This window comes from Oncorhynchus clarkii, chromosome 27, assembly GCF_045791955.1.
Source record: "Oncorhynchus clarkii lewisi isolate Uvic-CL-2024 chromosome 27, UVic_Ocla_1.0, whole genome shotgun sequence".
Lineage (NCBI taxonomy): Eukaryota > Metazoa > Chordata > Actinopteri > Salmoniformes > Salmonidae > Oncorhynchus > Oncorhynchus clarkii.
The window spans coordinates 45,036,741-45,108,829 of NC_092173.1; the positions used below are offsets into that span (position 1 = coordinate 45,036,741).

Below are 72,089 nucleotides of genomic sequence, written 5' to 3' on the forward strand. Positions count from 1 at the left end.
TAGGGCCTACCAGTAATCTTGTTAGTTGTAGGGCCTACCAGTAATATTGTTAGTTGTAGGGCCTACCAGTAATCTTGTTAGTTGTAGGGCCTACCAGTAATATTGTTGGTTGTAGGGCCTACCAGTAATATTGTTGGTTGTAGGGCCTACCAGTAATATTGTTAGTTGTAGGGCCTACCAGTAATATTGTTGGTTGTAGGGCCTACCAGTAATATTGTTGGTTGTAGGGCCTACCAGTAATATTGTTGGTTGTAGGTTCTACCTGTAATATTGTTGGTTGTAGGGCCTACCAGTAATATTGTTGGTTGTAGGGCCTACCAGTAATATTGTTGGTTGTAGGGCCTACCAGTAATATTGTTGGTTGTAGGGCCTACCAGTAATCTTGTTAGTTGTAGGGCCTACCAGTAATATTGTTGGTTGTAGGGCCTACCAGTAATCTTGTTAGTTGTAGGGCCTACCAGTAATATTGTTGGTTGTAGGGCCTACCTGTAATCTTGTTGGTTGTAGGGCCTACCAGTAATATTGTTAGTTGTAGGGCCTACCAGTAATATTGTTGGTTGTAGGGCCTACCAGTAATCTTGTTGGTTGTAGGGCCTACCAGGCGACCTGCCGCCCTACATCAGATAGACAGGGCTCTTCATTTAGGCTACCTGCCACCCTACATCAGATAGACAGGGCTATTCATTTAGGCTACCTGCCTCCCTACATCAGATAGACAGGGCTCCTCATTTAGACTACCTGCCACCCTACATCAGATAGACAGGGCTCTTCATTTAGGCTACCTGCCACCCTACATCAGATAGACAGGGCTCCTCATTTAGGCTACCTGCCACCCTACATCAGATAGACAGGGCTCTTCATTTAGGCTACCTGCCACCCTACATCAGATAGACAGGGCTCCTCATTTAGGCTACCTGCCACCCTACATCAGAGAGACAGGGCTCTTCATTTAGGCTACCTGACTTGTAACTAAATTACATTATTGTAAAAAAAACGCTCAAAATGTCCTATTCACATACTGGATGTACTGTACTTCTACCGCCATCTAGTGGCTGAAGGATATTAGAGCATGTCTTTAAAAGGACTGCACCTTGCCACGTCATACAATAATACGGAAGCAGAGCGGTGGACAAAGAATACCGAACACACGCGGATAACATTGACACAATCCCACCAGAAAAGTATGTAAAAGCAGCATTTTATTTACGTTACTTACCAAGCTATAAACGACACGTCAGCAGTTTTTTTTGTTTTGCCTCGTGTATTCAAAATGTGATTTTGTTCGTGAACAAGATTGTGTGCAGTAGTTACTTACACATTTTATTGTTTCATTATCAGACTGTCAGCTCAACCTCAAATAGAAGGTGAAACGTTTATCTAGTAACCTATCTTTGGTTTAACTGTCAAGCCATCAAGTCAAATTGACTTACCACTTTATAAATGAATTGATGTAATTCTTTATTTATTTAAACTTGATTTAACTAGGCAAGTCAGTTAAAGAACCATTTCGGCCTACCAAAAGGCCTCCTGCAGTGACGGGGGCTGGGATAATAAAATAAATTTAAAAAAAAATATATATATATATAGGACAAAACCCATCACGACAAGAGAGACCTAAAACAACAAACATAGCATGGCAGCAGCAGCAGCTCAACATGGTACAAACATTGGGTGATAAAGACAGGCCAATGTTTGAGATGGCTAGTATAAATCCAAAACAACAACATACACATTGATTGTAAATGCTTTCTTGTAATATATTCTTCTTCTTTCAGGTCAATGCCAGTGTGACAATGGATGGGTACTCGGTCCATAAAGTAATAGGAGAAGGGTCCTTTGGTCGGGCACTACTTGTCCAATCCAGAATCAACCATGAGAACTATGTCATGAAAGAGATCCTACTCCCAAAGGTAGGTTACTATTACCATAAAAAAAAAAGGAATACCGTTTACAGGTAACTACCAAAGTAAAGACCAACATTTTTTTAATTTAACCAGGTAAGTTGACTGAGAACATGTTCTCATTTACAGCAACGACCTGGGGAATAGTTACAGGGGAGAGGAGGGGGATGAATGAGCCAATTGTAAACTGGGGATTATTAGGTGACCATGATGGTTTGAGGGCCAGATTGGGAATTTAGCCAGGAAACCAGGGTTAACACCCCTACTCTTACGATAAGTGCCATGGGATCTTTAATGACCTCAGAGAGTCAGGACACCCGTTTAACGTCCCATCCGAAATATGGCACCCTACACAGGGCAATGTCCCCAATCACTGTCCTGGGGCATTGGGATATTTTTTTCTAGACCAGAGGAAAGAGTGCCTCCTACTGGCCCTGCAACACCACTTCCAGCAGCATCTGGTCTCCCATCCAGGGACTGACCAGGAACAACCCTGCTTAGCTTCAGAAGCAAGCCAGAAGTGGTATGCGGGGTGGTATGCAGGGTAGTATGCAGGGTGGTATGCAGGGTGGTATAAGGGGTGGTATGCAGGGTAGTATGCAGGGTGGTATGCAGGGTGGTATGCAGGGTAGTATGCAGGGTGGTATGCAGGGTGGTATGCAGGGTGGTATGCGGGGTGGTATGCAGGGTAGTATGCGGAGTGGTATGCAGGGTGGTATGCGGGGTAGTATGCGGGGTGGTATGCGGGGTGGTATGCAGGGTGGTATGCTGCTGGCCTAACATAGTGTCTAACAGGACGAAGGTCCACCACGAGCAGCCAGAACAGCTTCAATGCACCTTGTCACAGGTTCTCCAAGTGTCTGGAAATCTATTGGAGGGAAGCAACGCCCAATTCAGAGTCAATGTGGAGGCTATATACAGGGTATTACGGTACAGAGTCAATGTGGAGGCTATATACAGGGTATTACGGTACAGAGTCAATGTGCAGGAGCACCGGTGTCAAGGTGATTGAGGTAATATGTACATGTAGGTAGAGTTATTAAAGTGACGATGCATAGATAATTACAGAGAGTAGCAGCAGCGTAAAGGTGGGGGGGCAATGCAAATAGTCTGGGTAGCCTTTTGATTGGCTGTTCAGGAGTCTTATGGCTTGGGGGGATAGAAACTCCGGTACCGCTTGCCGTGCCGTAGCAGAGAGAATAGTCTACCGTTGAAGTCGGAAGTTTACATACACTTATGTTGGAGTCATTTAAACACATTTTTCAACCACTCCACTAATTTCTTGTTAACAAACTATAGTTTTGGCAAGTCAGTTAGGACATCTATTTTGTTCATGACACAAGTAATTTTTCCAACAATTGTTTACAGAGAGATTATTTCAGTTATAATTCACTGTATCACAATTCCAGTGGGTCAGTAGTTTACATACACTAAGTTGACTGCCTTTAAACAGCTTGGAAAATTCCAGAAAATGATGTAATGGCTTTAGAAGCTTCTGATAGGCTAATTGACATAATTTGAGTCAATAAGGAGTGTACCTGTGGATGTATTTCAAGGCCTACCTTCAAACTCAGTGCCTCTTTGCTTGACATCATGGTAAAATCAAAATAAATCAGCCAAGACCTCAGAAGAAAAATTGTAGACATCCACGAGCCTGGTCCATCCTTGGGAGAAATGTCCAAATGCTGAAGCTACTACGTTCATCTGTACAAACAATAGTACACAAGTATAAATACCATGGGACCACGAAGCTGTCATACCTCTCAAGAAGGAGATGCGTTCTGTCTCCTAGAGATGAATGTACTTTAGTGTGGAAAGTGCAAATCAATCCCAGAACAACAGCAAATGACCATGTGAAGAGGCTGGAGGAAACAGGTACAAAAGTATCTATATCCACAGTAAAACGAGTCCTATATCGACATAACCTGAAAGGCCGCTCAGTAAGGAAGAAGCCACTGCTCCAAAACCACCATAAAAAAGCCAGACTACAGTTTGCAACTGCACATGGGAACAAAGATCGTACTTTTTGGAGAATTGCCCTCTGGTCTGATGAAACAAAAATAGAACTGTTTGGCCATAATGACCATAGTTATGTTTGGAGGAAAAAGGGGGAGGCTTACAAGCTGAAGAACACCATCCCAACCGTGAAGCACGGTAGTATTTCGCTCCACTCGCATTAACATCTGCTAACCATGTGTATGTGACAAATAAATTTGATTTGATTTGGTGGCAGCATCATGTTGTGGGGGTGCTTTGCTGCAGGAGGCACTGGTGCACTTCACAAAATAGATGGCATCATGAGGTATGAAACCCACTGTTCCTAGGCCGTCGTTGAAAATAAGAATTTGTTCTTACCTGACTTACCTAATAAAATAAAATAAAAAATACAGTCTATTGAGACCAGGCTGATTTAGCAAACATATCACAACCAAGTTCAAGCTAAATCTTTTTTTTTAAAGAAATGTTGCAGCAGCCTAAACAATAGTGATCTCAGATCTGACATGTTGTGAGCGCAGTCTGGTCTCATAGACTAGACGTAACATAATACATTTAAATCTGGTAAACTCAAATTAGTATGATATATGAAAGGAGGGTGGGTAGGGTGGATGTATAATGTGAAAATCTAGCAACCCAGAGGTTGCGTGCTTGAATCTCATGATGGACAATCTTTGCATTTTAGCTAATGAGCAAATTCGCAACTACTTACTTATGTTTAGGCTACTTTTTACCTACTTTGCAACTACTTAGCATGTTAGCTAACCCTTCCCCTATAACCCAAACCTTAACCCTTTAACCTAACTGCTAACCATAACCCTAACACTAACCCCTAGCCTAGCTATAGTTAGCCAGCTAGCTGTACGTTTTGCAAATTCGTAGCATATCTTACAAATTGCAATTCGAACATGTTGTACAGATTTCAATTTGTAACATATCATACGAATTGTAATAACAAATGTATACTGTACATACCATACGAAACGTAACATACAACGTAACATTGAGTGTTTCAAATTTATGTACAGAATATTATGAAAATGCTCTGAGACTAGGTTGGCTAAATAAATACCAGAGGAAAGTGTCTCGTTGCTAAACCTGCATTGTGCAAAACCCTCGCAGCTGAGGATTTCTGTAAATCTGATTGGTCAAAACACACACAGAACTTGCAGCGCTCTGATATGTGAAGGACAGATGCAATTTGCACGAGTTGACGAATCATGAGGCAAGTCAGTCTAAAAAAACTATAGCATACTTTTTATCCTCCTTTTAATGTTTTCACGTCAATGTTTTTATTATACTTCATCAAAATGGATTGAAAACTGCTGGGACAAATGTCAGCTCGCCACACATTTACCCGGCGGCAGTAATACCAGTAATCTTGTTGGTTGTAGGGCCTACCAGTAATATTGTTGGTTGTAGGGCCTACCAGTAATATTGTTGGTTGTAGGGCCTACCTGTAATATTGTTGGTTGTAGGGCCTACCAGTAATATTGTTGGTTGTAGGGCCTACCAGTAATATTGTTGGTTGTAGGGCCTACCAGTAATATTGTTGGTTGTAGGGCCTACCAGTAATATTGTTGGTTGTAGGGCCTACCAGTAATATTGTTGGTTGTAGGGCCTACCAGTAATATTGTTGGTTGTAGGGCCTACCAGTAATTTTGTTGGTTGTAGGGCCTACCAGTAATATTGTTGGTTGTAGGGCCTACCAGTAATATTGTTGGTTGTAGGGCCTACCAGTAATATTGTTGGTTGTAGGGCCTACCAGTAATATTGTTGGTTGTAGGGCCTACCAGTAATATTGTTGGTTGTAGGGCCTACCAGTAATATTGTTGGTTGTAGGGCCTACCTGTAATATTGTTGGTTGTAGGGCCTACCAGTAATATTGTTGGTTGTAGGGCCTACCAGTAATATTGTTGGTTGTAGGGCCTACCAGTAATATTGTTGGTTGTAGGGCCTACCAGTAATATTGTTGGTTGTAGGGCCTACCAGTAATATTGTTGGTTGTAGGGCCTACCAGTAATATTGTTGGTTGTAGGGCCTACCAGTAATTTTGTTGGTTGTAGGGCCTACCAGTAATATTGTTGGTTGTAGGGCCTACCAGTAATATTGTTGGTTGTAGGGCCTACCAGTAATATTGTTGGTTGTAGGGCCTACCAGTAATATTGTTGGTTGTAGGGCCTACCAGTAATATTGTTGGTTGTAGGGCCTACCAGTAATATTGTTGGTTGTAGGGCCTACCAGTAATATTGTTGGTTGTAGGGCCTACCAGTAATCTTGTTAGTTGTAGGGCCTACCAGTAATATTGTTGGTTGTAGGGCCTACCAGTAATATTGTTGGTTGTAGGGCCTACCAGTAATATTGTTGGTTGTAGGGCCTACCAGTAATATTGTTGGTTGTAGGGCCTACCAGTAATATTGTTGGTTGTAGGGCCTACCAGTAATATTGTTGGTTGTAGGGCCTACCAGTAATATTGTTGGTTGTAGGGCCTACCAGTAATTTTGTTGGTTGTAGGGCCTACCAGTAATATTGTTGGTTGTAGGGCCTACCAGTAATATTGTTGGTTGTAGGGCCTACCAGTAATATTGTTGGTTGTAGGGCCTACCAGTAATATTGTTGGTTGTAGGGCCTACCAGTAATATTGTTGGTTGTAGGGCCTACCAGTAATATTGTTGGTTGTAGGGCCTACCAGTAATCTTGTTAGTTGTAGGGCCTACCAGTAATATTGTTAGTTGTAGGGCCTACCAGTAATCTTGTTAGTTGTAGGGCCTACCAGTAATATTGTTGGTTGTAGGGCCTACCAGTAATATTGTTGGTTGTAGGGCCTACCAGTAATATTGTTAGTTGTAGGGCCTACCAGTAATATTGTTGGTTGTAGGGCCTACCAGTAATATTGTTGGTTGTAGGGCCTACCAGTAATATTGTTGGTTGTAGGTTCTACCTGTAATATTGTTGGTTGTAGGGCCTACCAGTAATATTGTTGGTTGTAGGGCCTACCAGTAATATTGTTGGTTGTAGGGCCTACCAGTAATATTGTTGGTTGTAGGGCCTACCAGTAATCTTGTTAGTTGTAGGGCCTACCAGTAATATTGTTGGTTGTAGGGCCTACCAGTAATCTTGTTAGTTGTAGGGCCTACCAGTAATATTGTTGGTTGTAGGGCCTACCTGTAATCTTGTTGGTTGTAGGGCCTACCAGTAATATTGTTAGTTGTAGGGCCTACCAGTAATATTGTTGGTTGTAGGGCCTACCAGTAATCTTGTTGGTTGTAGGGCCTACCAGGCGACCTGCCGCCCTACATCAGATAGACAGGGCTCTTCATTTAGGCTACCTGCCACCCTACATCAGATAGACAGGGCTATTCATTTAGGCTACCTGCCTCCCTACATCAGATAGACAGGGCTCCTCATTTAGACTACCTGCCACCCTACATCAGATAGACAGGGCTCTTCATTTAGGCTACCTGCCACCCTACATCAGATAGACAGGGCTCCTCATTTAGGCTACCTGCCACCCTACATCAGATAGACAGGGCTCTTCATTTAGGCTACCTGCCACCCTACATCAGATAGACAGGGCTCCTCATTTAGGCTACCTGCCACCCTACATCAGAGAGACAGGGCTCTTCATTTAGGCTACCTGACTTGTAACTAAATTACATTATTGTAAAAAAAACGCTCAAAATGTCCTATTCACATACTGGATGTACTGTACTTCTACCGCCATCTAGTGGCTGAAGGATATTAGAGCATGTCTTTAAAAGGACTGCACCTTGCCACGTCATACAATAATACGGAAGCAGAGCGGTGGACAAAGAATACCGAACACACGCGGATAACATTGACACAATCCCACCAGAAAAGTATGTAAAAGCAGCATTTTATTTACGTTACTTACCAAGCTATAAACGACACGTCAGCAGTTTTTTTTGTTTTGCCTCGTGTATTCAAAATGTGATTTTGTTCGTGAACAAGATTGTGTGCAGTAGTTACTTACACATTTTATTGTTTCATTATCAGACTGTCAGCTCAACCTCAAATAGAAGGTGAAACGTTTATCTAGTAACCTATCTTTGGTTTAACTGTCAAGCCATCAAGTCAAATTGACTTACCACTTTATAAATGAATTGATGTAATTCTTTATTTATTTAAACTTGATTTAACTAGGCAAGTCAGTTAAAGAACCATTTCGGCCTACCAAAAGGCCTCCTGCAGTGACGGGGGCTGGGATAATAAAATAAATTAAAAAAAAAATATATATATATATAGGACAAAACCCATCACGACAAGAGAGACCTAAAACAACAAACATAGCATGGCAGCAGCAGCAGCTCAACATGGTACAAACATTGGGTGATAAAGACAGGCCAATGTTTGAGATGGCTAGTATAAATCCAAAACAACAACATACACATTGATTGTAAATGCTTTCTTGTAATATATTCTTCTTCTTTCAGGTCAATGCCAGTGTGACAATGGATGGGTACTCGGTCCATAAAGTAATAGGAGAAGGGTCCTTTGGTCGGGCACTACTTGTCCAATCCAGAATCAACCATGAGAACTATGTCATGAAAGAGATCCTACTCCCAAAGGTAGGTTACTATTACCATAAAAAAAAAAGGAATACCGTTTACAGGTAACTACCAAAGTAAAGACCAACATTTTTTTAATTTAACCAGGTAAGTTGACTGAGAACATGTTCTCATTTACAGCAACGACCTGGGGAATAGTTACAGGGGAGAGGAGGGGGATGAATGAGCCAATTGTAAACTGGGGATTATTAGGTGACCATGATGGTTTGAGGGCCAGATTGGGAATTTAGCCAGGAAACCAGGGTTAACACCCCTACTCTTACGATAAGTGCCATGGGATCTTTAATGACCTCAGAGAGTCAGGACACCCGTTTAACGTCCCATCCGAAATATGGCACCCTACACAGGGCAATGTCCCCAATCACTGTCCTGGGGCATTGGGATATTTTTTTCTAGACCAGAGGAAAGAGTGCCTCCTACTGGCCCTGCAACACCACTTCCAGCAGCATCTGGTCTCCCATCCAGGGACTGACCAGGAACAACCCTGCTTAGCTTCAGAAGCAAGCCAGAAGTGGTATGCGGGGTGGTATGCAGGGTAGTATGCAGGGTGGTATGCAGGGTGGTATAAGGGGTGGTATGCAGGGTAGTATGCAGGGTGGTATGCAGGGTGGTATGCAGGGTAGTATGCAGGGTGGTATGCAGGGTGGTATGCAGGGTGGTATGCGGGGTGGTATGCAGGGTAGTATGCGGAGTGGTATGCAGGGTGGTATGCGGGGTAGTATGCGGGGTGGTATGCGGGGTGGTATGCAGGGTGGTATGCTGCTGGCCTAACATAGTGTCTAACAGGACGAAGGTCCACCACGAGCAGCCAGAACAGCTTCAATGCACCTTGTCACAGGTTCTCCAAGTGTCTGGAAATCTATTGGAGGGAAGCAACGCCCAATTCAGAGTCAATGTGGAGGCTATATACAGGGTATTACGGTACAGAGTCAATGTGGAGGCTATATACAGGGTATTACGGTACAGAGTCAATGTGCAGGAGCACCGGTGTCAAGGTGATTGAGGTAATATGTACATGTAGGTAGAGTTATTAAAGTGACGATGCATAGATAATTACAGAGAGTAGCAGCAGCGTAAAGGTGGGGGGGCAATGCAAATAGTCTGGGTAGCCTTTTGATTGGCTGTTCAGGAGTCTTATGGCTTGGGGGGATAGAAACTCCGGTACCGCTTGCCGTGCCGTAGCAGAGAGAATAGTCTACCGTTGAAGTCGGAAGTTTACATACACTTATGTTGGAGTCATTTAAACACATTTTTCAACCACTCCACTAATTTCTTGTTAACAAACTATAGTTTTGGCAAGTCAGTTAGGACATCTATTTTGTTCATGACACAAGTAATTTTTCCAACAATTGTTTACAGAGAGATTATTTCAGTTATAATTCACTGTATCACAATTCCAGTGGGTCAGTAGTTTACATACACTAAGTTGACTGCCTTTAAACAGCTTGGAAAATTCCAGAAAATGATGTAATGGCTTTAGAAGCTTCTGATAGGCTAATTGACATAATTTGAGTCAATAAGGAGTGTACCTGTGGATGTATTTCAAGGCCTACCTTCAAACTCAGTGCCTCTTTGCTTGACATCATGGTAAAATCAAAATAAATCAGCCAAGACCTCAGAAGAAAAATTGTAGACATCCACGAGCCTGGTCCATCCTTGGGAGAAATGTCCAAATGCTGAAGCTACTACGTTCATCTGTACAAACAATAGTACACAAGTATAAATACCATGGGACCACGAAGCTGTCATACCTCTCAAGAAGGAGATGCGTTCTGTCTCCTAGAGATGAATGTACTTTAGTGTGGAAAGTGCAAATCAATCCCAGAACAACAGCAAATGACCATGTGAAGAGGCTGGAGGAAACAGGTACAAAAGTATCTATATCCACAGTAAAACGAGTCCTATATCGACATAACCTGAAAGGCCGCTCAGTAAGGAAGAAGCCACTGCTCCAAAACCACCATAAAAAAGCCAGACTACAGTTTGCAACTGCACATGGGAACAAAGATCGTACTTTTTGGAGAATTGCCCTCTGGTCTGATGAAACAAAAATAGAACTGTTTGGCCATAATGACCATAGTTATGTTTGGAGGAAAAAGGGGGAGGCTTACAAGCTGAAGAACACCATCCCAACCGTGAAGCACGGTAGTATTTCGCTCCACTCGCATTAACATCTGCTAACCATGTGTATGTGACAAATAAATTTGATTTGATTTGGTGGCAGCATCATGTTGTGGGGGTGCTTTGCTGCAGGAGGCACTGGTGCACTTCACAAAATAGATGGCATCATGAGGTATGAAAATGATGTGGATATATTGAAGCAACATCTCAAGACATCAGTCAGGAAGTTAAAGCTTGGTCACAAATGGGTCTTCCAAATGGACAATGACCCCAAGCATACTTCCAAAGTTGTGGCAAAACGGCTTAAGGACAACAAAGTCAAGGTATTGGAGTGGCCATCACAAAGCCCTGACCTCAATCTTATAGAAAATTTGTGGGCAGAACTGAAAAAAGTGTGTGTGAGCAAGGAGGCCTAAAACCTGACTCAGTTACACCAGCTCTGTCAGGAGGAATGGGCAAAAATTCACCCAACTTATTGTGGGAAGCTTGTGGAAGGCTACCCAAAGCGTTTGACCCAAGTTACACAATTTAAAGGCAATTCTACCAAATACTAATTGAGTGTATGTAAACTTCTGACCCACTGGGAATGTGATGAAAAATAAAAGCTGAAATTAATCATTCTCTCTACTATTATTCTGACATTTCACATTCTTAAAATAAAGTGGTGATCCTAACTGACCTAAGACAGGGATTTTTTAGTAGGATTAAATGTCAGGAATTGTGACAAACTGAGTTTAAATGTATTTGGCTAAGGTGTATATAAACTTCCGACTTCAACTATGTGACCATGGTGGCTTGAGTCTTTGACAATTTTTAGGGCCTTCCTCTGACACCATCTGGTATAGAGGTCCTGGATGGCAGGAAGCTTGGCCCCGGTGATGTACTGGGCCGTACGCACTACCCTCTGTAGTGCGGTCGGAAGCCGAACAGTTGCCATACCAGGCGGTGATGCAAACCGTCAGGAAGCTGTCGATGGTGCAGCTATAAAACCTTTTTGAGGATCTGAGGTTGTTTGTGCCATATTTTGGTTTTCTTGCAGGGCAACGTAACAGCCGTGGTAGTCAAAATATTGACCTGCCTTGTATTTTTATACATATACCCTAAACATGATGTTTCATTTCTTAACTCAGGAACCACACCTAATCGTAGGTAAGCAGACCAGACTCTATACCCTAAACATGATGTTCATTATTTAACTCAGGAACCACACCTATGGAAGCAGACCAGACTCTTTGGTCCTTTAAAAAAAACCTGTAAAATATTGTGTGCTGAAGCTTGGATAATAAAGTAAATGTGACTTTAGATGGCAACATAATCATGTTTGTTTCCATCAATTTCCCCAAGTGTGAAATCCGCTTTGTGTGTTGTTTCCTTGCCAGTATACGAACGAGTATCGCGATACTGGTATCGTCCCGGACCTACTGTGTGGAAGCACCTGTTTTCAATATACATGTCTATCTAGCTATATTACTTTGCATGTTTTCCTTTTGGCGTTAACCTACATGCATTTATCATAGTAACTACATCTGGTCTGTGGCTGAGCCTTCTTCTTCTTCTTCTTCTTCTTCTTCATGGCTTCTTAACACTGGACCAGCTCAGCACATATCAAAGCTGCAGGCTAAAGTTAAATCTAGACTTGGTTTTCTCTGTCCTAATCACTCCTCTTTCACCCCCAGCTGCTAAACTAACCCTGATTCAGATTACCGAGACGTTATTTGTAGATCGGCAGGTAAGGGTGCTCTCGAACGGCTAGAACGAGCTGCAATAAACACTCAAACTGGACCGTTTTATCTCCATCTCTTAATTCGAAGACTCAATCATGGAGACTCTTACTGACCGTTGCGGCTGCTTTGTGTGATGTGTTGTTGTTTCTACCTTCTTGCCCTTTGTGCTGTTGTCTGTGCCCAATAATGTTTGTACCATGTTGTACCATGCTACCATGTTGTACCATGCTACCATGTTGTACCATGCTACCATTTTGTGCCATGCTACCATGTTGTACCATGCTACCATTTTGTGCCATGCTACCATGTTGTACCATGCTACCATGTTGTGCCATGCTACCATGTTGTACCATGCTACCATGTTGTGCCATGCTACCATGTTGTACCATGCTACCATGTTGTGCCATGCTACCATGTTGTGCCATGCTACCATGTTGTACCATGCTACCATGATGTACCATGCTACCATGATGTACCATTCTACCATGTTATACCATGATGTACCATGCTACCATGTTGTGCCATGCTACCATGTTGTGTTGCTACCATGTTGTGTTGTACCACGCTACCATGTTGTACCATGCTACCATGATGTACCATGCTGTACCATTCTACCATGTTGTACCATGCTACCATGTTGTGTTGCTACCATGCTGTATTGTCATGTGTTGCTGCCTTGCTATGTTGTTGTCTTTAGGTCTCTCTTTATATAGTGTTGTGTTGTCTCTCTTCTTGTGATGTGTGTTATGTCCTATATTTCTACATTTACCCTTTTGTCCGGACCTCTGACAGTCTCTATGGGGGTGCCACAGGGTTCAATTCTCGGGCCGACTCTTTTCTCTGTATACATCAACGATGTCTCTTTTGCTGATTCTCTGATCCACCTCTACGCAGACGACACCATTCTGTATACTTTTGGCCCTTCTTTGGACACTGTGTTAACAACCCTCCAGGCAAGCTTCAATGCCATACAACTCTCCTTCCGTGGCCTCCAATTGCTCTTAAATACAAGTAAAACTAAATGCATGCTCTTCAACCGATCGCTGCCTGCACCTGCTCGCCTGTCCAACATCACTACTCTGGACGGTTCTGACTTAGAATATGTGGACAACTACAAATACCTAGGTGTTTGGTTAGACTGTAAACTCTCCTTCCAGACTCACATCAAACATCTCCAATCCAAAGTTAAATCTAGAATTGGCTTCCTATTTCGCAACAAAGCATCCTTCACTCATGCTGCCAAACATACCCTCGTAAAAACTGACCAGCCTATTGATCCTCGACTTCGGTGATGTCATTTACAAAATAGCCCCCAACACTCTACTCAATAAATTGGATGCAGTCTATCACAGTGCCATACATTTTGTCACCAAAGCCCCATATACTACCCACCACTGCGACCTGTACGCTCTCGTTGGCTGGCCCTCGCTTCATACTCGTCGCCAAACCCACTGGCTCCATGTCATCTACAAGACCCTGCTAGGTAAAGTCCCCCCTTATCTCAGCTCGCTGGTCACCATAGCATCACCCACCTGTAGCACGCGCTCCAGCAGGTATATCTCTCTGGTCACGCCTAAAGCCAATTCTTCCTTAGTTCTCTGCTGCCAATGACTGGAACAAAATACAAAAATCTCTGAAACTGGAAACACTTATCTCCCTCTCTAGCTTTAAGCACCAGCTGTCAGACCAGCTCACAGATCACTGCACCTGTACATTTTTTTTGCCTTTACCTCCCTTATCTCACCTCATTTGCTCACATCGTATATAGACTTGTTTATACTGTATTATTGACTGTATGTTTGTTTTACTCCATGTGTAACTCTGTGTCGTTGTTTGTGTCGAACTGCTTTGTTTTATCTTGGCCAGGTCGCAATTGTAAATGAGAACTTGTTCTCAACTAGCCTACCTGGTTAAATAAAGGTGTTCTCAACTGGCCTACCTGGTTAAATAAAGGTGTTCTCAACTAGCCTACCTGGTTAAATAAAGGTGTTCTCAACTAGCCTACCTGGTTAAATAAAGGTGAAATAAATAAATAAAATATTTATATTGTATTTAATTATTTATTTATTTCTATTTATTTTAATCCCAGGCCCCTGACCCCGCAGGAGGCTTTTTGCCTTTTGGTAGACTGTCATTGTAAATAAGAATTTGTTCTTAACTCACTTGCCTAGTTAAATAAAGTTTCAATAAATGTAAAATAAAAAATAAATAATAATAACTACATATATTACATATAATAACTGTCTTTTTCAGACACAATCCAAGATGGCGAACACCAGAAGAGAAGCTGTGCTCCTGTCCAGGATGAAACATCCCAGCATAGTGGCCTTCAGGGACTCTTTTGAAGGTAGACAATTTCACTGTGACTATCTTGATTTTTGAAATGCAAATGCTTTGATACTGCCATCCTTGTCAGATTATCCCACTGGGCAAAAACTGGTTGAATTAACGTAGGACTGGGGGGTAAGGGGCTGAAGTATAGGGCTGGAGTATAGGGCTGGGATATAGTGCTGGGATATAGGGCTGGGATATAGGGCTGGGTATAGGGCTGGAGCCTGTGACATGGGGTATAGGGCTGGGACTGGGGTATAGGGCTGGAGTATAGGGCTGGGTATAGGGCTGGGATATAGGGCTGGGTATAGGGCTGGAGCCTGTGACATGGGGTATAGGGCTGGGACTGGGGTATAGGGCTGGAGTATAGGGCTGGGGTAAGGGGCTGGGGTAAGGGGCTGGGGTAAGGGGCTGGGGTAAGGGTATGGGGCTGGAGTATGGGGCTGGAGTATGGGGCTGGGGTATGGGGCTGGGGTATGGGGCTCGGGTATAGGGCTGGGTAAGGGGCTGGATTATAGGGCTAGGTAAGGGGCTGGATTATAGGGCTGGGTAAGGGGCTGGAATATGGGGCTGGAGTATAGGGCTGGGTAAGGGGCTGGAGTATAGGGCTGGGTAAGGGGCTGGATTATAGGGCTGGGTAAGGGGCTGGAGTATAGGGCTGGGTAAGGGGCTGGGGTATGGGGCTGGAGTATAGGGCTGGGGTATGGGGCTGGAGTATAGGGCTGGGTAAGGGGCTGGAGTAATGGGCTGGAGTATGGGGCTGGAGTATGGGGCTGGAGTATAGGGCTGGAGTATGGGGCTGGGGTATGGGGCTGGGGTAAGGGGCTGGAGTATGGGGCTGGGTAAGGGGCTGGGTAAGGGGCTGGGGTATGGGTCTGGGGTAAGGGTCTGGGGTAAGGGTCTGGAGTATCGGGCTGGGTATAGGGGCTGGAGTATAGGGCTGGGTAAGGGGCTGGGTAAGGGGCTGGGTAAGGGGCTGGAGTATAGGGCTGGGTAAGGGGCTGGGTAGGGGGTTGGAGTATGGGGCTGGGTAAGGGGCTGGAGTATAGGGCTGGGTAAGGGGCTGGAGTATAGGGCTGGGTAAGGGGCTGGGTAAGGGGCTGGGTAAGTGGCTGGAGTATGGGACTGGGGTATAGGGCTGGATTATAGGGCTGGGTAAGGGACTGGGTAAGGGGCTGGGGTATGGGGCTGGGGTATGGGGCTGGGTAAGGGGCTGGGGTATGGGGCTGGGGTAAGGGGCTGGAGTAAGGGGCTGGGGTAAGGGGCTGGAGTAAGGGGCTGGGGTATGGGGCTGGGTAAGGGGCTGGGTAAGGGGCTGGAGTAAGGGGCTGGGGTATGGGGCTGGGTAAGGGGCTGGGGTATGGGGCTGGGGTAAGGGGCTGGAGTAAGGGGCTGGAGTATAGGGCTGGGTAAGGGGCTGGGTAAGGGGCTGGGTAAGGGGCTGGGTAAGGGGCTGGGTAAGTGGCTGGAGTATAGGGCTGGGTAAGGGGCTGGGTAAGGGGCTGGCTAAGGGGCTGGAGTATGGGACTGGGGTATAGGGCTGGATTATAGGGCTGGGTAAGGGGCTGGGTAAGGGGCTGGGTAAGGGGCTGGGTAAGGGGCTGGAGTATAGGGCTGGGTAAGGGGCTGGGTAAGGGGCTGGGTAAGGGGCTGGAGTATGGGACTGGGGTATAGGGCTGGATTATGGGACTGGGTAAGGGGCTGGGGTATGGGGCTGGAGTATGGGGCAGGGTAAGGGGCTGGGTAAGTGGCTGGAGTATAGGGCTGGGTAAGGGGCTGGGTAAGGGGCTGGGTAAGTGGCTGGAGTATAGGGCTGGGTAAGGGGCTGGAGTATGGGACTGGGGTATAGGGCTGGATTATAGGGCTGGGTAAGGGACTGGGTAAGGGGCGGGGGTATGGGGCTGGGATATAGGGCTGGATATAGGGCTGGGATATAGGGCTGGGTATAGGGCTGGAGCCTGTGACATGGGGTATAGGGCTGGGACTGGGGTATAGGGCTGGAGTATAGGGCTGGGTATAGGACTGGGATATAGGGCTGGAGCCTGTGACATGGGGTATAGGGCTGGAGTATAGGGCTGGGGTAAGGGGCTGGGGTAAGGGTATGGGGCTGGGGTATGGGGCTGGAGTATGGGGCTGGGGTATGGGGCTGGGGTATAGGGCTGGGTAAGGGGCTGGATTATAGGGCTAGGTAAGGGGCTGGATTATAGGGCTGGGTAAGGGGCTGGATTATGGGGCTGGGGTAAGGGTATGGGGCTGGGGTAAGGGGCTGGGGTAAGGGTATGGGGCTGGAGTATGGGGCTGGAGTATGGGGCTGGGGTATGGGGCTGGATTATAGGGCTAGGTAGGGGCTGGATTATAGGGCTGGGTAAGGGGCTGGAATATGGGGCTGGAGTAGAGGGCTGGGTAAGGGGCTGGAGTATAGGGCTGGGTACGGGGCTGGATTATAGGGCTGGAGTATAGGGCTGGGTAAGGGGCTGGGGTATGGCGCTGGAGTATAGGGCTGGGGTATGGGGCTGGAGTATAGGGCTGGAGTATAGGGCTGGGTAAGGGGCTGGAGTATAGGGCTGGAGTATAGGGCTGGGTAAGGGGCTGGGGTATGGGGCTTGGGTATGGGGCTGGGGTATGGGGCTGGGTAAGGGGCTGGGTAAGGGGCTGGAGTATGGGGCTGGGTAAGGGGCTGGGTAAGGGGCTGGGTAAGTGGCTGGAGTATAGGGCTGGGTAAGGGGCTGGGTAAGGGGCTGGAGTATGGGACTGGGGTATAGGGCTGGATTATAGGGCTGGGTAAGGGGCTGGGTAAGGGGCTGGGTAAGGGGCTGGAGTATAGGGCTGGTTAAGGGGCTGGGTAAGGGGCTGGGTAAGGTGCTGGAGTATGGGACTGGGGTATAGGGCTGGATTATGGGACTGGGTAAGGGGCTGGAGTATGGGCCTGGTAAGGGGCTGGGTAAGGGGCTGGGTAAGTGGCTGGAGTATAGGGCTGGGTAAGGGGCTGGGTAAGGGGCTGGGTAAGTGGCTGGAGTATAGGGCTGGGTAAGGGGCTGGGTAAGGGGCTGGAGTATGGGACTGGGGTATAGGGCTGGATTATAGGGCTGGGTAAGGGACTTGGTAAGGGGCGGGGGTATGGGGCTGGGGTATGGGGCTGGGATATAGGGCTGGATATAGGGCTGGGATATAGGGCTGGGTATAGGGCTGGAGCCTGTGACATGGGGTATAGGGCTGGGACTTGGGTATAGGGCTGGAGTATAGGGCTGGGTATAGGGCTGGGATATAGGGCTGGGTATAGGGCTGGAGCCTGTGACATGGGGTATAGGGCTGGAGTATAGTGCTGGGGTAAGGGTATGGGGCTGGGGTATGGGGCTGGAGTATGGGGCTGGGGTATGGGGCTGGGGTATAGGGCTGGGTAAGGGGCTGGATTATAGGGCTAGGTAAGGGGCTGGATTATAGGGCTGGGTAAGGGGCTGGATTATGGGGCTGGGGTAAGGGTATGGGGCTGGGGTAAGGGGCTGGGGTAAGGGTATGGGGCTGGAGTATGGGGCTGTGTATGGGGCTGGAGTATGGGGCTGGGGTATGGGGCTGGGGTATAGGGCTGGGTAAGGGGCTGGATTATAGGGCTAGGTAAGGGGCTGGATTATAGGGCTGGGTAAGGGGCTGGAATATGGGGCTGGAGTATAGGGCTGGGTAAGGGGCTGGAGTATAGGGCTGGGTAAGGGGCTGGATTATAGGGCTGGAGTATAGGGCTGGGGTATGGGGCTGGAGTATAGGGCTGGGGTATGGGGCTGGACTATAGGGCTGGGTAAGGGGCTGGGGTAAGGGGCTGGGGTAAGGGGCTGGGGTAAGGGTATGGGGCTGGAGTATGGGGCTGGAGTATGGGGCTGGAGTATGGGGCTGGGGTATGGGGCTGGGGTATAGGGCTGGGTAAGGGGCTGGATTATAGGGCTCGGTAAGGGGCTGGATTATAGGGCTGGGTAAGGGGCTGGAATATGGGGCTGGAGTATAGGGCTGGGTAAGGGGCTGGAGTATAGGGCTGGGTAAGGGGCTGGATTATAGGGCTGGGTAAGGGGCTGGAGTATAGGGCTGGGTAAGGGGCTGGGGTATGGGGCTGGAGTATAGGGCTGGGGTATGGGGCTGGAGTATAGGGCTGGAGTATAGGGCTGGGTAAGGGGCTGGAGTAATGGGCTGGAGTATAGGGCTGGGGTATGGGGCTGGGGTAAGGGGCTGGAGTATGGGGCTGGGTAAGGGGCTGGGTAAGGGGCTGGGGTATGGGGCTGGGGTATGGGTCTGGGGTAAGGGTCTGGAGTATGGGGCTGGAGTATAGGGCTGGAGTATAGGGCTGGGTAAGGGGCTGGGTAAGGGGCTGGGTAAGTGGCTGGAGTATAGGGCTGGGTAAGGGGCGGGGTAAGGGGCTGGGTAAGGGGCTGGAGTATGGGACTGGGGTATAGGGCTGGGTAAGGGGCTGGGTAAGGGGCTGGGTAAGGGGCTGGAGTATGGGGCTGGGTAAGGGGCTGGAGTATGGGACTGGGGTATAGGGCTGGATTATGGGACTGGGTAAGGGGCTGGGGTATGGGGCTGGAGTATGGGGCAGGGTAAGGGGCTGGGTAAGTGGCTGGAGTATAGGGCTGGGTAAGGGGCTGGGTAAGGGGCTGGGTAAGTGGCTGGAGTATAGGGCTGGGTAAGGGGCTGGAGTATGGTACTGGGGTATAGGGCTGGATTATAGGGCTGGGTAAGGGACTGGGTAAGGGGCGGGGGTATGGGGCTGGGATATAGGGCTTGATATAGGGCTGGGATATAGGGCTGGGTATGGGGTATAGGGCTGGGACTGGGGTATAGGGCTGGAGTATAGGGCTGGGAATAGGGCTGGGATATAGGGCTGGGTATAGGGCTGGAGCCTGTGACATGGGGTATAGGGCTGGAGTATAGGGCTGGGGTAAGGGGCTGGGGTAAGGGTATGGGGCTGGGGTATGGGGCTGGAGTATGGGGCTGGGGTATGGGGCTGGGGTATAGGGCTGGGTAAGGGGCTGGATTATAGGGCTAGGTAAGGGGCTGGATTATAGGGCTGGGTAAGGGGCTGGATTATGGGGCTGGGGTAAGGGTATGGGGCTGGGGTAAGGGGCTGGGGTAAGGGTATGGGGCTGTGTATGGGGCTGGAGTATGGGGCTGGGGTATGGGGCTGGATTATAGGGCTAGGTAAGGGGCTGGATTATAGGGCTGGGTAAGGGGCTGGAATATGGGGCTGGAGTATAGGGCTGGGTAAGGGGCTGGATTATAGGGCTGGAGTATAGGGCTGGGTAAGGGGCTGGGGTATGGCGCTGGAGTATAGGGCTGGGGTATGGGGCTGGAGTATAGGGCTGGAGTATAGGGCTGGGTAAGGGGCTGGAGTATAGGGCTGTAGTATAGGGCTGGGTAAGGGGCTGGGGTATGGGGCTTGGGTATGGGGCTGGGTAAGGGGCTGGGTAAGGGGCTGGGTAAGGGGCTGGGTAAGTGGCTGGAGTATAGGGCTGGGTAAGGGGCTGGGTAAGGGGCTGGAGTATGGGGCTGGGTAAGGGGCTGGAGTATAGGGCTGGGTAAGGGGCTGGAGTATAGGGCTGGGTAAGGGGCTGGGTAAGGGGCTGGGTAAGTGGCTGGAGTATGGGACTGGGGTATAGGGCTGGATTATAGGGCTGGGTAAGGGACTGGGTAAGGGGCTGGGGTATGGGGCTGGAGTATAGGGCTGGATTATAGGGCTGGGTAAGGGACTGGGTAAGGGGCTGGGGTATGGGGCTGGGGTATGGGGCTGGGTAAGGGGCTGGAGTAAGGGGCTGGGGTATGGGGCTGGGTAAGGGGCTGGGGTATGGGGCTGGGGTATGGGGCTGGGTAAGGGGCTGGAGTAAGGGGCTGGAGTATAGGGCTGGGTAAGGGGCTGGGTAAGGGGCTGGGTAAGGGGCTGGGTAAGTGGCTGGAGTATAGGGCTGGGTAAGGGGCTGGGTAAGGGGCTGGGTAAGGGGCTGGAGTATGGGACTGGGGTATAGGGCTGGGTAAGGGGCTGGGTAAGGGGCTGGGTAAGGGGCTGGAGTATGGGGCTGGGTAAGGGGCTGGAGTATGGGACTGGGGTATAGGGCTGGATTATGGGACTGGGTAAGGGGCTGGGGTATGGGGCTGGAGTATGGGGCAGGGTAAGGGGCTGGGTAAGTGGCTGGAGTATAGGGCTGGGTAAGGGGCTGGGTAAGGGGCTGGGTAAGTGGCTGGAGTATAGGGGTGGGTAAGGGGCTGGAGTATGGTACTGGGGTATCGGGCTGGATTATAGGGCTGGGTAAGGGACTGGGTAAGGGGCGGGGGTATGGGGCTGGGATATAGGGCTTGATATAGGGCTGGGATATAGGGCTGGGTATGGGGTATAGGGCTGGGACTGGGGTATAGGGCTGGAGTATAGGGCTGGGAATAGGGCTGGGATATAGGGCTGGGTATAGGGCTGGAGCCTGTGACATGGGGTATAGGGCTGGAGTATAGGGCTGGGGTAAGGGGCTGGGGTAAGGGTATGGGGCTGGGGTATGGGGCTGGAGTATGGGGCTGGGGTATGGGGCTGGGGTATAGGGCTGGGTAAGGGGCTGGATTATAGGGCTAGGTAAGGGGCTGGATTATAGGGCTGGGTAAGGGGCTGGATTATGGGGCTGGGGTAAGGGTATGGGGCTGGGGTAAGGGGCTGGGGTAAGGGTATGGGGCTGTGTATGGGGCTGGAGTATGGGGCTGGGGTATGGGGCTGGATTATAGGGCTAGGTAAGGGGCTGGATTATAGGGCTGGGTAAGGGGCTGGAATATGGGGCTGGAGTATAGGGCTGGGTAAGGGGCTGGATTATAGGGCTGGAGTATAGGGCTGGGTAAGGGGCTGGGGTATGGCGCTGGAGTATAGGGCTGGGGTATGGGGCTGGAGTATAGGGCTGGAGTATAGGGCTGGGTAAGGGGCTGGAGTATAGGGCTGTAGTATAGGGCTGGGTAAGGGGCTGGGGTATGGGGCTTGGGTATGGGGCTGGGGTATGGGGCTGGGTAAGGGGCTGGGTAAGGGGCTGGAGTATAGGGCTGGGTAAGGGGCTGGGTAAGGGGCTGGGTAAGGGGCTGGGTAAGTGGCTGGAGTATAGGGCTGGGTAAGGGGCTGGGTAAGGGGCTGGAGTATGGGACTGGGGTATAGGGCTGGATTATAGGGCTGGGTAAGGGGCTGGGTAAGGGGCTGGGTAAGGGGCTGGAGTATAGGGCTGGTTAAGGGGCTGGGTAAGGGGCTGGGTAAGGTGCTGGAGTATGGGACTGGGGTATAGGGCTGGATTATGGGACTGGGTAAGGGGCTGGGGTATGGGGCTGGAGTATGGGGCTGGGTAAGGGGCTGGGTAAGGGGCTGGGTAAGGGGCTGGAGTATAGGGCTGGGTAAGGGGCTGGGTAAGGGGCTGGGTAAGTGGCTGGAGTATAGGGCTGGGTAAGGGGCTGGGTGAGGGGCTGGAGTATGGGACTGGGGTATAGGGCTGGATTATAGGGCTGGGTTAGGGACTTGGTAAGGGGCGGGGGTATGGGGCTGGGGTATGGGGCTGGGATATAGGGCTGGATATAGGGCTGGGATATAGGGCTGGGTACAGGGCTGGAGCCTGTGACATGGGGTATAGGGCTGGGACTTGGGTATAGGGCTGGAGTATAGGGCTGGGTATAGGGCTGGGATATAGGGCTGGGTATAGGGCTGGAGCCTGTGACATGGGGTATAGGGCTGGAGTATAGGGCTGGGGTAAGGGGCTGGGGTAAGGGTATGGGGCTGGGGTATGGGGCTGGAGTATGGGGCTAGGTAAGGGGCTGGATTATAGGGCTGGGTAAGGGGCTGGATTATGGGGCTGGGGTAAGGGTATGGGGCTGGGGTAAGGGGCTGGGGTAAGGGTATGGGGCTGGAGTATGGGGCTGTGTATGGGGCTGGAGTGTGGGGCTGGGGTATGGGGCTGGGGTATAGGGCTGGGTAAGGGGCTGGATTATAGGGCTAGGTAAGGTGCTGGATTATAGGGCTGGGTAAGGGGCTGGAATATGGGGCTGGAGTATAGGGCTGGGTAAGGGGCTGGAGTATAGGGCTGGGTAAGGGGCTGGATTATAGGGCTGGAGTATAGGGCTGGGTAAGGGGCTGGGGTATGGGGCTGGAGTATAGGGCTGGGGTATGGGGCTGGAGTATAGGGCTGGAGTATAGGGCTGGGTAAGGGGCTGGAGTATAGGGCTGGAGTATCGGGCTGGGGTATGGGGCTGGGTAAGGGGCTGGGTAAGTGGCTGGAGTATAGGGCTGGGTAAGGGGCTGGGTAAGGGGCTGGAGTATGGGACTGGGGTATAGGGCTGGATTATAGGGCTGGGTAAGGGACTGGGTAAGGGGCTGGGGTATGGGGCTGGGGTATGGGGCTGGGGTATGGGGCTGGGTAAGGGGCTGGAGTATGGGGCTGGGTATAGGGGCTGGGTAAGGGGCTGGGTAAGGGGCTGAGTAAGGGGCTGGAGTATAGGGCTGGGTAAGGGGCTGGGTAAGGGGCTGGAGTATGGGACTGGGGTATAGGGCTGGATTATAGGGCTGGGTAAGGGACTGGATAAGGGGCTGGGGTATGGGGCTGGGTAAGGGGCTGGGTAAGGGGCTGGGTAAGTGGCTGGAGTATAGGGCTGGGTAAGGGGCTGGAGTATGGGACTGGGTTATAGGGCTGGATTATAGGGCTGGGTAAGGGGCTGGGGTAAGGGGCTGGATTATGGGGCTGGGGTAAGGGTATGGGGCTGGGGTAAGGGGCTGGGGTAAGGGTATGGGGCTGGAGTATGGGGCTGTGTATGGGGCTGGAGTGTGGGGCTGGGGTATGGGGCTGGAGTATGGGGCTGGGGTATGGGGCTGGGGTATAGGGCTGGGTAAGGGGCTGGATTATAGGGCTAGGTAAGGTGCTGGATTATAGGGCTGGGTAAGGGGCTGGAATATGGGGCTGGAGTATAGGGCTGGGTAAGGGGCTGGAGTATAGGGCTGGGTAAGGGGCTGGAGTATAGGGCTGGAGTATAGGGCTGGGTAAGGGGCTGGGGTATGGGGCTGGAGTATAGGGCTGGGGTATGGGGCTGGAGTATAGGGCTGGAGTATAGGGCTGGGTAAGGGGCTGGAGTATAGGGCTGGAGTATAGGGCTGGGGTATGGGGCTGGGTAAGGGGCTGGGTAAGTGGCTGGAGTATAGGGCTGGGTAAGGGGCTGGGTAAGGGGCTGGAGTATGGGACTGGGGTATAGGGCTGGATTATAGGGCTGGGTAAGGGACTGGGTAAGGGGCTGGGGTATGGGGCTGGGGTATGGGGCTGGGGTATGGGGCTGGGTAAGGGGCTGGAGTATGGGGCTGGGTATAGGGGCTGGGTAAGGGGCTGGGTAAGGGGCTGAGTAAGGGGCTGGAGTATAGGGCTGGGTAAGGGGCTGGGTAAGGGGCTGGAGTATGGGACTGGGGTATAGGGCTGGATTATAGGGCTGGGTAAGGGACTGGATAAGGGGCTGGGGTATGGGGCTGGGTAAGGGGCTGGGTAAGGGGCTGGGTAAGTGGCTGGAGTATAGGGCTGGGTAAGGGGCTGGAGTATGGGACTGGGTTATAGGGCTGGATTATAGGGCTGGGTAAGGGGCTGGGGTAAGGGGCTGGGGTATGGGGCTGGAGTATGGGGATGGGTAAGGGGCTGGGTAAGTGGCTGGGTAAGTGGCTGGAGTATAGGGCTGGGTAAGGGGCTGGAGTATGGGGCTGGGGTATAGGGCTGGGTAGGGGCTGGGGTATAGGGCTGGAGTATAGGGCTGGGTAAGGGGCTGGAGTATGGGGCTGGGGTATAGGGCTGGGGTATAGGGCTGGGTAGGGGCTGGGGTATAGGGCTGGAGTATAGGGCTGGGTAAGGGACTGGGTAAGGGACTGGGTAAGGGGCTGGGTAAGGGGCTGGGGTATAGGGCTGGGGTATAGGGCTGGGTAAGGGGCTGGGAGAACAACAAAATGTAATGAGAACAATGAATCAACATGGGAAAACTGATTTTGATTTTAAAAGTCATCAGTAAGGTTATTTTATATTTTTTTAAATATATATATATTTTTTTACCCAACTTTTAACCTCAAACCAATGAGATGGTGTCATCTTTTGGTTGATTTCATGTTAAATTCACATTAGTTGACAACTCGACCAAATGTAAATCGAATCTATACGTTGAACTGACGTTGTCTGTGCCCAGTCGAATGCTTTTGTTCTGCTTATGTATGTAATTGAGTGTGGCTAATGAATGTGCATATAGAAAACTCTACCACATAAAGTAGATCTTGTGTCTTGTCTCCTGTAGGCGACGGCCACCTCTACATAGTGATGGAGTTCTGTGGTGGAGGAGACCTGCTCCAGAGGATACGACAACAGAGGAACACACTGTTCTCACAGGAAACAGTATGACACCTTAATTAATCAATTCAAGGATTCATTAGGTCATTAGCTAACTCAGCCAAATGCAAATCTCAAATAGTAGACCAGTAAATGGTTTCTCCACTGTTTTGAAAACACTAACTGGTACAAACTAAATGGTAGGGCAGTTGACGAACATGTCATTAAAAAAATACAAATAATAATAATAATAATAAAAATGTTATCCCCTTTTCTCCCCAATTTCGTGGTATCCAATTGTTAGTAGTTACTGTCTTGTCTCATCGCTACAACTCCCGTACGGGCTCGGGAGAGACGAAGGTTGAAAGCCACGCGTCCTCCGAAACACAACCCAACCAAGCCCCACTGCTTCTTAACACAGTGCGCATCCAACCCGGAAGCCAGCAGCACCAATGTGTCGGAGGAAACACCGTGCACCTGGCGACCTGGTTAGTGCGCACTGCGCCACAGGAGTCGCTAGTGCGCGATGAGACAAGGATATCCCTACCGGCCAACCTACTGTGGCGGGCCGGGCGCAGTGCACGCTGACACGATTGCCAGGTGTACGGTGTTTCCTCCGACACATTGGTGCGGCTGGCTTCCGGGTTGGATGCGCGCTGTGTCAAGAAGCAGTGCGGCTTGTCTGTGTTGTGTTTCGGAGGACGCACGGCTCTCGACCTTCTCCTCTCCCGAGTCCGTACGGGAGTTGCAGCGATGGGACAAGACTGTAACTACCAATTGGATGCCACGAAATTGGAGAGAGAGAAAAAAAAAATAGTACATTTTGTATTTATTTTATGATTTATTTTTTAAAGAGTCCAGTCCTATGGCTGTTGTTTTATTTTCATTAACGGTCTCCATCCATAACCGTTAGTTTCGCGTTTTTTTATGGTCGTCCCTAACTTGTGTATCCTCTGAAACAGGACCCCACTCAGACTGTATTTCATGTCTATGTGTTACTAGATTCTGAAGTGGTTTGCTCAGATGTGTTCTGGTACGATGCACATCCATGACAAACGGGTCCTACACAGGGATCTCAAGTCCAAGGTAAAGTCCAGAGTGTTTACATGGCTACTGTTTCCGATTGGCAACGCATATATTTCCATATATTTCCTTTTATAGGTCACAGTGTGAGTTGCAGATGTTTCTCGTCCTGTTGCTGCCATTTTTTGGACATTTCTCTTGAGGAGGAGAATGTGCCTGAAGAATACTTTGTAAATAATGAACAATATTTTTCAATGTCCTGCTATAACAGTTGGATGACTTTGGGTGTTTCAGTAAGCAATAATTTGATGCCTTCAATTGCTTTAGACTACTTTATTCAAAAATATGTTATTTTTTTTGTTGTTGTTGTCAGTCCACATCTCAAGTGTTATTGTAATTGTAATTGCGACATTGTTATTTACCCAAGTTCTCTCTGAACTCCGGAAACCGTCCGCAAGCTATTATTTGTTGTTGTTGGCCTGATGCAGTAGTCTAGTGCGAGAGGAGAGAGTCTCTCAGACTGAAACATTCACACCGTTCATACTACCAAAAGGATTTTCTAGTAGCTCGGCCAGGTTGTGAAAAATCCCCCAATTTGCCCCGTCAGGCTGTGAAAAATCCCCCAATTTGCCCCATCAGGTTGTGAAACCCCCCCCAATTTGCCCCATCAGGTTGTGAAAACCCCCCCAATTTACCCCATCAGGTTGTGAAAACCCCCCCAATTTACCCCATCAGGTTGTGAAAACCCCCCCAATTTGCCCCACCGGTTTAAGACTGCCGATAGATCAGCGTTCTAACTCACCCTTGTGATAGCGTGGCGCAATGACAGAATGACGCAATTTGCCACCATCTGCCATCCTCTACCACAAACTGGTGCCGCCCAGAAGGCTCAAAACTTTTAATTTTGAGGAACCATTATGTATTGTTAAGCCTCATTTCTGAGGAAAAAAAAGCTAAAAAGCTCTTTCATGTCATGTTTCACCTCCTAAATCTGGTGATGGAAGGAATCGGTGCCAGTTGAAGTTCTCTCGTTTTTACTGTCCATTTTTTAAAAAATGGATTTCCTTCTCGTTTCTCAGAATATCTTCCTGACAGACGATGGCACGGTGAAGCTGGGTGACTTTGGCTCAGCCTGTGTTCTAAACAGGTACCAGAAGATGCTTTGTGCGCTAATTCCGGTTCTATATTACTATAATTATTCACTGAGTATACATAACATTAAGAACAACTTCCTAATATCCCCCCCCTTTCGCCCTCGGAACAGCCTCAGTTTGTCTGGTCATGGACTCCACAAGGTGTGGAAACAGGGATGCTGGCCCCATGTGGACTCTACAAGGTGTTGAAAGCGTTCCACAGGGATGCTGGCCCATGTTGACTCTACAAGGTGTGGAAAGCGTTCCACAGGAATGCTGGTCCCATGTTGACTCTACAAGGTGTGGAAAGCGTTCCACAGGGATGCTGGCCCATGTTGACTCTACAAGGTGTTGAAAGCGTTCCACAGGGATGCTGGTCCATGTTGACTCTACAAGGTGTTGAAAGCGTTCCACAGGGATGCTGGTCCATGTTGACTCTACAAGGTGTTGAAAGCGTTCCACAGGGATGCTGGTCCATGTTGACTCTACAAGGTGTTGAAAGCGTTCCACAGGGAGGCTGGCCCATGTTGACTCCAGTTGAACCCCCCCATGTTGACTCCAGTTGAACCCCCCCATGTTGACTCCAGTTGACCCCCCCCATGTTGACTCCAGTTGACCCCCCCATGTTGACTCCAGTTGAACCCCCCCCATGTTGACTCCAGTTGACCCCCCCATGTTGACTCCAGTTGAACCCCCCCCCCATGTTGACTCCAGTTGAACCCCCAGTTGAAACCCCCCCATGTTGACTCCAATGCTTCCCACTGGGAGGCTGGCCCATGTTGACTCCAGTTGACCCCCCCATGTTGACTCCAATGCTTCCCACTGGGAGGCTGGCCCATGTTGACTCCAGTTGAACCCCCCATGTTGACTCCAGTTGAACCCCCCCATGTTGACTCCAATGCTTTCCCACAGTTGTGTCCAGTTGGCTGGATGTCCGTTGGGTGGTGGACCATTCTTGATACAAACAGGAAACTGATGAGTGAAAAACCCCAGCAGTGTTGCAGTTCTTGACACAAACCGGTGCGCCTGGCACCTACTACCATAACCTGTTTAAAGGCACTTAAATATTTTGTCTTGCCCGTTCACCCTCTGAACGACACACGCACACAATCCATGTCTCAATTATAAATCCTTCTTCAACCCGTCTCCTCCCTTTCATTCTACACTGATTTGAAGTGGGATTTAACAGGTGACATCAATCAGGGATCGTAGCTTTCACCTGGGTTCACCTGGTCAGTCTACGTCACGGGAAAAGAGCAGGTGTTCTTAATGTTTTGTAAACTCAGTGTATGTAATAGATATTTTTTTTTAGATGTTATTTCTCTTTGCTTTAATGTCCTGTATTCTGTGTCGCAGTGCGAAGGCCTACGCTCACACATACGTTGGAACGCCTTACTATGTGTCTCCAGAGATCTGGGACAGTAAGCCGTACAACAACAAGAGGTTGGGTCATAATTACCTGTACAATGACATCCCTATTGATCAATGATTATATTTAAGCATTAAGGCCCCGAGGAAGATGTGGTAGATGGCTAATATATCATTGGCTAAAGGACACAGGACACAGCCCTTAGCCGTGGTATATCGGCCATATACCACAACCCCCCTGAGATGCCTTATTGCTGATATAAACTGGTTACCAACGTAATTAGAGCAGTAAAAATGTTTTGTCATGCCCGTGGTATACGGTCTGATATGCCACGGCTTTCAGCCAATCAGCATTCAGGGCTCGAACCACCCCGTTTATAATTCTGATTAACCCTACAATCTACTGTATCGAAATAATATATATTTGTGAATTATCCATTTTGTAATAGTTTAATTTTAAATTTAGGGATGTGTGAACTCTGTCGTTGTTACCGTGATGTGTGATTCCCATGCCATCTCTCGTGTGTGTGTGTGTGTTACAGCGATGTGTGGTCTCTCGGCTGTGTCCTCTACGAGCTCTGCACCCTGCGACACCCGGTACTCACACTCTCTCACACTCTGTCTCGTCTGTCTAAATAGTGTGTGTGTGTGTGTGTGTGTGTACAGTGGTTCAGCTGACTCCTGAAAGAACCATTGTTTCATAGTGAGGGAAGGACGGTGTCTTCAGCAGAGTTGAATTAGGACTTGTCCCAGCCCAGGGAGATGTAGCCTGTAGCTGTCTGGAGATGTAGCCTGTAGCTGTCTGTAGCCGTAGCCTGTAGCTGTCTGGAGATGTAGCCTGTAGCTGTCTGGAGATGTAGCCTGTAGCTGTCTGGAGATGTAGCCTGTAGCTGTCTGGAGATGTAGCCTGTAGCTGTCTGGAGCCGTAGCCTGTAGCTGTCTGGAGCCGTAGCCTGTAGCTGTCTGGAGCCGTAGCCTGTAGCTGTCTGGAGCCGTAGCCTGTAGCTGTCTGGAGCCGTAGCCTGTAGCTGTCTGGAGCCGTAGCCTGTAGCTGTCTGGAGCCGTAGCCTGTAGCTGTCTGGAGCCGTAGCCTGGAGCTGTCTGGAGATGTAGCCTGGAGCTGTCTGGAGATGTAGCCTGTAGCTGTCTGGAGATGTAGCCTGTAGCTGTCTGGAGATGTAGCCTGTAGCTGTCTGGAGATGTAGCCTGTAGCTGTCTGGAGATGTAGCCTGTAGCTGTCTGGAGATGTAGCCTGTAGCTGTCTGGAGCCGTAGCCTCTAGCTGTCTGGAGCCGTAGCCTCTAGCTGTCTGGAGCCGTAGCCTGTAGCTGTCTGGAGCCGTAGCCTGTAGCTGTCTGGAGCCGTAGCCTGTAGCTGTCTGGAGCCGTAGCCTGTAGCTGTCTGGAGCCGTAGCCTGGAGCTGTCTGGAGATGTAGCCTGTAGCTGTCTGGAGATGTAGCCTGTAGCTGTCTGGAGATGTAGCCTGTAGCTGTCTGGAGATGTAGCTTGTAGCTGTCTGGAGATGTAGCCTGTAGCTGTCTGGAGATGGAGCTGTCTGGAGATGTAGCCTGGAGCTGTCTGGAGATGTTGCCTGTAGCTGTCTGGAGATGTAGCTGTCTGGAGATGTAGCCTGGAGCTGTCTGGAGATGTAGCCTGTAGCTGTCTGGAGCCGTAGCCTGGAGCTGTCTGGAGATGTAGCCTGTAGCTGTCTGTCTGGAGCCTGTAGCTGTCTGTCTAGAGCCGTAGCCTGTAGCTGTCTGTCTGGAGCCGTAGCCTGTAGCCGTCTGTCTGGAGCCGTAGCCTGTAGCCGTCTGTCTGGAGCCGTAGCCTGTAGCCGTCTGTCTGGAGCCTGTAGCCGTCTGTCTGGAGCCGTAGCCTGGAGCCGTAGCTGTCTTGAGCCGTAGCCATCTGTCTGGAGCTTGTAGCCGTCTGTCTGGAGCCTGTAGCCGTCTGTCTGGAGCCTGTAGCCGTCTGTCTGGAGCCTGTAGCCGTCTATCTGGAGCCGTAGCCTGTAGCCGTCTATCTGGAGCCGTAGCCTGTCTGTCTGGAGCCTGTAGCCGTCTATCTGGAGCCGTAGCCTGTAGCCGTCTGTCTGGAGCCGTAGCCGTCTGTCTGTAGCCGTAGCCTGTAGCCTGTAGCTGTCTGTCTGGAGCCGTAGCCTGTCTGTCTGGAGCCTGTAGCCGTCTGTCTGGAGCCGTAGCCCGTCTGTCTGGAGCCGTAGCCTGTCTGTCTGGAGCCTGTAGCCGTCTGTCTGGAGCCGTAGCCCGTCTGTCTGGAGCCGTAGCCTGTAGCTGTCTGTCTGGAGCCTGTAGCCGTCTGTCTGGAGCCGTAGCCCGTCTGTCTGGAGCCGTAGCCTGTAGCCGTCTGTCTGTAGCCTGTAGCCGTCTGTCTGGAGCCGTAGCCTGTCTGTCTGGAGCCGTAGCCTGTCTGCCTGTAGCTGTCTGTCTGTAGCCGTAGCCCGTCTGTCTGGAGCCGTAGCCCGTCTGTCTGGAGCCGTAGCCCGTCTGTCTGTAGCCTGTAGCCCGTCTGTCTGGAGCCGTAGCCTGTAGCCGTCTGTCTGTAGCCTGTAGCCGTCTGTCTGGAGCCGTAGCCTGTCTGTCTGGAGCCGTAGCCTGTCTGCCTGTAGCTGTCTGTCTGTAGCCGTAGCCCGTCTGTCTGGAGCCGTAGCCTGTCTGTCTGGAGCCGTAGCCTGTCTGCCTGTAGCTGTCTGTCTGTAGCCGTAGCCCGTCTGTCTGGAGCCGTCTGTCTGTCTGGAGCCTGTAGCCTGTCTGTCTGGTGTTTCCAGGAGTCCTCCTGAACCTCTGTTCTCCCTCCCCGTCTCAGTTTCAGGCTCCTAGTTGGAAGAGTCTGATCATGAAGGTGTGCCGTGGTTCCTACCCTCCTCTTCCCCAACACCTGCCCTATGAACTGCACTACCTGGTCAAACAGATGTTCAAGACCAACCCCAAAGACCGTCCGTCCCTCCACACCATCCTCACGTCTCACCGCGTAGCCGGTCTCCTGCACCGACACCTGCCCAACAAGGTACTGCATGTCAGCCCAGTACAGAACCACATCTCCTACCCACCAGACACCACCCCCTACCCACGAGACACCACCCCCTACCCACGAGACACCACCCCCTACCCACGAGACACCACCCCCTACCCACGAGACACCACCTCCTACCCACGAGACACCACCCCCTACCCACGAGACACCACCTCCTACCCACGAGACACCACCGCCTACCCACGAGACACCACCCCCTACCCACGAGACAACACCCCCTACCCACGAGACAACACCCCCTTCCAGAGCATGTGAGGTGGAGTTGAGGGTTCGGAAATCCCGCTCATCGCTCGTGGAGCGTTGCTTCGATCCATTCATTAAAATCAGAATTTAACCAAAAACGAAGCTACTTTTTTTTTGTTGTGGCTACCTAGACCTACCATTTGGGTTTTGAAGTATTAAAACCAAACCATATGAGTTGGTGATTTTGAAAATCATTTTAATTAACATGAAAAAGGTGAATGGAAGAAGTGCTCGTCATTTCAAACAGGGAGCCTAAGAAGCAACAACAATGAACGATTTTAGGCTATTTCAATTATTTCAAGACTATAGCCTACAAAAGAAATACATTGTGAAGAATTTGCGAGTGCGCGACACTGGCGGCTGGCAGGGAGTCAGGGACATTAAGCGCACGGCATTTAAACAACATTTTTGTTGTATTAAATCATTATAGTCTATATATAGGCTGTGACTGAAATTAAACCAAAAAATACCTTGTTAGCCTGAGAGCCTTTTGAATTCGTTTTTAGAAACACCAATTTGTCCGGAGTCTGTGGCTTCAGGCTCACGGGATGGTGGCTGGAGAGCAGGACAGCGGAGGAGAATATCCTCTCCTCACTTACAGAGCCACTTGGGAATGATAAACACCCTTTTGACCACTCTTGCCAGGCTGTTTTAAATTTGATTTGATATATAATTTCTTTCTATAGGTAGGCCTAAATGTTTTTAGCAAAAATCGAAAGCTCCTAAATGTTGCACTATTGTATAGATAATAGAACAAAAATTAACGAACGGTTTAAGAGGTCTAATTGTTTTGTTTATAAATACTTTGCTACAATGACACACACTTTAGTTATCTACCCACCTCGTTCCTCTCTTTCAGCATGTGCACGTAGTAAGTACACCATCACGCTTTCGGGATAACGTGTCTTTTCAGATTCCACAATGATTCTTTATTTGTGGACATTACATCACCTCTCTCTCTCTCTCTCTGTGTCTCTCTCTCTGTGTCTCTCTCTCTCTGTGTCTCTCTCTCTGTGTCTCTCTCTCTCTCTGTCTCTCTCTCTCTCTGTCTCTGTGTCTCTCTCTCTCTGTCTCTCTCTCTCTCTGTCTCTCTCTCTCTCTGTCTCTGTGTCTCTCTCTCTGTGTCTCTCTCTCTGTGTCTCTCTCTCTGTGTCTCTCTCTCTGTGTCTCTCTCTGTGTCTCTCTCTGTGTCTCTCTCTGTGTCTCTCTCTCTGTGTCTCTCTCTCTGTGTCTCTCTCTCTCTGTCTCTCTGTCTGTGTCTCTCTCTATGTGTCTCTCTCTCTGTGTCTCTCTCTCTGTGTCTCTCTCTGTCTCTACCTTTTGCACCTCCCTATTGGACTCCAGATCACGGCCGGTTATGACACTTGCGGTCGGAGGCCGAACAGTTACCGTACCAGGATGCTCTCGATGGTGCAGCTGTAGGACTTTTTTATAAGATCTGGGGACTCATGACAAATATTTTCAGTCTCCTGAGGGGGGTGTTGTCGTGCCCTCTTCCCGACTGTCTTGGTGTGTTTGGACCATGATAGTTGGTGATGTCAATGTTAATGGGGGCCTGTACGGCCCTCCGTTTCTTATAGTCCACGATCAGCTTCTTTGTCTTGCTCACATTGAGAGAGAAGTTGTGGTTGAACAAGGAGTACAGGAGGGGACTGAGCACGCACCCCTGGGGGGCCCCAGTGTTGAGGATCAGCGTGGCAGATGTGTTGTTACCTACCCTTACCACCTGGGGTGGCCCGTCAGGAAGTCCAGGATCCAGTTGCAGAGGGAGGTGTTTAGCCCCAGGGTCCTTAGCTTAGTGATGAGCTTTGAGGGCGCTATGGTGTTGAATGCTGAGCTGTAGTCAATGAACAGCATTCTCACATAGGTGTTCCTTTTGTCCAAGTGTGAAAGGGCAGTGTGGAGTGCAATAGAGATTGCATCATCTGTGGATCTGTTGGGGAGGTATGTGAATTGGAGTGGGTCCACGGTTTCTGGCATGATGGTGTTGATGTGAGCCATGACCAGCATTTCAAAACACTTCATGGCTACTGACGTGAGTGCTACGGGTCGGTAGTCATTTAGGCAGGTTAGCATTCTTGGGCACAGGGACTATGGTGGTCTGTTTGAAACATGATGGTATTACAGACTCAGTCTGGGAGAGGTTGAAAATGTCAGTGAAGACACAGTTGGTCCGTGCATGCTTGAGCACGTTTCTGCCTGCCTTTCCTCTGTTTCTATCTCTCTCTGCTTGCTCGGTCTCTTTGCTAATAATGCACGTGTGTGTTCAGTCTTCGGTCTGTTGGGAAGTAGAGTATCCTAGCCTATTCATGGCACCACCTTCGGGGATACAGCGGTGTCTTTTGGGGTTAGTCTTGCGAGGTTAGACAGCTCTATATTACAATAGGCAACCAGTAGCCTTTATCGATTGCCCTTTTCATACATAATGGAATGTGGCCTCTTGAAAGTGCCCTCGACTATAGCAAGTCTGTCTGTTAGGCTACACAACGTTTTAGAAGAAAGCTTCTTCTTCTTCTTCTTCTTCTTCATTTTACTGGTCTGTAAAGGCATGAGGTTTCTGAAGAGGCACTTAAACGTTCAGGCGACCAGAACTGTCAATCAAAATAATATTGAGCTGCTGCTGTTGCGCAGGCCAATCTCCCCTGAAAATAAAAATAATTTACATTCTAAAGTTTGTTAAATATCATGACTTACCAAGACATTTAGTAGAAATGAAACACAACTAGCTACCATACTATAAAAAAAACAACACAGCAGCACATCAATTAGCGGCGTTTATTGTTGTCGGGGGGGGGGGGGGGGGGGGGATACATTGTGATGAAATGTAGAATTTACCATTTAAAATCTGTCTGTCTCTGTCTGTCTCTGTCTGTCTGTCTCTGTCTGTCTGTCTCTGTCTGTCTCTGTCTGTCTGTCTCTGTCTGTCTGTCTGTCTCTGTCTGTCTGTCTCTGTCTGTCTGTCTCTGTCTGTCTCTGTCTGTCTGTCTCTGTCTGTCTGTCTCTGTTTGTCCGGTAGCATGTTTCTTATTTCGCGTGTTGCTTTCTGGATCTGTAGGAGTCGGAGAGGAGAACAGGGAGATGGAGGAGAGAGGAGGGGGAGAAGGTGGCCTCACTCCTAGGGCAGAAGACCCTCATCACAAGCTCTACCCTGGAGGGTAAGGGGACGATTAAGACTCAGTCAGCAGGGTCCTAGTGTGAAGAAGAGCAGGTTGAGTAGGAAATGAAACATCATTGATCATACATTTTACAACCTGTTATTCTTTACATACCAATGCAAATATGGTAATGCTTTATTTTACGGTGTGTGTGTATATAAATATATACACAAACTACAACGTATGTACAATATATTACACGGTAGAGTGGTAATAACAGTCATAACCTATGAACTACTGTGTTTCTGTGAGATTCATTTGAATTAAACTTAACATTTTAATCCATCCTGTCTCTCCATGTAGGACTAGTCCTTTAAGCCTCTCATGGTGAAAGTGTCCTTGTGTGAAATTTTTTATTTTTTTATATTAATATGCCAGACACACCCCTAGATAGGTACTGAAACAATGCTTGACACACCCCTAGATAGGTACTGAAACAATGCTTGACACACCCCTAGATAGGTACTGAAACAATGCTTGACACACCCCTAGATAGGTACTGAAACAATGCCAGACACACCCCCATTCAGTTACTGAAACAATGCTTGACACACCCCCATTCAGTTACTGAAACAATGCTTGACACACCCCTAGATAGGTACTGAAACAATGCTTGACACACCCCTAGATAGGTACTGAAACAATGCTTGACACACCCCTAGATAGGTACTGAAACAATGCCAGACACACCCCCATTCAGTTACTGAAACAATGCTTGACACACCCCCATTCAGTTACTGAAACAATGCTTGACACACCCCTAGATAGGTACTGAAACAATGCTTGACACACCCCTAGATAGGTACTGAAACAATGCTTGACACACCCCTAGATAGGTACTGAAACAATGCCAGACACACCCCCATTCAGTTACTGAAACAATGCCAGACACACCCCCATTCAGTTACTGAAACACTGCTTGACACACCCCTAGATAGGTACTGAAACAATGCTTGACACACCCCTAGATAGGTACTGTAACAATGCCTGACACACCCCTAGATAGGTACTGAAGCAATGCTTGACACACCCCTAGATAGGTACTGAAGCAATGCTTGACACACCCCTAGATAGTTACTGAAGCAATGCTTGACACACCCCTAGATAGGTACTGAAACAATGCGTGACACACCCCTAGATAGGTACTGAAACAATGCGTGACACACCCCTAGATAGGTACTGAAACAATGCGTGACACACCCCTAGATAGGTACTGAAACAATGCGTGACACACCCCTAGATAGGTACTGAAACAATGCTTGACACACCCCTAGATAGGTACTGAAACAATGCTTGACACACCCCTAGATAGGTACTGAAACAATGCTTGACACACCCCTAGATAGGTACTGAAACAATGCGTGACACACCCCTAGATAGGTACTGAAACAATGCTTGACACACCCCTAGATAGGTACTGAAACAATGCTTGACACACCCCTAGATAGGTACTGAAACATTGCTTGACACACCCCTAGATAGGTACTGAAACAATGCTTGACACACCCCTAGATAGGTACTGAAACAATGCTTGACACACCCCTAGATAGGTACTGAAGCAATGCTTGACACACCCATGAGACAGGCACTGAAGCAATGCTTGACACACCCCTAGATAGGTACTGAAGCAATGCTTGACACACCCCTTGATAGGTACTGAAGCAATGCTTGACACACCCCTAGATAGGTACTGAAGCAATGCTTGACACACCCCTAGATAGGTACTGAAGCAATGCTTGACACACCCCTAGATAGGTACTGAAGCAATGCTTGACACACCCCTAGATAGGTACTGAAACAATGCGTGACACACCCCTATTCAGGTACTGAAACAATGCTTGACACACCCCTAGATAGGTACTGAAACAATGCTTGACACACCCCCATTCAGTTACTGAAACAATGCTTGACACACCCCTAGATAGGTACTGAAACAATGCTTGACACACCCCTAGATAGGTACTGAAACAATGCTTGACACACCCCTAGATAGGTACTGAAACAATGCCAGACACACCCCCATTCAGTTACTGAAACAATGCCAGACACACCCCCATTCAGTTACTGAAACACTGCTTGACACACCCCTAGATAGGTACTGAAACAATGCTTGACACACCCCTAGATAGGTACTGTAACAATGCCTGACACACCCCTAGATAGGTACTGAAGCAATGCTTGACACACCCCTAGATAGGTACTGAAGCAATGCCTGACACACCCCTAGATAGTTACTGAAGCAATGCTTGACACACCCCTAGATAGGTACTGAAACAATGCGTGACACACCCCTAGATAGGTACTGAAACAATGCGTGACACACCCCTAGATAGGTACTGAAACAATGCGTGACACACCCCTAGATAGGTACTGAAACAATGCTTGACACACCCCTAGATAGGTACTGAAACAATGCGTGACACACCCCTAGATAGGTACTGAAACAATGCTTGACACACCCCTAGATAGGTACTGAAACAATGCTTGACACACCCCTAGATAGGTACTGAAACAATGCTTGACACACCCCTAGATAGGTACTGAAACAATGCGTGACACACCCCTAGATAGGTACTGAAACAATGCTTGACACACCCCTAGATAGGTACTGAAACAATGCGTGACACACCCCTAGATAGGTACTGAAACAATGCTTGACACACCCCTAGATAGGTACTGAAACAATGCTTGACACACCCCTAGATAGGTACTGAAGCAATGCTTGACACACCCATGAGACAGGCACTGAAGCAATGCTTGACACACCCCTAGATAGGTACTGAAGCAATGCTTGACACACCCCTTGATAGGTACTGAAGCAATGCTTGACACACCCCTAGATAGGTACTGAAGCAATGCTTGACACACCCCTAGATAGGTACTGAAGCAATGCTTGACACACCCCTAGATAGGTACTGAAGCAATGCTTGACACACCCCTAGATAGGTACTGAAACAATGCGTGACACACCCCTATTCAGGTACTGAAACAATGCTTGACACACCCCTAGATAGGTACTGAAACAATGCTTGACACACCCCCATTCAGTTACTGAAACAATGCTTGACACACCCCTAGATAGGTACTGAAACAATGCTTGACACACCCCTAGATAGGTACTGAAACAATGCTTGACACACCCCTAGATAGGTACTGAAACAATGCCAGACACACCCCCATTCAGTTACTGAAACAATGCCAGACACACCCCCATTCAGTTACTGAAACACTGCTTGACACACCCCTAGATAGGTACTGAAACAATGCTTGACACACCCCTAGATAGGTACTGTAACAATGCCTGACACACCCCTAGATAGGTACTGAAGCAATGCTTGACACACCCCTAGATAGGTACTGAAGCAATGCCTGACACACCCCTAGATAGTTACTGAAGCAATGCTTGACACACCCCTAGATAGGTACTGAAACAATGCGTGACACACCCCTAGATAGGTACTGAAACAATGCGTGACACACCCCTAGATAGGTACTGAAACAATGCGTGACACACCCCTAGATAGGTACTGAAACAATGCTTGACACACCCCTAGATAGGTACTGAAACAATGCGTGACACACCCCTAGATAGGTACTGAAACAATGCTTGACACACCCCTAGATAGGTACTGAAACAATGCTTGACACACCCCTAGATAGGTACTGAAACAATGCTTGACACACCCCTAGATAGGTACTGAAACAATGCGTGACACACCCCTAGATAGGTACTGAAACAATGCTTGACACACCCCTAGATAGGTACTGAAACAATGCTTGACACACCCCTAGATAGGTACTGAAACATTGCTTGACACACCCCTAGATAGGTACTGAAACAATGCTTGACACACCCCTAGATAGGTACTGAAACAATGCTTGACACACCCCTAGATAGGTACTGAAGCAATGCTTGACACACCCATGAGACAGGCACTGAAGCAATGCTTGACACACCCCTAGATAGGTACTGAAGCAATGCTTGACACACCCCTTGATAGGTACTGAAGCAATGCTTGACACACCCCTAGATAGGTACTGAAGCAATGCTTGACACACCCCTAGATAGGTACTGAAGCAATGCTTGACACACCCCTAGATAGGTACTGAAGCAATGCTTGACACACCCCTAGATAGGTACTGAAACAATGCTTGACACACCCCTATTCAGGTACTGAAACAATGCTTGACACACCCCTAGATAGGTACTGAAACAATGCTTGACACACCCCTAGATAGGTACTGAAACAATGCTTGACACATCCCTAGATAGGTACTGAAACAATGCTTGACACACCCCTAGATAGGTACTGAAACAATGCTTGACACATCCCTATTTAGGTACTGAAACAATGCTTGACACATCCCTATTTAGGTACTGAAACAATGCTTGGCACACCCCTATATAGGTACTGAAACAATGCTTGACACATCCCTATTTAGGTACTGAAACAATGCTTGACACATCCCTATTTAGGTACTGAAACAATGCTTGGCACACCCCTATATAGGTACTGAAACAATGCTTGACACACCCCTAGATAGGTACTGAAACAATGCTTGACACACCCCTAGATAGGTACTGAAACAATGCTTGACACACCCCTTGATAGGTACTGAAACAATGCTTGACACACCCCTAGATGGGTGCTGAAACAATGCTTGACACACCCCTTGATAGGTACTGAAACAATGCTTGACACACCCCTAGATAGATATTGAAACAATGCTTGACACACCCCTAGATAGGTACTGAAACAATGCTTGACACACCCCTAGATAGGCCCTCTCACTGAAACATATGAGAATGTAGTGTGAAAAACAGTCTATATATATACATACAGTCGTGGCCAAAAGTTTTGAGAATGACACAAATATTAATTTTCACAAAGTCTGCTGCCTCAGTTTGTATGATGGCAATTTGCATATACTCCAGAATGTTATGATGAGTGATCAGATGAATTGCAATTAATTGCAAAGTCCCTCATTGCCATGCAAATGAACTGAATCCACAAAAAAAACATTTCCACTGCATTTCAGCCCTGCCACAAAAGGACCAGCTGACATCATGTCAGTGATTCTCTTGTTAACACGGGTGTGAGTGTTGACGAGAACAAGGCTGGAGATCACTCTGTCATCCTGATTGAGTTCGAACAACAGACTGGAAGCTTCAAAAGGAGGGTGGTGCTTGGAATTATTGTTCTTTCTCTGTCAACCATGGTTACCTGCAATGAAACAAGTCATTGCTTTGCACAAAAAGGGCTTCACAGGCAAGGATATTTCTGCCAGTAAGATTGCACCTAAATCGACCGTTTATTGGATCATGAAGAACTTCAAGGAGAGCGGTTCAATTGTTGTGAGGAAGACTTCAGGGCGCCCAAGAAAGTCCAGCAAGCGCCAGGACCTTCTCCTAAAGTTGATTCAGCTGTGGGATCGGGGCACCACCAGTACGGCAGCATGAGAATGGCAGCAGGCAGGTGTGAGTGCATCTGCACGCACAGTGAGGTGAAGACTTTTGGAGGATGGCCTGGTGTCAAGAAGGGCAGCAAAGAAGTCACTTATCTCCAGGAAAAACATTAGGGACAGACTGATATTCTGTAAAAGGATTGGACTGCTGAGGACTGGGGTCAAGTCATTTTCTCTGATGAATCCCCTTTCCGATTGTTTGGGGCATCTGGAAAAAAGCTTGTCAGGAGAAGAAACAGTTTGGTAACGAACAATGCCTTTTCCAACATGATGGAGCACCTTGCCATAAGGCAAAAGTGATAACTAATTGGCTCGGGGAACAAAACATCTATATTTTGGGTCCATGGCCAGGAAACTCCCCAGACCTTAATCCCATTGAGAACTTGTGGTCAATCCTCAAGAGGCGGGTGGACAAACAAAAACCCACAAATTCTGACAAACTCCAAGCATTGATTATGCAAGAATGGGCTGCCGTCAGTCAGGATGTGGCCCAGAAGTTAATTGACAGCATGCCAGGGCGGATTGCAGAGGTCTTGAAAAAGAAGGGTCAACAAGAAGGGTCTCTGCATCAACTTCATGTAATTGTCCATAAAAGCCTTTGACACTTATGAAATACTTGTTACTATGGAATACTGAAGTATAATTACATCTGACAAAAAATATCTAAAGACACTGAGGCAGCAAACTTTGTGAAAATTAATATTTGTGTCATTCTAAAAACTTTTGGCCACGACTGTGTGTGTGTGTGTATAATATAAGGAAGTTGAACGTGTTTGATCATGTCTTCATACAGGTCTGGAGATCTGTGTGGCCCCTACTGAGGCCACTGCTGAGGCCACTGCTGAGAGCAGCACCAGTAGAGAGCATCGTGGCCCTCGTAGACAGTGGGCCCCAGGCCCCTCAGACACAGCTCTACAGGTGTTGGCTAACACAGACCTCCTCTCCTCTGGGAGTCTGGCAACCACAGGCCAGACACATTCAGGTATGCAGGTACTCTCACTGAGACAGGCCAGGCACACCCCTAGATATGTACTGAAACAATGCTTGACACACCCCTAGATGGGTACTGAAACAATGCTTGACACACCCCTAGATAGGTACTGAAACAATGCTTGACACACCACTATTCAGGTACTGAAACAATGCTAGACACACCCCTATTCAGGTACTGAAACAATGCTAGACACACCCCTATTCAGGTACTGAAACAATGCTTGACACACCCCTATTCAGGTACTGAAACAATGCTTGACACACCCCTAGATAGGTACTGAAACAATGCTTGACACACCCCTATTCAGGTACTGAAACAACGCGTGACACACCCCTAGATAGGCACTGAAACAATGCTTGACATACCCCTATTCGGGTACTGAAACAATGCTTGACACACCCCTAGATAGGTACTGAAACAATGCTTGACACACCCCTATTCAGGTACTGAAACAATGCTTGACACACCCCTAGATAGGTTCTGAAACAATGCTTGACACACCCCTATTCAGGTACTGAAACAATGCTTGACACACGCCTAGATAGGTACTGAAACAATGCTTGACACACCCCCAGATAGGTACTGAAACAATACTTGACACACCCCTATTCAGGTACTGAAACAATGCTTGACACACCCCTATTCAGGTACTGAAACAATGCTTGACACACCCCTAGATAGGTACTGAAACAATGCGTGACACACCCCTAGATAGGTACTGAAACAATGCGTGACACACCCCTAGATAGGTACATAAGCAATGCTTGACACACCCCTAGATAGGTACTGAAACAATGCGTGACACACCCCTAGATAGGTACTGAAACAATGCGTGACACACCCCTAGATAGGTACTGAAACAATGCGTGACACACCCCTTGATAGGTACTGAAACAATGCTTGACACACCCCTAGATAGGTACTGAAACAATGCTTGACACACCCCTATTCAGGTACTGAAACAATGCTTGACACACCCCTAGATAGGTACTGAAACAATGCTTGACACACCCCCAGATAGGTACTGAAACAATACTTGACACACCCCTATTCAGGTACTGAAACAATGCTTGACACACCCCTATTCAGGTACTGAAACAATGCTTGACACACCCCTAGATAGGTACATAAGCAATGCTTGACACACCCCTAGATAGGTACTGAAACAATGCGTGACACACCCCTAGATAGGTACTGAAACAATGCGTGACACACCCCTAGATAGGTACTGAAACAATGCGTGACACACCCCTTGATAGGTACTGAAACAATGCTTGACACACCCCTAGATAGGTACTGAAACAATGCTTGACACACCCCTATTCAGGTACTGAAACAATGCTTGACACACCCCTAGATAGGTACTGAAACAATGCTTGACACACCCCCAGATAGGTACTGAAACAATACTTGACACACCCCTATTCAGGTACTGAAACAATGCTTGACACACCCCTATTCAGGTACTGAAACAATGCTTGACACACCCCTAGATAGGTACTGAAACAATGCGTGACACACCCCTAGATAGGTACTGAAACAATGCGTGACACACCCCTAGATAGGTACATAAGCAATGCTTGACACACCCCTAGATAGGTACTGAAACAATGCGTGACACACCCCTAGATAGGTACTGAAACAATGCGTGACACACCCCTAGATAGGTACTGAAACAATGCGTGACACACCCCTAGATAGGTACTGAAACAATGCGTGACACACCCCTAGATAGGTACTGAAACAATGCTTGACACACCCCTAGATAGGTACTGAAACAATGCTTGACACACCCCTATTCAGGTACTGAAACAATGCTTGACACACCCTAGATAGGTATTGAAACAATGCTTGACACACCCCTATATAGGTACTGAAACAATGCTTGACACACCCTAGATAGGTATTGAAACAATGCTTGACACACCCCTAGATAGGTACTGAAACAATGCTTGACACACCCCTAGATAGGTACTGAAACAATGCGTGACACACCCCTAGATAGGTACTGAAACAATGCGTGACACACCCCTAGATAGGTACTGAAACAATGCGTGACACACCCCTAGATAGGTACTCTCACTGAAACATACGAGAAAGTGACATTGACATTGTCGTCGTACAAACATCACAGGATATCCAGGTACACTCAAACAACGTAGAGTGAACACCCACCGTATATATTTGCAATAAACATTTTGAGAAGTGATGTTTTGAGTCACTAAAGCGTCCACGAACGTTTGAGTCCTACAATCTGAGTCCAACTTCGCCTCCCGTCGGAGCCCTCAGATTTCCACTATTCAATCAAATAAAACGTATTTAAAAAAAATATATTTTTTTTTTAACTGTCAATATTTCCATTAATTCTGTAGAGAACAGAGAGCGGAGACGATGGGACAGGAGTCCACCAGAGAAGCTACTGAGACTGTTAGAGAAAGCCCAGCTCTCCACCGCTTTCAGAACCTACTCCATACACACAGAAGGTAGGTCCCGCTTTCAGAACCTACTCCATACACACAGAAGGTAGGTCCCGCTATCAGAACCTACTCCATACACACAGAAGGTAGGTCCTGCTATCAGAACCTACTCCATACACACAGAAGGTAGGTCCCGCTATCAGAACCTACTCCATACACACAGAAGGTAGGTCCCGCTATCAGAACCTACTACATACACACAGAAGGTAGGTCCCGCTATCAGAACCTACTCCATACACAAGGAAGGTAGGTCCCGCTATCAGAACCTACTCCATACACAAGGAAGGTAGGTCCCGCTTAGAGGGGAATCTTTCTAGAAAACACTTACGGTATAATTGACTTGTCCACCACATGGTTGGTCGTGCGTGCTGTGAAACCTTATTTCCGATTGAAAGGAATTGTAATAGATGATCCACGTATGACTTCCCAAGTGATGTAGATCTCTCAACAACCTTGATAGTGATAGACACAGTTACACCTCTTCCATTTGCTTCCATCTCTACTGTTATGACTTAACTGTAACGTTCTACCACAGCTATTTTAAAAAGCTATGATACACTACATGACCAAAAATATGTGGACACCTGCTCGTTGAAAATCTAATTTCATTGACATTAATATGGAGTTGGTCCCCCCCCTTCCCCTTTGCTGCTATAACAGCCTCCTCTCTTCTGGGAAGGCTTCCCACTAGATGTTGGAACATTGCTGCTATAACAGCATCCACTCTTCTGAGAAGGCCTTCCACTAGATGTTGGAACATTGCTGCTATAACAGCATCCACTCTTCTGAGAAGGCCTTCCACTAGATGTTGGAACATTGCTGCTACAACAGCATCCACTCTTCTGAGAAGGCCTTCCACTAGATGTTGGAACATTGCTGCTATAACAGCATCCACTCTTCTGGGGAAGGCTTTCCACTAGATGTTGGAACATTGCTGCGGGGACTTGCTTCCATTCAGCCGCAAGAGCATTAGTGAGTTCGGGTACTGATGTTGGGCGATTAGGCCTGGCTTGCAGTCGGCGATCCAATTCATCCCAAATGTGTTCGATGGGGTGGAAGTCAGGACTCTGTGCAGGCCAGTCAAGTTCTTCCACACCGATCTTGACAAACCATTTCAATATGGACCTCGCTTTGTGCACGGGGGTATTGTCATGCTGAAACAGGAAAGGGCCTTCCCCAAACTGTTGTCGTAAAGTTGGAAGCACAGTTTTCATGATTTTGCAGGAGTTTCATATTATTAGTTCAGCGCAAGACGACCCACCTATCCCGCCAAATTCGAAAACCAAGGCAGCACTGAAGATGAGAGATTCGTTTTCACATGGCTAGCAGCTAGCAAGTCTTATATATATTTTTTTTAAGTTCAGGAGGATGCAGAATGTCATCAGCAAAGAAAAATCTTCGCAGGATTTATGTGATGGTTTGCCCAACAAAGACACAATCATTTCAAAATAAATTGACCTTTGGCCTTTGTCTGCCAGAACTGTTGAATGGTGTGTTACTCGAGATGGTTGAAAATGTCAAAAAGCTGCAGGTAGGTGAGGAGGTAGGTGAGGAACTGCCTTGTCTGGTACTAATAGATGTAGCAAAAGCCTTCACAGATCATTTTGAGGAGAGGAGGTGTCGATTCGCTATTACAACTGACGGGTGCGGCAGGGTAGCCTAGTGGTTAGAGCGTTGGACTAGTAACCGCAAGGTTGCAAGTTCAAACCCCCGAGCTGACAAGGTCGTTCTTCCCCTGAACAGGCAGTTAACCCACTGTTCCTAGGCCGTCATTGAAAATAAGAATTTGTTCTTAACTGACTTGCCTAGTTGAATAAAAGGTCAAATAAATATATATATATATATATATATATGGTGGGGAAAACATAAAGATTACCTGCCCCGTGGTGAAATTGTCACTTATCATTCACCAAGAGAATCTTTGTTCCAAGATCAAGCCTGTGCTGCTAATGGGCTCTGTTTAGCGAGCAGTTTGTGAGCAATTAGTTGTAAAATGCACGTATGAAAATCATAACGGGCACACAGATCGGTCTGTCCGTAGCTGGCACACAGATCGTCTGTCCGTAGCTGGCACATAGATCGTCTGTCCGTAGCTGGCACACAGATCGTCTGTCCGTAGCTGGCACACAGATCGTCTGTCCGTAGCTGGCTCACAGATCGGTCTGTCCGTAGCTGGCTCACAGATCGGTCTGTCCGTAGCTGGCACACAGATCGTCTGTCTGTAGCTGGCACACAGATCGTCTGTCCGTAGCTGGCACACAGATCGTCTGTCCGTAGCTGGCACACAGATTGTCTGTCCGTAGCTGACACACAGATCGTCTGTCCGTAGCTGACACACAGATCGTCTGTCCGTAGCTGGCACACAGATCGTCTGTCCGTAGCTGGCACACAGATCGTCTGTCCAAGGCTGGCACACAGATTGTCTGTCTAAAGCTGGCACACAGATCGTCTGTCCGTAGCTGGCACACAGATCGTCTGTCCGTAGCTGGCACACAGATCGTCTGTCCGTAGCTGGCACACAGATCGTCTGTCTAAAGCTGGCACACAGATCGTCTGTCCATAGCTGGCACACAGAAGAAATGGTGGGGTAAATTGGTACCCCTGGTCTAGAATGCAATTTGGTCTACGACTGCTCTTTAAAGCTACAGTATGATGATGATGATGATACAGTATGATGATGATGATGATGGTGATGAGAGTTGTGCTGCTATATCAACATGACTACTACCCTGATACATTGAGCATACAAAACATTAAGATCACCTGCTCTTTCCATGACATAGACTGACCAGGTGAAAGCTACGATCCCTGATCACTTGTTAAATCCACTTCAATCAGTGTAGATTAATGGGATTAAAAGTTAAAGAAGTGTTAAGAAGCCTTGAGACAATTGAGACAAGGATTGTGTACGTGTACCATTCAGAGGGTGAATATGGGCAAGACAAAAGATTGCCTTTGAACGGGGTATGGTAGTAGGTGTCTTTGAACGGGGTATGGTAGTAGGTGTCTTTGAACGGGGTATGGTAGTAGGTGTCTTTGAACGGGGTATGGTAGTAGGTGTCTTTGAACAGGGTATGGTAGTAGGTGTCTTTGAACGGGGTATGGTAGTAGGTGTCTTTGAACGGGGTATGGTAGTAGGTGTCTTTGAACGGGGTATGGTAGTAGGTGTCTTTGAACGGGGTATGGTAGTAGGTGTCTTTGAACGGGGTATGGTAGTAGGTGCCAGGCGCACCGGTTTGTGTCAAGAACTGCAACACTGCTGGGTTTTTCACGCTCAACAGTTTCCCGTGGGTATCAAGAATGGTCCACCACCCAAAGGACATCCAGCCAACTTGACACAACTGTGGGAAGCATTGGAGTCAACATGGGGGGGTCAACTGGAGTCAACATGGGCCAGCATCCCTGAGGAACTTTTCAACACCTTGTGAAGTCCATGACCCAACGAATTGAGGCTGTTCTGAGGGGAAAAGGCAGTTCAACTCAATATTAAGGTGTTCCTAATGTTTTGTATACTCAGTGTACATGTACACTCATCCTGATTTTAGGACTAGGCACAAATTTATCGGGTCCAAAGTAGGGCCCTAGAATGTAGGGAACGGGGCCTTGTCCCACACTACATAGGGTAAAGGGTCCGATTTGAAACGTGTCCCTCTCCCCACTGGTGAAGACCCTCTGGTAGGCCCCCTGTCCCGGGGAGGAAGGGACGACACAGACGGACCGACAGCTGGACAGACAGAGGATGAAGAACGGCTGCAACCACGCTCTGACGACGAGGATACGTGAGTCCTCCTGGAAGCCCATTGGCCAGACCAGACATATTGTGTATTCCACCAAATGGAACCCTATTCCCTATATAGTGCACTACTTTTGACCAGGGCCCTATGGGCCTGTACACTATGAAGGGAATAGGGTCTACTTTGGGACAGACACGGAGAGTAGAAAGTAGTATAACCATTAGACTATAACAAGCTAAAAGGCAGTAAATGCTAATTTGGTCAAAAAATGAGTTGATGTCATTTTTAAATACATGCTTCATCATGTGGACAAGTATCCTGCCTCTATTGTGTTCAGGAGAAAATGGGGGTCATGTTACTGTGAAACCAAGGTAAATAAAAACCTTTTTTGTCCTCAGTTCCACACTATGATCAGTTACTGCCTTTTTGCTTGGTAGGGCAGTATTGGTAGGGCAGTATTGGTAGGGCAGTATTGGTAGGGCAGTATTGGTCCCTCTGATGCATTGAATGAGGTAAATAACTAATGTTTCAGTGGGATCATATTGACCAGTCCATACCCATCCATTCTGTGAATATTATTTCTTTAATTTAGGCATGTATGTATCAGAGTAGGAGTGATGATTTTTAGGATGAGTTGTGTCCTTTTAAATAACAATGAATAAGATTGCATGGACAGAGGGGGGGAGAGGGGGGGGGGGGTCCATGTGGAGCTTGATACATACAGTGCCCTGTTTTCTAACAGTCCCCATGTCCAATTCTCAGAGACTTTGAAGAGGACTGTCCCTGTGACTGGATGGAGGAACTAGAGCAGATGTCTATGGACCACTGATACCTAGCGGTCTACCTAGCGGTCTGCCTAGCTAGCGGTCTGCCTAGCTAGCGGTCTGTCTAGCTAGCTAGCGGTCTGCCTAGCTAGCGGTCTGTCTAGCTAGCTAGCGGTCTGTCTAGCTAGCTAGCGGTCTGTCTGTCTAGCTAGCTAGCGGTCTGTCTAGCTAGCTAGCGGTCTGTCTAGCTAGCTAGCGGTCTGTCTAGCTAGCTAGCGGTCTGTCTAGCTAGCTAGCGGTCTGTCTGTCTAGCTAGCTAGCGGTCTGTCTGTCTAGCTAGCTAGCGGTCTGTCTGTCTAGCTAGCTAGCGGTCTGTCTGTCTAGCTTGCGGTCTGCCTGTTTACATATATATTGCACTGTTTACGTTTTGAAATGGTGGATATGAATTACTTTGATGGGAACCAGTCCTGTTTTTTGACTGTATGATGAACAACTTTGTGACACCGTTCGTATTTTAACTATATGTCTTTTATTTGAAAGTATTCCACTGAGGAAAATGTAAATTTAAAAAATGTTTTGAAATGTGTTGAAGAGTAATGATGAGAACAGGTGAAAGAGCTTTACCTAATTGAGCTGTTTTTGTCTTAATATTTAAATAAATGGTAACTAAACAATGTATGATTTATTACAGAAAATAAAGACCGTTGTGATGTCTCTCGTTTTAAATCTATACTACCTTAGCCCGAGTAACAGTTTGCGATCGTTCCAGCTTGTTGCCACGCCGACTAGTCTTGCCATGACAACCTTTTTCTACTGTTAAGTCCTTTTTTTTTTTATATATATTTTTTTTTTTTAAATTAGGAAACTTAACGTGACGGCAGCCTTCACAGGGGGCCTTTCTTTATGCACGCACAGACCGAAATACACGTCGTGGGAGACATTGGAAATGTCTTCAATGAGATTCCAGAAACCAGTCTTTTAAATCTTAAATGAGATCTAACTCAATGGGAGCACTTTAATACAACGCGTAGTCACCACAAAGACGTTTAGTTATAACTATCACGTCTATTTCCTGTGGGCATATATATCAATGTCATTTCCATAAAGATAATTGACATTACAGTTTAGTGGTCCTCTGTAGCTCAGCTGGTACAGCATGGAGGTTGTAACGCCAGGGTAGTGGGTTTGATTCCCAGGACCCCCCCCCCATTCATGAAATTTTATGCATGCATGACTGTAAGTCGCTTTGGATAAAAGCGTGTTGCAAACAGCAGGTGTTAAATATCACTGATCAAATCAAAAATGTGCCTAATGTATATTTGTAAACAACTTGTGCACAAAATCCTAAGGAAGTTTCAAGGTTTTTGCTCGCCAGAGGTAGAGTATCTCATGATAAGCTGTGGACCACACTATTTACAAAAATAGTTTATATACCACAGCAGACCGATGCTGGCACTCAACGAGCTGTATACGGCCATAAGCAAACAGGAAACCGCTCATCCAGAGGCGGCGCTCCTAGTGGCCGGGGACTTTAATGCAGGAAAACTCAAATCAGTTTTAACTCATTTCTATCAGCATGTTAAATGTGCAACCAGAGGATAAAAATACTCTAGACCACCTTTACTCAACACACAGAGACACATGCAAAGCTCTCCTTCGCCCTCCATTTGGCAAATCTGACCATTTTATCATCCTGATTCCTGATTAAAGCAGGAAGTACCAGTGACTAGGTCCATAAAAGAAGTGGTCAGATGAAGCAGATGCTAAACTACAGGACTGTTTTGCTAGAACAGACTGGAACATGTTCTGGGATTCTTCCGATGGCATTGAGGAGTACACCACATCAGTCACTGGCTTTATCAATAAGTGCATCGATGACTGGGTTAGACTGGGTTACTGTTATGGCTAGACTGGGTTGTTGTTAGGGCTAGACTGGGCTGGACTGGGTTACTGTTAGGGCTAGACTGGGTTACTGTTATGGCTAGACTGGGTTGTTAGGGTTAGACTGGGTTGTTGTTAGGGCTAGACTGGGTTGTTGTTAGGGCTGGACTGGGTTACTGTTAGGGCTAGACTGGGTTGTTGTTAGGGTTAGACTGGGTTGTTGTTAGGGCTGGACTGGGTTACTGTTAGGGCTAGACTGGGTTGTTGTTAGGGCTGGACTGGGTTAGACTGGGTTACTGTTAGGGCTAGACTGGGTTACTGTTAGGGCTAGACTGGGTTACTGTTAGGGTTAGACTGGGTTGTTGTTAAGGCTAGACTGGGTTGTTGTTAGGGCTAGACTGGGTTACTGTTAGGGCTAGACTGGGTTAGACTGGGTTACTGTTAGGGCTGGAATGGGTTAGACTGGGTTGTTAGGGTTAGACTGGGTTACTGTTAGGGCTAGACTGGGTTACTGTTAGGGCTAGACTGGGTTAGACTGGGTTACTGTTAGGGCTAGACTGGGTTACTGTTAGGGTTAGACTGGGTTACTGTTAGGGCTAGACTGGGTTACTGTTAGGGCTGGACTGGGTTAGACCCAGGTTACTGTTAGGGTTAGACTGGGTTACTGTTCAGGCTAGACTGGGTTAGACTAGGTTCATGTTAGGGCTGGACTGGGTTAGACTGGGTTACTGTTAGGGCTAGACTGGGTTAGACTAGGTTGCTGTTAGGGCTAGACTGGGTTACTGTTAGGGTTAGACTGGGTTACTGTTAGGGTTAGACTGGGTCACTGTTAGGGCTAGACTGGGTTACTGTTAGGGTTAGACTGGGTTACTGTTAGGGCTAGACTGGGTTACTGTTAGGGATAGACTGGGTTACTGTTAGGGTTAGACTGGGTTACTGTTAGGGCTAGACTGGGTTAGACTGGGTTACTGTTAGGGCTAGACTGGGTTCCTGTTAGGGCTAGACTGGGTTACTGTTAGGGCTAGACTGGGTTACTGTTAGGGCTAGACTGGGTTACTGTTAGGGCTTGACTGGGTTGTTGTTAGGGCTAGACTGGGTTACTGTTAGGGCTAGACTGGGTTACTGTTAGGGTTAGACTGGGTTACTGTTAGGGCTAGACTGGGTTAGACTGGGTTACTGTTAGGGCTAGACTTGGTTACTGTTAGGGCTAGACTGGGTTACTGTTAGGGCTAGACTGGGTTACTGTTAGGGCTAGACTGGGTTACTGTTAGGGCTAGACTGGGTTACTGTTAGGGCTAGACAGGGTTACTGTTAGGGCTAGACTGGGTTACTGTTAGGGCTAGACTGGGTTGTTGTTAGGGCTAGACTGGGTTACTGTTAGGGCTAGACTGGGTTGTTGTTAGGGCTAGACTGGGTTGTTGTTAGGGCTAGACTGGGTTACTGTTAGGGCTAGACTGGGAGAGAAACAGGAAACACTACTTCTAGAGCAGCTGTGACTCCCCAGGCCTCTCCTCTAAACTAAATGTGTCAGACCCTTCATGTTCATGACCTCTCCAATAATACCACATAACATTCACTAAACAGGTGCTCTGTGCTGTTCTCTACAGTAAAATGATACGTGTTTCGTCCAGATATAGACTAAACACGCCAGACCAAGACTACAGTTGATGTTGGAAGTTTACATACACCTTAGCCAAATACATTTAAATTCAGTTTTTCACAATTCCTGACATTTAATCCTGGTAAAAATTCCCTGTCTTAGGTCAGTTAGGATCACCACTTTATTTTAAGAATGTGAAATGTCAGAATAATAGTAGAGAGAATGATTTATTTCAGCTTTTATTTATTTCATCACATTCCCAGTGGGTCAGAAGTTTACTTATACTGGGTTGTTAAGGCTGGACTGGGTTAGACTGGGCCAAAACTCACCCAACTTATTGTGGGAAGCTTGTGGAAACGTTTGACCCAAGTTAAACAATTTAAAGGCAATGCTACCAAATACTAATTGAGAAAACGTAAACTTCTGACCCACTGGGAATGTGATGAAATAAATAAAAGCTGAAATAAATCTTTCTCTCTACTATTATTCTGACATTTCACATTTTTAAAATAAAGTGGTGATCCTAACTGACCTAAGACAGGGAATTTTTACTCTGATTAAATGTCAGGAATTGTGAAAAACTGAGTTTAAATGTATTTGGCTGAGTTGTATGTAAACTTCCGACTTCAACTGTACATACTACCTCAATCAGCCCTTACTAACCGGTGCCTGTATATAGCCTCTCTACTGTATATAGCCTCTCTACTGTATATAGCCTCTCTACTGTATAGAGCCTCTCTACTGTATATAGCCTCTCTACTGTATGTAGCCTCTCTACTGTATGTAGCCTCTCTACTGTATATAGCCTCTCTACTGTATATAGCCTCTCTACTGTATATAGCCTCTCTACTGTATGTAGCCTCTCTACTGTATATAGCCTCTCTACTGTATGTAGCCTCTCTACTGTATGTAGCCTCTCTACTGTATGTAGCCTCTCTACTGTATATAGCCTCTCTACTGTATATAGCCTCTCTACTGTATGTAGCCTCTCTACTGTATGTAGCCTCTCTATCAATCAATCAATCAAATTTATTTTATATAGCCCTTCGTACATCAGCTGATATCTCAAAGTGCTGTACAGAAACCCAGCCTAAAACCCCAAACAGCAAGCAATGCAGGTGAAGAAGCACGGTGGCTAGGAAAAACTCCCTAGAAAGGCCAAAACCTAGGAAGAAACCTAGAGAGGAACCAGGCTATGTGGGGTGGCCAGTCCTCTTCTGGCTGTGCCGGGTGGAGATTATAACAAAACATGGTCAAGATGTTCAAATGTTCATAAATGACCAGCATGGTCGAATAATAATAAGGCAGAATAGTTGAAACTGGAGCAGCAGCACAGTCAGGTGGACTGGGGACAGCAAGGAGTCATCATGTCAGGTATTCCTGGGGCATGGTCCTAGGGCTCAGGTCCTCCGAGAGAGAGAAAGAAAGAGAGAATTAGAGAGAGCATATGTGGGATGGCCAGTCCTCTTCTGGCTGTGCCGGGTGGAGATTATAACAGAACATGGCCAAGATGTTCAAATGTTCATAAATGATCAGCATGGTCGAATAATAATAAGGCAGAACAGTTGAAACTGGAGCAGCAGCACAGCCAGGTGGACTGGGGACAGCAAGGAGTCATCATGTCAGGTAGTCCTGGGGCATGGTCCTAGGGCTCAGGTCCTCCGAGAGAGAGAAAGAGAGAAGGAGAGAATTAGAGAACGCACACTTAGATTCGAATAGGACAGGAGAAGTACTCCAGATATAACAAACTGACCCTAGCCCCCCGACACATAAACTACTGCAGCATAAATACTGGAGGCTGAGACAGGAGGGGTCAGGAGACACTGTGGCCCACTCCGAGGACACCCCCGGACAGGGCCAAACAGGAAGGATATAACCCCACCCACTTTGCCAAAGCACAGCCCCCACACCACTAGAGGGATATCTTCAACCACCAACTTACCATCCTGAGACAAGGCTGAGTATAGCCCACAACTGTATATCTACTGTATATAGCCTCTCTACTGTATATAGCCTCTCTACTGTATGTAGCCTCTCTACTGTATGTAGCCTCTCTACTGTATATAGCCTCTCTACTGTATGTAGCCTCTCTACTGTATGTAGCCTCTCTACTGTATGTAGCCTCTCTACTGTATGTAGCCTCTCTACTGTATATAGCCTCTCTACTGTATATAGCCTCTCTACTGTATGTAGCCTCTCTACTGTATGTAGCCTCTCTACTGTATGTAGCCTCTCTACTGTATGTAGCCTCTCTACTGTATATAGCCTCTCTACTGTATGTAGCCTCTCTACTGTATGTAGCCTCTCTACTGTATGTAGCCTCTCTACTGTATGTAGCCTCTCTACTGTATATAGCCTCTCTACTGTATATAACCTCTCTACTGTATGTAGCCTCTCTACTGTTATTTTTCACTGTCTTTTTTGTATGTCTTTACTTACCTATTGTTAACCTAATACTTTTTTTTTAACTTAGAAATTGCACTGTTGGTTAGAGCCTGTAAGTAAACATTTCACTGTAAGGTCTACTACACCTGTTGTATTCAGGTGCAGGTGACAAAATAAACGTTTGATTTGATTTGTTGTCATCCTGCTGTCGGTTTGTCTCAGCACCGTGAGGGTGAGGGCGTGGCTCCCCCTTCCTTCCACCCACTCCTCCCTCTTGAAACCTCCTGTTATGGAGGAAACGGCAGGCAGTTCAAGGACTTATCTTAAAGACACATCTGGGGGTGGAGCTCAAGGACACCAACGCTTTGTAGTGTTCCTCTTTTTCCTTGTGACACATCGACCGACAGACAGAATTTACGTAGCCCGAAATGGCACCTTATTTCCTACATAGTGCACTCCTTTTGACCAGAGTGACGCCTGCAGAGAGGCCCTGTATAGGGAATAGGGTTCCGTTTGGGACACACACACACAAGGCTGTTTCTTTATGAGAGTTAAAGATAAAACAGGCCTTATGAAGGAACAGCTCACTAGTTATAAACAGGCCTTATGAGGGAACAGCTCACTAGTTATAAACAGGCCTTATGAAGGAACAGCTCACTAGTTATAAACAGGCCTTATGAAGGAACAGCTCACTAGTTATAAACAGGCCTTATGAAGGAACAGCTCACTAGTTATAAACAGGCCTTATGAGGGAACAGCTCACTAGTTATAAACAGGCCTTATGAGGGAACAGCTCACTAGTTATAAACAGGCCTTATGAAGGAACAGCTCACTAGTTATAAACAGGCCTTATGAAGGAACAGCTCACTAGTTATAAACAGGCCTTATGAAGGAACAGCTCAGTATGTATAAACAGGCCTTATGAAGGAACAGCTCAGTATGTATAAACAGGCCTTATGAGGGAACAGCTCACTAGTTATAAACAGGCCTTATGAAGGAACAGCTCACTAGTTATAAACAGGCCTTATGAAGGAACAGCTCACTAGTTATAAACAGGCCTTATGAGGGAACAGCTCACTAGTTATAAACAGGCCTTATGAGGGAACAGCTCACTAGTTATAAACAGGCCTTATGAGGGAACAGCTCACTAGTTATAAACAGGCCTTATGAAGGAACAGCTCACTAGTTATAAACAGGCCTTATGAGGGAACAGCTCACTAGTTATAAACAGGCCTTATGAGGGAACAGCTCACTAGTTATAAACAGGCCTTATGAAGGAACAGCTCACTAGTTATAAACAGGCCTTATGAAGGAACAGCTCACTAGTTATAAACAGGCCTTATGAGGGAACAGCTCACTAGTTATAAACAGGCCTTATGAAGGAACAGCTCACTAGTTATAAACAGGCCTTATGAAGGAACAGCTCACTAGTTATAAACAGGCCTTATGAAGGAACAGCTCACTAGTTATAAACAGGCCTTATGAAGGAACAGCTCACTAGTTATAAACAGGCCTTATGAAGGAACAGCTCACTAGTTATAAACAGGCCTTATGAAGGAACAGCTCACTAGTTATAAACAGGCCTTATGAAGGAACAGCTCAGTATGTATAAACAGGCCTTATGAGGGAACAGCTCACTAGTTATAAACAGGCCTTATGAGGGAACAGCTCACTAGTTATAAACAGGCCTTATGAAGGAACAGCTCACTAGTTATAAACAGGCCTTATGAAGGAACAGCTCACTAGTTATAAACAGGCCTTATGAGGGAACAGCTCACTAGTTATAAACAGGCCTTATGAAGGAACAGCTCACTAGTTATAAACAGGCCTTATGAAGGAACAGCTCACTAGTTATAAACAGGCCTTATGAAGGAACAGCTCACTAGTTATAAACAGGCCTTATGAAGGAACAGCTCACTAGTTATAAACAGGCCTTATGAAGGAACAGCTCACTAGTTATAAACAGGCCTTATGAAGGAACAGCTCACTAGTTATAAACAGGCCTTATGAAGGAACAGCTCAGTATGTATAAACAGGCCTTATGAGGGAACAGCTCACTAGTTATAAACAGGGCTTATGAAGGAACAGCTCACTAGTTATAAACTGAATAAGGATATTTTTTGTAGATATGAAGGTCTGGTATAAACAGGCCTTATAAAGGAATCAAATCAAATCAAATTTATTTATATAGCCCTTCGTACATCAGCTGATATCTCAAAGTGCTGTACAGAAACCCAGCCTAAAACCCCAAACAGCAAGCAATGCAGGTGTAGAAGCACGGTGGCTAGGAAAAACTCCCTAGAAAGGCCAAAACCTAGGAAGAAACCTAGAGAGGAACCAGGCTATGTGGGGTGGCCAGTCCTCTTCTGGCTGTGCCGGGTGGAGATTATAACAAAACATGGTCAAGATGTTCAAATGTTCATAAATGACCAGCATGGTCGAATAATAATAAGGCAGAACAGTTGAAACTGGAGCAGCAGCACAGTCAGGTGGACTGGGGACAGCAAGGAGTCATCATGTCAGGTATTCCTGGGGCATGGTCCTAGGGCTCAGGTCCTCCGAGAGAGAGAAAGAAAGAGAGAATTAGAGAGAGCATATGTGGGATGGCCAGTCCTCTTCTGGCTGTGCCGGGTGGATATTATAACAGAACATGGCCAAGATGTTCAAATGTTCATAAATGACCAGCATGGTCAAATAATATTAAGGCAGAACAGTTGAAACTGGAGCAGCAGCACAGCCAGGTGGACTGGGGACAGCAAGGAGTCATCATGTCAGGTAGTCCTGGGGCATGGTCCTAGGGCTCAGGTCCTCCGAGAGAGAGAAAGAGAGAAGGAGAGAATTAGAGAACGCACACCTAGATTCACACAGGACACCGAATAGGACAGGAGAAGTACTCCAGATATAACAAACTGACCCTAGCCCCCCGACACAAACTACTACTGCAGCATAAATACTGGAGGCTGAGACAGGAGGGGTCAGGAGACACTGTGGCCCATTCCGAGGACACCCCCGGACAGGGCCAAACAGGAAGGATATAACCCCACCCACTTTGCCAAAGCACAGCCCCCACACCACTAGAGGTGGAACAGCTCACTAGTTATAAACAGACCTTATGAAGGAACAGCTCACTAGTTATAAACAGGCCTTATGAAGGAACAGCTCACTAGTTATAAACAGGCCTTATGAAGGAACAGCTCACTAGTTATAAACAGGCCTTATGAAGGAACAGCTCACTAGTCATAAGCAGGCCTTATGAAGGAACAGCTCACTAGTTATAAACAGACCGTATGAAGGAACAGCTGAGTATTTATAAACAGGCCTTATGAAGGAACAGCTCACTAGTTATAAACAGGCCTTATGAAGGAACAGCTCACTAGTTATAAACTGAATAAGGATATTTTTTGTAGATATGAAGGTCTGGTAACTGTAGATATATCCCAGATGCTACTCTCTTCTCTATACAGTGCACTAATTTTGCCCAGTGTCCTTTGAGCCCTATTCCCTATATTGTACTTATTTTGACCAGAGACCTCTGGGTTTGTATCAAAAGTAGTGGAATACATAGGGAATAGAGTGATAGTTGAGTGCCGTTTGGGACAGACATTGTACGTGGCTGTTAGAAGCTCTTCTCAGTGTTAAGATCAGGAAAGAGACAGCGGGCTAGCGTTGAGTTCCTCTGTCACATGGAGACAGTAGGCTAGCGTTGAGATGCTCTGTCACATAGAGACAGTAGGCTAGCGTTGAGATGCTCTGTCACATAGAGACAGTAGGCTAGCGTTGAGATGCTCTGTCACATAGAGACAGTAGGCTAGCGTTGAGATGCTCTGTCACATAGACAGTGGGCTAGACTTGAGATTCTTTGTCACATATAGACAGTAGGCTAGCGTTGAGATGTCCTGTCATATAGAGACAGTAGGCTAGCGTTGAGATGTCCTGTCATATAGAGACAGTAGGCTAGAGTTGAGTTGCTCTGTCACAGAGACAGTAGGCTAGCGTTGAGATGCTCTGTCACATAGACAGTAGGCTAGCGTTGAGATGCTCTGTCACATAGACAGTGGGCTAGCGTTGAGTTGCTCTGTCACATAGAGACAGTAGACTAACGTTGAGTTCCTCTGTCACAGAGACAGTCGGCTAGCGTTGAGTTGCTCTGTCACACAGAAACAGTAGGCTATTGTTGAGTTGCTCTGTGACAGTTGGCTAGCGTTGAGTTATTCTGTCACACAGAAACAGTATGCTAGCATTGAGTTGCTCTGTGACAAAGACAGTAGGCTAGCGTTCAGTTGCTCTGTCACATAGAGACAGTCGGCTAGCGTTCAGTTGCTCTGTGACAGAGACAGTAGGCTAGCGTTGAGTTGCTTCAACAAAGTCATTAATCAAAGTACTGAGTAAAGGGTCTGAATACTTATTGAAATGTGATATTTATAAATTAGCAAGCATTTGTAAAAACCTGTTTTTGCTTTGTCATTATGGGTTATTGTGCGTAGATTGATGAGGGGGGAATAAAACAATTTAAGAAATTTTTGAATAAGGCTGTAATGTAACAAAATGTGGAGAAAGTCAAGGGGTCTATACTTCCCGAATGCACTGTAGATCTGGATGTCATCGGCATAGCTGTGAAATTAAAGGTTGAAGGGACGGAGGATCTGACCAACTGGGAGGATGTAGAAGATGAAGAGGGACCAAGCACAGAGCCCTGGGGGATACCCATGTATAACTGCAGCTGATTCTGGTGTAGTGGGTCCGTTTTGTGAGGTATGATTGTAGCCAGGAGACCCTCCAGCCTGATGAGGAGGATCCGATGGCTCACTGTGTCAAAAACGTCACTCAGTTCCAGGAGAATCAGGATGTTGAGGGCACCAGCACCACCATCAGCAGAGGTGAGGAAGTCATTCATAACTTTGAGGAGTGCAGTTTCAGTACTGTGGAGGGGGTGGAAACCGGACTGCAGGGGCTCGAACAAGTTGTTGATTAGCAGGTGTGTTTGTAATTGGGAAGCCACAGTACTTTCCAGAGTCTTTGCAAGGAAGGGGAGGTTGGAAATTGTGCTGAAGTTATTTAGGATGGTGGGGTCCAGTCCTGGCTTTTTAAAAATGGGGGTGCTGTTTTCTAGTTGGAGAGGACAGTTTTGTAGGAGAGGGAGAGGTTGACGATATATGTGATATATGGACAGAGAGCAGGCAGGCAGGCTTTGATGAGAACATTGGGGAGATGATCCAGAGAGTAAGTTGTAGTCTTCGAGGACATTATGAGTTTTGAGATATAGAGAGTTAATTTGGAGAGCCGGGTTTCAGGGGTGATGGTTGGGAGATTGACAGGAGGAAGTAAGGGAGACAGAGAGTTGAGGGAGACAGACAGTTGAGGGAGGCAGATAGAGCAATATTGAATTGGGCAGCTAGTTCATCGGGTGAGTCGTTTGCAGTCGCAACAAATAATCTGCTCAGACTCCAACCAAGGATCATCAAAAGTCGTGCTATAAATTCTCAGACAACCAAAAGATTCCCTTCCAGACTCCCTCTGCCTACCCAAGGACATCAGAGGACAAAAATCAGTTAACCACCTAACTGAGGAACTCAATTTAACCTTGCGCAATACCCTAGATGCAGTTGCACCCCTAAAAACTAAAAACATTTGTCATAAGAAACTAGCTCCCTGGTATACAGAAAATACCTGAGCTCTGAAGCAAGCTTCCAGAAAATTGGAAAGGAAATGGCGTCACACCAAACTGGAAGTCTTCCGACTAGCTTGGAAAGACAGTACCGTTCAGTATCGAAGAGCCCTTACTGCTGCTCGATCATCCTATTTTTAAAACTTAATTGAGGAAAAAAGAACAATCCAAAATATATTTCTGATACTGTCGCAAAGCTAACTAAAAAGCAGCATTCCCCAAGATAGTATGGCTTTCACTTCAGCAGTGACACATTTACGAACTTCTTTGAGGAAAAGATCATGATTAGAAAGCAAATTACGGACTCCTCTTTAAATTCCAACTAAACTACTGAAAGAGCTGCTTCCTGTGCTTGGCCCTCCAATGTTGAACATAATAAACAGCTCTCTATCCACCGGATGTGTACCAAACTCACTAAAAGTGGCAGTAATAAAGCCTCTCTTGAAAAAGCCAAACCTTAAACCAGAAAATATTTAAAAAACTATTGGCCTATATCGAATCGCCCATTCCTCTCAAACATTTTAGAAAAAGCTGTTGCGCAGCAGCTCACTGTCTTCCTGAAGACAAACAATGTACATGAAATGCTTCAGTCTGGTTTTAGACCCCATCATAGCACTGACTGCACTTGTGACAGTGGTAAATTACCTTTTAATGTCGTCAGACCGAGGCTCTGCATCTGTCCTCGTGCTCCTAGACCTTAGTGCTGCTTTTGACACCATCGATCACCACATTCTTTTGGAGGGATTGGAAACCCAAATTGGTCTCCACGGACAAGTTCTGGCCTGATTTAGATCTTATCTGTCGGAAAGATATCAGTTTGTCTCTGTGGATGGTTTGTCCTCTGACAAATCAACTTTAAATTTCGGTGTTCCTCAAGGTTCTGTTTTAGGACCACTATTGTTTTCACCATATATTTTACCTCTTGGGGATGTCATTCGAAAACATAATGTTAACTTTCACTGCTATGAGGATGACACACAGCTGTACATTTCGATGAAACATGGTGAAGTCCCAAAATTGCCCTCCCTGGAAGCCTGTGTTTCAGACATAAGGAAGTGGATGGCTGCAAAGTTTCTACTTCTAAACTCGGACAAAACAGAGATGCTTGTTCTAGGTCCCAAGAAACAAAGAGATCTTCTGTTGAATCTGACAATTAATCTTGATGGTTGTACAGTCGTCTCAAATAAAACTGTGAAGGACCTCTGCGTTACTCTGGACCCTGATCTCTCTTTTGACAAACATATCAAGACTGTTTCACAAGGACAGATTTTTTCCATCTTCGTAACATTACAAAAATCAGAGATTTTCTGTCCAAAAATGATGCAGAAAAATTTATCCATGCTTAGTGCTAAATACGGCTGCTAGAATCCTGACTAGAACCTAAATATTTTATCATATTACTCCAGCCTCCCTACACTGGCTTCCTTTTAAGTCTAGCTAGTTCATCGGGTGAGTCAGCTAGTTCATTGGGTGGGTCTAGCTAGTTCATCGGGTGGGTCTAGCTAGTTCATCGGGTGAGTCTAGCTAGTTCATCGGGTGAGTCTAGCTAGTTCATCGGGTGAGTCTAGCTAGTTCATCGGGTGAGTCTAGCTAGTTCATCGGGTGAGTCTAGCTAGTTCATCGTGTGAGTCTAACTTGTTGTCAGATGTTAGTTCAGCAAGGCGGCTTTGTTGTTCATTGTATTGAGGAGAGCAAAGTTAGTATTGTGAGACTGACAGATGAGTTTATGGATAGTGGATGAAAAGGGTGTAGGCAATCATGGGTTTACAGTACGAGATGATACATTGGAAGCAGGGCGCAAGTGTGACCGGAGAGAGTTCATGTTGCTACCAGTAGTATAGTTGACCTAGCAGTTCCAACGTGATGCAGGTAACAATGAACCGAGAGGAGCCAGCGTTAACATGACAACCAGGAGGAACCGAGAAGAGCCAGCGTTAACATGACAACCATGAGGAACCGAGAGGAGCCAGCGTTAACATGACAACCAGGAGGAACAGGAACGTCAGATAAATTAACACAGAAACCAACCAAATGGTTGACAAAGCAGCAAGCCAGAGCCCAACTGACCTACTTGAAACCAGCTAGCACTAGAACGCACAGTCAAAACCCATCTGAAACACAACCTTCGCCAGCAAAACAAAAGCATCAGGAGAGACGAGACTTACTCAATGAGATGGACTGCTGGGGCCCACGCCATGTACTGCAGATAGATTTAGCCACAACATACCCTCTAAAGTCAATCAAAAAGCCAAGCTGTGGATTTAATGACGGGATATGATAATAGGGAAGATAAAATCATCTCGCTGGAACACGCAGACAGTTATTGCATTAAGGAATGCAGTTGCAACGCCTATAGCCCTTCTTTAGAAATGTGTGTGATTAGTAGGAAAAATAATGCAGGTGTTGCTAGGAAACAATAGTAGGTCTCTGTAGATGGGTGTTGCTAGGAGACAGTAGTAGGCATCTGTAGATAGGTGTTGCTAGGGTACAATAGCAGGTCTCTGTGGATAGGTGTTGCTAGGGAACAATAGTAGGTCTTCAGATAGGTGTTGCTAGGGTACAATAGCAGGGCTCAGTAGATAGGTGTTGCTAGGGTACAATAGTAGGTCTCTGTGGATAGGTGTTGCTAGGGTACAATAGCAGGTCTCTGTGGATAGGTGTTGCTAGGGTACAATAGCAGGTCTCTGTGGATAGGTGTTGCTAGGGTACAATAGCAGGTCTCTGTGGATAGGTGTTGCTAGGGTACAATAGCAGGTCTCTGTGGATAGGTGTTGCTAGGGTACAATAGTAGGACTCTGTGGATAGGTGTTGCTAAAAAAATCCCAAATTTTTTCCATAGTCGATTTACACACACACTTACCCCACCAGACATGCCACCAAGGGTCTTTTCATAGTCCCCAAATCCAGAACAAATTCAAGAAAGCGTACAGTATTATAGAGAGCCATTATTGCATGGAACTTCCTTCCATCTCATATTGCTCAAATAAACAGCAAACCTGGTTTCAAAAAACAGATGAAGCAACACCTCGCGGCACAACGCCTCTCCTCTATTTGACCTAGATGGTTTGTGTGTATGTAATATGTAGGCTACTTGATATGTAGGTTAGCTGTGCCTTGTTTATTTTTATTGATGCAATTCGGGGCCTCAAGCTGTTCTTGTCTTATAATATTCTGTATTATGTCATGTTTCATGTTTTGTGTTGGAACCCAGGAAGAGTAACAACAACAAATACCAACAGTAGGTCTCTGTAGATACGAAGGGAGCTGTTTCTAAGTTACAACAGTAGGTCTCTGTAGATAGGAAGGGAGCTGTTGCTAGGCTACAATAGTAGGTCTCTGTGGATAGGTGTTGCTAGGGTACAATAGTAGGTCTCTGTAGATACGAAGGGAGCTGTTTCTAGGGTACAACAGTAGGTCTCTGTAGATAGGAAGGGAGCTGTTGCTAGGCTACAATAGTAGGTCTCTGTAGATACGAAGGGAGCTGTTGCTAGGGTACAACAGTAGGTCTCTGTAGATAGGAAGGGAGCTGTTGCTAGGATACAATAGTAGGTCTCTGTAGATATGAAGGGAGCTGTTGCTAGGGTACAACAGTAGGTCTCTGTAGATAGGAAGGGAGCTGTTGCTAGGCTACAATAGTAGGTCTCTGTAGATACGAAGGGAGCTGTTTCTAGGGTACAATAGTAGGTCTCTGTAGATACGAAGGGAGCTGTTTCTAGGGTACAACAGTAGGTCTCTGTAGATAGGAAGGGAGCTGTTGCTAGGCTACAATAGTAGGTCTCTGTAGATACGAAGGGAGCTGTTGCTAGGGTACAATAGTAGGTCTGTGTAGATAGGAAGGGAGCTGTTGCTAGGGTACAATAGTAGGTCTCTGTAGATAGGAAGGGAGCTGTTGCTAGGCTACAATAGTAGGTCTCTGTAGATAGGAAGGGAGCTGTTGCTAGGGTACAATAGTAGGTCTCTGTAGATACGAAGGGAGCTGTTTCTAAGTTACAACAGTAGGTCTCTGTAGATAGGAAGGGAGCTGTTGCTAGGCTACAATAGTAGGTCTCTGTGGATAGGTGTTGCTAGGGTACAATAGTAGGTCTCTGTAGATACGAAGGGAGCTGTTTCTAGGGTACAACAGTAGGTCTCTGTAGATAGGAAGGGAGTTGTTGCTAGGCTACAATAGTAGGTCTCTGTAGATACGAAGGGAGCTGTTGCTAGGGTACAACAGTAGGTCTCTGTAGATAGGAAGGGAGCTGTTGCTAGGATACAATAGTAGGTCTCTGTAGATATGAAGGGAGCTGTTGCTAGGGTACAACAGTAGGTCTCTGTAGATAGGAAGGGAGCTGTTGCTAGGCTACAATAGTAGGTCTCTGTAGATACGAAGGGAGCTGTTTCTAGGGTACAATAGTAGGTCTCTGTAGATACGAAGGGAGCTGTTTCTAGGGTACAACAGTAGGTCTCTGTAGATAGGAAGGGAGCTGTTGCTAGGCTACAATAGTAGGTCTCTGTAGATACGAAGGGAGCTGTTGCTAGGGTACAATAGTAGGTCTGTGTAGATAGGAAGGGAGCTGTTGCTAGGATACAATAGTAGGTCTCTGTAGATATGAAGGGAGCTGTTGCTAGTGTACAATAGTAGGTCTGTGTAGATAGGAAGGGAGCTGTTGCTAGGGTACAATAGTTGGTCTCTGTAGATACGAAGGGAGCTGTTGCTAGTGTACAATAGTAGGTATCTGTAGATAGGAAAGGAGCTGTTGCTAGGGTACAATAGTAGGTCTCTGTAGATACGAAGGGAGCTGTTGCTAGGGTACAATAGTAGGTATGTGTAGATAGGAAGGGAGCTGTTGCTAGGGTACAATAGTAGGTCTCTGTAGATAGGAAAGGAGCTGTTGCTAGGGTACAATAGTAGGTCTCTGTAGATACGAAGGGAGCTGTTTCTAGGGTACAATAGTAGGTCTCTGTAGATAGGAAGGGAGCTGTTGCTAGGGTACAATAGTAGGTCTCTATAGATACGAAGGGAGCTGTTGCTAGGGTGCAATAGTAGGTCTCTGCAGATAGGAAGGGAGGTGTTGCTAGGAAACAAAAGTAGATCTCTATAGATAGGAAGAGAGGTGTTGCTAGGGAACAATATTATATATTTGTAGATAGGAAGAGAGGTGTTGGTAGGGTACATTAGTAGCTCTCTGTAGATAGGGAGGTGTTGCTAGGGTACAATAGTAGCTCTCTGTAGATAGGAAGAGAGGTGTTGCTAGGGTACAATAGTAGCTCTCTGTAGATAGGAAGAGAGGTGTTGCTAGGGTACAATAATAGCTCTCTGTAAATAGGAAGAGCGGTGTTGGTAGGGTACAATAGTAGCTCTCTGTAGATAGGGAGGTGTTGCTAGGGCACAATAGTAGCTTTCTGTAGATAGGGAGGTGTTGCTAGGGTACAATATTAGCTCTCTGTAGCAACTAGCTCTCAAAGTCTCATATCCATGTTTCTCAAATGTCATATTTTGAAGTTCTTGCTGAAGTGTTTGAAGGTTTAAGTATAGGCATTAACTCCAACATTTTTAAAGGTTAAGCATTAACTCTGAATGGTTATGGTAAGGGTTAAGGTTTTAGAATATGTTGTCGTTATGGCCTTGTTGTTGTCGTTATGGCCTCGTTGTTGTCCTTACGGCCTCGTTGTTGTCCTTACGGCCTCGTTGTTGTCCTTACGGCCTCGTTGTTGTCCTTACGGCCTCGTTGTTGTCCTTAGTGAAAAAAAGTAGTCAAAATGAAAGGAAGACAATGTTAGTCCAATTAAAACATAGAAGAACATGACACTGTTTACTCTTATGGAACATGACACTGTTTACTCTTATGGAACATGACACTGTTTACTCTTATGGAACATGACACTGTTTACTCTTGTGGAACATGACACTGTTTACTCTTATGGACCATGACACTGTTTACTCTTATGGAACATGACACTGTTTACTCTTATGGAACATGACACTGTTTACTCTTATGGACCATGACACTGTTTATTCTTATGGACCATGACACTGTTTATTCTTATGGACCATGACACTGTTTACTCTTATGGACCATGACACTGTTTACTCTTATGGAACATGACACTGTTTACTCTTATGGAACATGACACTGTTTACTCTTATGGAACATGACACTGTTTACTCTTATGGAACATGACACTGTTTACTCTTATGGAACATGACACTGTTTACTCTTATGGACCATGACACTGTTTACTCTTATGGACCATGACACTGTTTACTCTTATGGAACATGACACTGTTTACTCTTATGGAACATGACACTGTTTACGCTTATGGAACATGACACTGTTTACTCTTATGGACCATGACACTGTTTACTCTTATGGAACATGACACTGTTTACTCTTATGGAACATGACACTGTTTACTCTTATGGACCATGACACTGTTTATTCTTATGGACCATGACACTGTTTATTCTTATGGACCATGACACTGTTTACTCTTATGGACCATGACACTGTTTACTCTTATGGAACATGACACTGTTTACTCTTATGGAACATGACACTGTTTACTCTTATGGAACATGACACTGTTTACTCTTATGGAACATGACACTGTTTATGCTTATGGAACATGACAGTGTTTACTCTTATGGACCATGACACTGTTTACTCTTATGGACCATGAAACTGTTTACTCTTATGGAACATGACACTGTTTACTCTTATGGACCATGACACTGTTTACTCTTATGGACCATGACACTGTTTACTCTTATGGAACATGACACTGTTTACTCTTATGGAACATGACACTGTTTACTCTTATGGACCATGACACTGTTTACTCTTATGGAACACGACACTGTTTACTCTTATGGAACATGACACTGTTTACTCTTATGGACCATGACACTGTTTACTCTTATGGACCATGACACTGTTTACTCTTATGGAACATGACACTGTTTACTCTTATGGACCATGATGGTGTTTATTCTAATTGACCATGACACTGTTTACTCTTATGGACCATGACACTGTTTACTCTTATGGAACATGACACTGTTTACTCTTATGGAACATGACACTGTTTACTCTTATGGAACAAAATATTTGAAAACTGATGCTTTTTTAGGCTTCTTCAGGTACAAAACACTGATTGGTGCGTAACATCCATGTCTGGAATAAACATTAAAAAAAACGGTATGGTATGAAGGTTTTGGCTTGGAACGGTGACTCTAAAATGATACAGTTTTCAGAGGCTTTGTAAGAGGCTTTGTAAGAGGCTTTATGAGAGGCGTTATAAGAGGCTTTACAAGAAACTTTTACGAAGAGGAGGTTTTAACTCCACATCCATGTGCTTCGTACATACAGTAGTTGTTTTCTTTCTATCGAAGAGCCTCTGATAAAATACAGTCTGTCAAACAAGAGCAATTAACCAGAGCTTCCCCTTGTAGGAAAGGAACACGAGGTCTGTGTCCCAGATAGCACCCTATGCCCTACGTAGTGCACTACTTTTGACTAGAGGCCCATGGGAATAGGGTTCCATTTGGGATGTTCCCGTGACGTCGTGTCTATACAAATCACAGACGACAAGTCACACTGGATGGATTGTCCATGGACACAATACTCCTGTGTGTGTGTGTGTGTGTGTGTGTGTGTGTGTGTGTGTGTGTGCACGTGCATTTCTTCTTTCTTTCTTTTTTTTTACGAGTGCTTGCATGCATGAGTGTGATAACAATGAGTCTTTCTGAGCTGCCTAGGCCTGACAGAGGCAACCCTCACATGTCTGGTTTCCTGTGCGAGGAGAAAGTGTCTCTCTTTGTGTTAGAATGTTGACGTTTAGAAAAGGTTACTCGCGCTACTCTTCAGAAAAGATATGGTTGCAGATACTTGTGCAGTGAGGGGAAGTTCAGCTGGTGTTTTTGATGCTTCTGAAACAAAGGACTCTTCTTCTTCTTTTTTAACAAACCTAATGGTAACTCTACTGCACTGGCAGTAGCGTTATACTGTAGGTGCGAGGGTTTGTTAGAAATATTTTTTTGTTTGTTGCTATTTTCACAACTGGAATTGTGGGCGCAGTAGCTGGCGGTGGTGTGAAAGGGGTGTGTTTAAGTGGATAAACAAGTTGTGGGTGTGTCGAGGCTTGACCCCTCACTGGCCAATCAGAATGTGCTCTGTGGCTAAATATGTGTTTTCTTCAAGTTGTGTATTTACAGTCTTTTATGTATTGCGTTGTCATCAACTCCAATTCGAATTTTACACCTTGACCAAACCAGCCAGGCGTGCGTGCCATCGTGCGTGCCATCGTGCGTGCCATCGCGCGCAGGTTGATTTTGTCTTTCCCAACCAGACACGTTCATGACACGCAGGTTAAAATAACCCAAAAAACAACTGTGAAGCAACAATATTAATTTGGGGACAGGTCGAAACACACATGAAACATTCATGGACATTTAGTTAGCTTGCTGTTGCGAGCTAATTTGTCCTGGGAGATAAACATTGGGTTGTTATTTTACCTGAAATGAATATGGTCCATTTTATTTTAATGGACAAAGAAAATGCTTTTCTTTCAAAAACAAGGACATTTCTAAGTGACCTCAAGCTATGGAACGGTAGTGTATGTTGACTATAACATTAGTTAATATAGTGTAGGTTGTTTGTTGCGGTTAGCAGTTATGGTACAAAGGTTTGGCTTGGAAAGGTTTTTTCGCCTGGTGACAGAATAGCGCGTAGATGCGAGAAGGAATTATACAACAAGCAAAGAGATTATGCTGTTCGTAAGTGACTGTTATGAAAGTGAACAGTATTCATTCCGCCGATTCTTTTAAAAATTTTCTTAAACAGAAGCAAACGGAACAAAACGGGGATAAACATACCTGAATTTGTCCAATAGAAACCCTTGTTTGCAACTGTTGGACTAATGATTACATCCCACTATCAACTAGATGCAGGTAAGAGAGTGCAAGATGATATTGAATGTGTCACTGTCTGTCAACTTGATTACTAAAATTTCTCTCGACCTGTGCACCTACGTTGTAAACTTTCATTTGTAGGCTAATTTTGTAGCAACTTCATGATGAGTTAAGGTAAATTTGAGTATCGTGTCGTAGACTAAACCTATAGCTGTTACATTGAACTGGGTGAATGGAATATGAATGACAGTCATCCAATATGCTGTAATAGAAATAAGCCAATGCTCATAAAAATGTTTATGGTCCTCCCTAATATTAAACGGCACCAACCACCACTGGTATACAATACTGGAATAGGTTCCGGGATTCCTAAGGATTCCTCCAATGGCACTGACGAGTACCCAACATCAGTCATTGGCTTTATCAATAAGTGCATTGATAACGTCGTCCACACAGTGACTGTACGTACATACCCCAACCAGAAGCCATGGATTATAGGCAACATCCACACTGAGATAAAGGATAGAGCTGCCGCTTTCAAGGAGCGGGACTCTAACCCGGAAGCTTATAATAAATCCTGCTATGCCCTGCGACGAACCATCAAACAGGCAAAGCATCAATACAGGACTAAGATCGAATCGTACTACACTGGCTGGCCTGGTATGGCAACTGTTCGGCCTTCGACCACAAGGCACTACAGAGGGTAGCGCGAACGGGCCAAGCTTCCTGCCATCCAAAACCTCTATACCAGGCGGTGTCAGAGGAAGGCCCTAAAAATTGTCAAAGACTCCAGCCAATCTAGTCATAGGCTGTTCTCTCTGCTACCGCACAGTAAGCGGTACCGGAGCGCCAAGTCCAGGTCCAAGAGGCTTCTAAACAGCTTCTACCCTCAAGCCATAAGACTCCTGAACATCTAATCAAATGGCTGCCCAGACTATTTGCAGTGCCCCCCCCCCCCCCCACTCTCCTCTTTTACACCACTGCTACTCTCTGTTATCTATGCATAGTCACTTTAATAACTCTAACTACATTTACATATTACTACCTCAACGTGCGGGGGCACCGGTTAGTTGACTCTACCGGTTGCCCCTTGGATATAGTCTCGCTATTGTTATTTTACTGCTGCTCTTTAATTACTTGTTACTTTTATTTCTTATTCTTATCTGTATTTTATTTAAACTGCATTGTCAGTTAGGGGCTCGTAAGTAAGCATTTCACTGTAAGGTCTACTACACCTGTTGTATTCAGCATTTCACTGTAAGGTCTACTACACCTGTTGTATTCAGCATTTCACTGTAAGGTCTACTACACCTGTTGTATTCAGCATTTCACTGTCAGGTCTACTACACCTGTTGTATTCAGCATTTCACTGTAAGGTCTACTACACCTGTTGTATTCAGCATTTCACTGTAAGGTCTACTACACCTGTTGTATTCAGCATTTCACTGTAAGGTCTACTACACCTGTTGTATTCAGCATTTCACTGTGAGGTCTACTACACCTGTTGTATTCAGCATTTCACTGTAAGGTCTACTACACCTGTTGTATTCAGCATTTCACTGTAAGGTCTACTACACCTGTTGTATTCGGCATTTCACTGTAAGGTCTACTACACCTGTTGTATTCAGCATTTCACTGTAAGGTCTACTACACCTGTTGTATTCAGCATTTCACTGTAAGGTCTACTACACCTGTTGTATTCGGCGTATGTGACTAATAAAGTTTGGTTTGATACCTACAATAGGCCTCGTTAAAACACACATGCAGTCAATCTAGTTGTTTTTATTGGACTTGTTCTTCTACACACATTTCCTGTTTTACATTCCCTGTGACCAACCAGAATCCTGTTTTACATTCCTCGTGACCAACCAGAATCCTGTTTTACATTCCCTGTGACCAACCAGAATCCTGTTTTACATTCCCTGTGACCAACCACAATCCCGTTTTCCATTCCCTGTGACCAACCACAATCCCGTTTTACATTCCCTGTGACCAACCACAATCCCGCTTTACACTCCCTGTGACCAACCACAATCCCGTTTTACACTCCCTGTGACAAACCACAATCCCGTTTTACATTCCCTGTGACCAACCACAATCCCGTTTTACACTCCCTGTGACCAACCACAATCCCGTTTTACACTCCCTGTGACCAACCACAATCCCGTTTTACATTCCCTGTGACCAACCACAATCCCGTTTTACACTTCCTGTGACCAACCACAGTCCCGTTTTACATTCCCTGTGACCAACCACAATCCCGTTTTACATTCCCTGTGACCAACCACAATCCCGTTTTACACTTCCTGTGACCAACCACAGTCCCGTTTTACATTCCCTGTGACCAACCACAATCCCGTTCTACACTCCCTGTGACCAACCACAATCCCGTTTTACACTCCCTGTGACCAACCACAATCCCGTTTTACATTCCCTGTGACCAACCACAATCCCGTTTTACACTCCCTGTGACCAACCACAATCCCGTTTTACACTCCCTGTGACCAACCACAATCCCGTTTTACACTCCCTGTGACCAACCACAATCCCGTTTTACACTCCCTGTGACCAACCACAATCCCGTTTTACACTCCCATTCCATAAAACAGCCACAAATGTGGTCTCTCGTTTTTTTTTTGCATCACCACATTTTTTCGTGAGGTGAAAGACTAAGCTATATAGGTGCCAGTGGAGGCTGGTGAGGGGAGGGACACCTCATAATAATGGCCTGTAATGGAGTAAACGGAAACCATGCGTTTGATGTATTGGATACCATTCCAATAACTCCTCTTCAACCGTTTCCACGAGTCCCGTCCTCCCAAATTAAGGTGCCACCAGCCTCCTGTGATAGGTGTGCTTTAATTAGCTAATTTGCTGCACCACATTTCTTGTCACCCTGGTTCCCATTCAGTCAGATGAAAGTTGAAACAATGTCTTGAAAATGATTCATTCACAACCAAAATATAATAGCAATAGTATAACGTTAGTGTCACACCCAAATAAAAAAACTAATTTCTTAGGGTATTTTAGGATGGTTGAATATAGTCCCTCATAATTATATCTCATGCCCCCCCCCCCCCCCCCCCAACAGCATCTGTTCTCAAAACAGTCAATTCAAGAAGATTTAACTTCACATGAAACTGATCGAGATCAAATGATCGGCATTAGAGATGTAGTTTGGACATTTCAAAGATGAAGAAGATGAAGAAGAAGAATTACCACTCACGTTTGACAGTGATGTTGACCTATTTTGACAACGAAAAAATGCCTGACA

At 46.6% G+C, this 72,089-nt stretch overlaps 1 protein-coding gene across 2 annotated transcripts; it reads left to right on the forward strand.

Annotated features, from left to right (window-relative positions):
- The first annotated feature begins 7,676 nt into the window (after positions 1–7,676).
- Positions 7,677–49,107, forward strand: LOC139385657 (NIMA related kinase 3). Of its 2 annotated transcripts, none has more exons than XM_071130900.1 (14): positions 7,677–7,756; positions 8,351–8,485; positions 14,584–14,677; positions 24,955–25,052; positions 25,989–26,072; positions 27,089–27,156; positions 28,499–28,585; positions 29,053–29,107; positions 31,333–31,533; positions 34,859–34,958; positions 41,218–41,406; positions 43,791–43,901; positions 47,563–47,674; positions 48,392–49,107. In XM_071130900.1, the coding sequence occupies exons 2-14, from the start codon at positions 8,369–8,371 to the stop codon at positions 48,456–48,458; spliced, it is 1,383 nt and encodes a 460-aa protein (XP_070987001.1). In that variant the 5' UTR covers positions 7,677–7,756; positions 8,351–8,368; the 3' UTR covers positions 48,459–49,107. The 2 variants fall into 2 exon arrangements, with proteins under 2 accessions (XP_070987001.1, XP_070987000.1); XM_071130899.1 differs by having other exon boundaries at positions 7,689–7,756; positions 43,791–43,900; positions 47,556–47,674; positions 48,392–48,494.
- Positions 49,108–72,089: the final 22,982 nt, after the last annotated feature.

Bases quoted from the DNA above. Each gene is read 5' to 3' on its own strand.
- LOC139385657 (XM_071130899.1), top strand. From the start codon at position 8,369: ATGGATGGGTACTCGGTCCATAAAGTAATAGGAGAAGGGTCCTTTGGT. The intron at 8,486-14,583 runs GTAGGTTACTAT...TGTCTTTTTCAG, and splicing joins AAGAGATCCTACTCCCAAAG to ACACAATCCAAGATGGCGAA. The intron at 47,675-48,391 runs GTGAGTCCTCCT...TCCAATTCTCAG, and splicing joins CGCTCTGACGACGAGGATAC to AGACTTTGAAGAGGACTGTC.